This window comes from Zea mays, chromosome 1 (genome assembly GCF_902167145.1).
Source record: "Zea mays cultivar B73 chromosome 1, Zm-B73-REFERENCE-NAM-5.0, whole genome shotgun sequence".
NCBI lineage: Eukaryota > Viridiplantae > Streptophyta > Magnoliopsida > Poales > Poaceae > Zea > Zea mays.
The window spans coordinates 252,204,097-252,276,185 of record NC_050096.1 but is presented as its reverse complement, the minus strand read 5'-3'; the positions used below and the strand labels follow the sequence as shown (position 1 = coordinate 252,276,185).

General features: G+C 40.7%; 3 protein-coding genes and 2 long non-coding RNA genes across 5 annotated transcripts; 4 read left to right on the top strand and 1 right to left on the bottom strand.

Moving 5' to 3' along the window:
- Positions 1 to 52,271: 52,271 nt before the first annotated feature.
- LOC109943768 (uncharacterized) lies at positions 52,272 to 52,530 on the bottom strand. Its single transcript, XR_002266847.1, has 2 exons — positions 52,464 to 52,530; positions 52,272 to 52,367 (listed from the first exon to the last, which is right to left on the bottom strand). It is a non-coding gene; the product is annotated as an uncharacterized lncRNA (long non-coding RNA).
- Positions 52,531 to 57,016: 4,486 nt separating this feature from the next.
- On the top strand, positions 57,017 to 57,679 carry LOC103645433 (uncharacterized). The gene is made up of 3 exons (XM_020547265.2): positions 57,017 to 57,182; positions 57,256 to 57,328; positions 57,423 to 57,679. The coding sequence occupies exons 1-3, from the start codon at positions 57,046 to 57,048 to the stop codon at positions 57,534 to 57,536; spliced, it is 324 nt and encodes a 107-aa protein (XP_020402854.1). The 5' UTR covers positions 57,017 to 57,045; the 3' UTR covers positions 57,537 to 57,679.
- A 348-nt stretch (positions 57,680 to 58,027) lies between these two features.
- Positions 58,028 to 60,882, top strand: LOC103645432 (guanylyl cyclase 1). Its single transcript, XM_020543739.1, has 8 exons — positions 58,028 to 58,102; positions 58,193 to 58,262; positions 58,636 to 58,746; positions 59,150 to 59,193; positions 59,906 to 60,033; positions 60,350 to 60,461; positions 60,543 to 60,689; positions 60,787 to 60,882. The coding sequence occupies exons 1-8, from the start codon at positions 58,028 to 58,030 to the stop codon at positions 60,862 to 60,864; spliced, it is 765 nt and encodes a 254-aa protein (XP_020399328.1). The 3' UTR covers positions 60,865 to 60,882.
- Positions 60,883 to 63,521: 2,639 nt separating this feature from the next.
- Positions 63,522 to 63,971, top strand: LOC103643633 (uncharacterized). Its single transcript, XR_561131.2, has 3 exons — positions 63,522 to 63,572; positions 63,764 to 63,820; positions 63,932 to 63,971. It is a non-coding gene; the product is annotated as an uncharacterized lncRNA (long non-coding RNA).
- A 159-nt stretch (positions 63,972 to 64,130) lies between these two features.
- Positions 64,131 to 65,450, top strand: LOC103645431 (ATP sulfurylase 1, chloroplastic). The gene is made up of 3 exons (XM_020543737.1): positions 64,131 to 64,169; positions 64,825 to 65,085; positions 65,277 to 65,450. Exons 1-3 carry the CDS (start codon positions 64,131 to 64,133, stop codon positions 65,433 to 65,435), a joined length of 459 nt encoding a protein of 152 aa, XP_020399326.1. The 3' UTR covers positions 65,436 to 65,450.
- Positions 65,451 to 72,089: the final 6,639 nt, after the last annotated feature.

The window sequence follows — 72,089 nt, the reverse complement described above, 5'->3', positions numbered from 1 at the left end:
GGCCCGAATATACTCGTCCATCTTCTGGAGCAGCTTCTCCAAAGTTTGAGGAGGCTTCCTAGCGAAGTACTGAGCTGAAGGTCCTAGCCAAAGCCCCTTGATCATGGCCTCAATGACAATTTCGTTGGGCACTGTTGGTGCCTGTGCCCTCAAACGCAAGAACCTCCGGACATACGCCTGAAGGTATTCTTCGTGATCCTGGGTGCACTGGAATAGAGCTTGAGCAGTGACCGGCTTCGTCTGAAACCCTTGGAAGCTGGTTAACAACAAGCCCTTCAGCTTTTGCCATGAAGTGATCGTTCCTGGTCGAAGGGAGGAATACCAGGTTTGAGCAACACTCCTGACAGCCATAACAAAAGATTTGGCCATGACTGCAGTATTGCCACCATACGAAGATACTGTTGCTTCGTAGCTCATCAAAAACTGCTTCGGGTCTGAGTGGCCGTCGAATATGGGAAGCTGAGGCGGCTTGTAGGACGGAGGCCAAGGTGTAGCCTGCAGCTCAGCGGACAGAGGAGAAGCATCATCAAAAACAAAATTCCCATGATGGAAATTGTCATACCAGTCATCTTCGTTGAGGAAACCCTCCTGATGAAGGTCTTGGTGCTGAGGCCTTTGGTGTTGCTCATCCTGAGTAAGATGACGAACTTCTTCAGAGGCTTCGTCTATCTGCCTTTGCAGTTCAGCTAGCCTGGCCATCTTTTCCTTCTTCCTCTGCACCTGTTGATGAAGCATCTCCATGTCTCTGATTTCTTGGTCTACCTCATCCTCTGGCGGTGTCGGGCTGACAGCCTTCCTTTTCTGGCTTCGGGCCTCCCGAAGGGAGACAGTCTCCTGATTGGGGTCCAGCAGTTGCAGAGCTGCAGCCCCAGTTGCTGAAGCTTTCTTTGGCGCCATAGCGAAGGTTTATGATCGCCGAAGGTGTTAAAAAACTCAAAGAGTGGAAGTGAGTTCACCGGAGGTGGGCGCCAATGTTGGGGACTTGTTCTCAAATGCTATGAGTTAAGAACAAGGCAACATAGAAAATGTTAAACGGTAAAGTCCTTCGTCCTTCGAAGCATTATTTCCCTTAGGATATAATGATTTTCGGACGAAGGTTTTGAAGGGCGCACCTTCATAAACACAACATACGATGATGAAGAATGAACCATATGAAATATAAAGAATAGTATAGACAATTATATGTTATTATCAACTTATTTTTGCATTATTATTATGAAGAAATAGAAATGACATCAGATTACAAATGTACCTTCGGCTTGGAAGGAGATGAAAATACAAGTGTGACGCAAAAGCAAATGCCAAGTCAGCGTGAACAGTACGGGGGTACTGTTCACCTATTTATAGGCACGGGACACAGCCCATATAAAAATACATTCATGCCCTTTACATTTGGTAGTAATTCTATAGTAATCCACCGAGGTCTGAATAGCCTTTTCATCTTTAAGTCGGTTTCTTTTTCTGCTACCACGCCGAAGCTTTCCCGCTCACATCTTCGGCGTTGTATCAACCTTCGTATTACTTTGGGCTTCTCCTACTGTGATATCGACTCGAGTCCGAAGATACCTGTTCACACATTATACTCCAGAAACACTGTTAAATCCTGTTTTTGAGGACCTTCAGAAGCCGAAGGCCCCCAACAGTAGTGTATACCACAAGTGGAACCATGCCCTCCACCTCGACCCCCTCGTGATGCCCCCACGGGCCACACCGATGCGTGGCGCCACAATTTTCGATGTATCCCTGTCCTCGACGCCTCTCTCGTGCCATCCGCGCCCTCACCACCGCCAGATGCATAGGTTTAGGGTTTATGTTTTAGGGTTTAGTGTTTATGGTTTTAGGGTTTTAGGTACCCACCCTGCGCCCTCCGCGCCGTGCCCCAGCCAACAACTTTCGTCGACGCCGCGCCAGCCGCCCTCTGCTATCTCCGCCCGGATAAAGTCAACGCCATCTGTGTCCTCTCCCCTAACAAACAACTTCCGCCCATACCGTCGGATGCCGCGCCAACCGACCTCCGCAACAACCCTCACCATACTTGTCCCAGCTGCATCACATGCCTTTGAACCGCCCATATATCGAAGTAAATGTCGCAGAGGGCACGATCATCAAGGTGCTCAATGCGTGGACGCCAAGGCCGGAGGAGGACTACGAATGCCAGGTCATCGCAGGTATAGCTCTCGGTTCAATTTGTGTCTCCTTGCACTATGATGTCGTAGGTATAGTTCATCGTGCGCTATTCTAACGTTCTCATTAGATTTAGTTTGGATATAGTTGATTTGGTCATTTGTTTACTTTTATCCAGGTTCTCTAATACATGTTGCCAAACTCTCTTTTCATTATTGGGTCCTGTCAAGTGTATGATTCGCTATTTGGCTGTATAAATAAGGTTACAATTTCTCACAATTATGGTATGTAGAGGCATTACAACTTGGCAACTTGAAACAACGAACAAGTGCTGTTGATTTGAATAAGCTTGTTCTAGAGATTATAGCAAAAATGTTGCACTTTGTCTAGAATTTTTTTTTATAAATATCAGAATGCAATATCATGTGATATTTAATTTATTTTGCTCTCATGATAGCCCTAACAAAAGGAAAGTTTCTTTTGGCTACTCGAAGGTTTAGGCAAGGAACATATACATAATATATCACCTCTTATGACTATGATGATTTGCACCCAAGAAACAATTCATATGTTGGAAAGTTGAGGTATGGTCTAAACATTCCAAACCCTTATTTTCCATTTTGATTACCTGATTTGGTTGTTGTGCATGCCCACGAGGCTAAATGTTCATCTTTTGACTATGTGTTAGCTGATGTCTATGTTATAGGCATAAACCCATATAATTTGTGTCACATGCCTTATTTATATTGCTTGTACTTTTATCATTGCTCAAGCCCTCTAGTAAATTAACTCATCATCTCTTTATTTCTAGTACTTATATTGTCAATATCCATCCATGTTCATATGCATCGTCATATTTTGTGAGTGAATCAGCTTATGACTGGATTGTTCGTGTGAGTGCAGCTTAGATTCATGTGGTACTAGCACTGGCTGAAATCCTGTTTATTCAAAGTTTGAGGGTTCTGGCTCAGTTACATTGTTGAATTTTGGCAGCTTTTCCTTGTTTTTCGGTGAGTTAGTCACTTGTTACATAGAACTATTTGTATGAAAACAAAGAACCGAGGTGATCTATTAGATAATCTACTCCAAATGTTGTTTTGTTTCTTGCCAAGTTCACTATGAGGATAATTTGTGCCGATATGCCATCCCTGCAGCTGTCATTAAAAATTCTATATTGACTCTTTAGAAATAATTTGTACGATATTGATAATGTTTACCGCATATGTAACACCCTAATATCCCACTGTTGGTATTTGGGGAAAATCTTTCTATAAAATTTAAATAGATAGACCCTCTTAAAAATATTATTAAGATATCCCTTTTAATAATAAATTTGAAGATACTCTTAAACAAGAATACCTTTTAATAAAGATTATATATTAGAGATTATATTCTTAAAGTAAATAAGTAACTAATAAATAAATACGGTAAGTTTGATCTCTTGATGATAATTTTGGTGAAGCATTTTATGGAGAACATAACATTGACCTCCAATTCTAAATAAAAACATAAAATTGTAAATGAGAAAGGGAATGTTTATGAAACCATTTATTCCTCCCATAAATAGATGGCAAGGAAAAATAATAAATAATAGTAATGTAAACAGTAGAAGTTATATTCACTTGGGAATTTGAAGTTCAAAATGGGAGTTTGAATTTGAAGTGAGAACTTTGAAATAGAAAAGGAATTTTTCTTGCCTTTGAAGTAATTTTTAAACCAATGAAATAATAGATGTTTATGCCTCTAATTTAGATTTGACTTGTGAAATTTTAAACTGAATTTCTTTGGAGCAAAATCTTATCTCAAACTCAATTTATTTAATTATTTGAGTTACATATCTTTTATATGCCTACAAGCATTCATCTAAATGAGAAGTAAAAAATGATAAATTGTATTTTAACCGGAGTATACATTTGAGGGGTTATACCTGAGAAATTATTCTTAAATTATATTATTTTGTGTGTATGAATTGTACATTTAAAAGCATTGGCATAAATAAATGTGATGATAAATAAATAACTAACATAAAATTTTATCTTGCATGCCGGAGTTTTATGTTCTTGAGCATTTAATATTAAAATTTAAACTCATTTGAATTTGGAATAGAAATCTAAAAAAACAAAAAAATAAAAAAGCCACTCACCATGAGCCATGGCCGCTCAGCCACCCACGTCCACTTTCCCATGCATGTATAACGCAAGCTGGTAGACTTCCCTGGTTAGCCGCGTTCTTAGCTTAGGTTAGTTAGAAGCTGCCGAGCGAATCACCGTAACCGCACCACGAGCTAAACGCGCGGCCACCATAACCATCCGCCCGATCTGCGGTCTATAGATTTAATGACGGCTGGTTGCATGCGCCCCTGGGTTGTTAGCCATCGCTAATAAATATCGGGCTGCTGTGATTCCTTCGTCACCTCGAATAGCCAGAAACTATCGCCAGCAAAGGGAGAGCGCCGAGGTGAGAGAGATAATGCGGTGGTGGTGCTCATGGTCGGATGAATGGGGTGTCGGGCTATGCGCGGTTGACGTCCTCATCGGAGCAAACCCCTTCACCGTTGGTTGCCTCGTGCCGTGGCCTGGGAAGTCGGTGACTGCTCATCATGGTAGGAGGCCTCGACCGACCGTGCAACCGTGTGCCGACGCTGTGGCTGTGCGCCAATGAAATCACGGTATGAATCCTCGTAGCTGTTTTGCCTCAGTCCATAGGTTGCTTAGCGTGGGTAGTGATAGTCGCCTAGAGGGGGGGGGTGAATAGGGCGAAACTGAAATTTACAAATATAAACACAACTACAAGCCGGGTTAGCGTTAGAAATAAAAACGAGTCCGCGAGAGAGGGTGCAAAACAAATTGCAAGCAAATAAAGAGTGTGACACGCGGATTTGTTTTACCGAGGTTCGGTTCTCGCAAACCTACTCCCCGTTGAGGAGGCCACAAAGGCCGGGTCTCTTTCAACCCTTCCCTCTCTCAAACGGTCCCTCGGACCGAGTGAGCTTCTCTTCTCAAATCACTTGGGAATCAAACTTCCTGCAAGGACCACCACACAATTGGTGTCTCTTGCCTCAATTACAAGTGAGTGTTTGATCACAAGAAAGAATGCCAAAGAAAAGAAGCGATCCAAGCGCAAGAGCTCAAATGAACACTACAAATCACTCTCTCTAGTCACTAAGGATTTGTGTGGAGTTGGGAGAGGATTTGATCTCTTTTGGTGTGCTTTGTAATGAATGCTAGCTCTTGTAAGTGGTTGAGAAGTGGAAAACTTGGATGCAATGAATGGTGGGGTGGTTGGGGTATTTATAGCCCCAACCACCAAACTTGACCGTTGGTGGAGGCTGTCTGTTCGATGGCGCACCGGACAGTCCGGTGCACACCGGACATGTCCGGTGCCCCAGCCACGTCACCAATGCCGTTGGATTCCGACCGTTGGAGTTCTGACTTCTGGGCCCGCCTGGATGTCCGGTGGCGCACCGGACATGTACTGTTGAGTGTCCGGTGCGCCAGTATGGGCACGCCTGACTTCTGCGCGCGCAGCGCGCGCATTAAATGCTCTGCAGGTAGCCGTTGGTGCGAAGTAGCCGTTGCACTGGAGTTGCACCGGACAGTCCGATGCACACCGGACATGTCCGGTGAATTATAGCGGAGCAGCCTTCATGAAATCCCGAGGCTGGCGAGTTTCTGAGCCGCGTCCCGTTGGAGCACCGGACAGTCCGGTGAATTATAGCGCGCTGGCTCTGGATTTTCCCGAAGGTGACGAGTTGGAGTTGGATTCCTCTGGTGCACCGGACACTGTCCGGTGGCACACCGGACAGTCCGGTGAGCCAGACCAGAGGAGCCTTCGGTTGCTCCTTTGCTCTTTTGTTGAACCCAACATTTGATCTTTTTATTGGCTAAGTGTGAACCTGTTACACCTGTATAACTTATACACTAGAGCAAACTAGTTAGTCCATTTGTTTGTGTTGGGCAATTCAACCACCAAAATTATTTAGGAACTAGGTGTAAGCCTAATTCCCTTTCAATCTCCCCCTTTTTGGTGATTGATGCCAACACAAACCAAAGCAAATATAGAAGTGCATAATTGAACTAGTTTGCATACTGTAAGTGTAAAGGTTGCTTGGAATTGAGCCAATATAGATACTTACAAGATATGCATGGATCGTTTCTTTCTTAATTAACATTTTGGACCACGCTTGCACCATAGGTTTTGCAAAGCATTTTCAAGATTTGATTTTTTTCTCCTGTTTCAAACGCTTCTCCTTTGACTAAACAAAACTCCCCCTAAATGAGATCCTCCTCTTAGTGTTCAAGAGGGTTTTGATATATCATTTTTGAAATACTACTTTCTCCCCCTTTTGAACACAATAGGATATCAATTGATAATATTCTTGGAAACACGAAGTTTTTGAAATTGGTGGTTGGTGCGGTCCTTTTGCTTTGGGCTCTTACTTTCTCCCCCTTTGGCATGAATCGCCAAAAACGGAATCATTAGAGCCCTTAAAGTCCTTTCTTCCCCCTTTGGTCATAAATAAATGAGTTAAGATTATACCAAAGACGAAGTTCTTTTGCTTTCTCCCCCAAAGATGGAGAGTGGCTTGGAGAGACGGCGAAGGAAGAGTTACGGAGTGGAAGCCTTTGTCTTCGCTGAAGACTCCAATTCCCTTTCAATATTCCTATGACTTGGTTTGAAATTCACTTGAAAATACATTAGTCATAGCACATGAAAGAGACATGATCAAAGGTATATAACAGAGCTATATGTGCAAGTCAACAAAAGAAATTCCTAGAATCAAGAATATTTAGCTCATGCCTAAGTTTGTTAAAAGTTTGTTCATCAAGAGGCTTGGTAAAGATATCGGCTAATTGATCTTTAGTGTTAATATATGAAATCTTGATATCTCCCTTTTGTTGGTGATCCCTCAAAAAGTGATACCGAATGGCTATGTGTTTAGTGCGGCTATGCTCGACGGGATTATCCGCCATCTTGATTGCACTCTCATTATCACATAGCAAAGGGACTTTGGTCAATTTGTAACCATAGTCCCGCAGGGTTTGCCTCATCCAAAGCAATTGCGCGCAACAATGGCCTGCGGCAATGTACTCGGCTTCGGCGGTGGAAAGAGCGACCGAATTTTGCTTCTTTGAAGCCCAAGACACCAAGGATCTTCCCAAGAACTGGCAAGTTCCCGATGTGCTCTTCCTATTGATTTTGCACCCCGCCCAATCGGCATCCGAATAACCAATCAAATCAAATGTGGATCCCCTAGGATACCAAAGCCCAAACTTAGGAGTATAAGCCAAATATCTCAAGATTCGTTTTACGGCCGTAAGGTGAGCTTCCTTAGGGTCGGCTTGGAATCTTGCACACATGCATACGGAAAGCATAATATCCGGTCGAGATGCACATAAATAGAGTAAAGAACCTATCATCGACCGGTATACCTTTTGATCCACGGACTTACCTCTCGTGTCGAGGTCGAGATGCCCATTAGTTCCCATGGGTGTCTTGATGGGCTTGGCATCCTTCATTCCAAACTTGGTTAGAATGTCTTGAGTGTACTTCGTTTGGCATAGGAAGGTGCCTTCTTGGAGTTGTTTCACTTGAAATCCTAAGAAATACTTCAACTCCCCCATCATAGACATCTCGAACTTTTGTGTCATGATCCTACTAAACTCTTCACATGTAGATTCGTTAGTAGACCCAAATATAATATCATCAACATAAATTTGGCATACAAACAAATCATTTTCAAGTGTTTTGGTAAAGAGTGTAGGATCGGCTTTTCTGACTTCGAATCCATTTGCAATAAGAAAATCTCTAAGGCATTCATACCATGCTCTTGGGGCTTGCTTGAGCCCATAAAGCGCCTTAGAGAGCTTATAGACATGGTTAGGATACTCACTGTCTTCAAAGCCGGGAGGTTGCTCAACATAGACCTCTTCCTTGATTGGTCCATTGAGGAAGGCACTTTTCACGTCCATTTGATAAAGCTTAAAGCCATGGTAAGTAGCATAGGCTAATAATATGCGAGTTGACTCAAGCCTAGCTACGGGTGCATAGGTTTCACCGAAATCCAAACCTTCGACTTGGGAGTATCCCTTGGCCACAAGTCAAGCTTTGTTCCTTGTCACCACACCATGCTCATCTTGCTTGTTGCGGAAGACCCATTTGGTTCCTACAACATTTTGATTAGGACGTGGAACTAAATGCCATACCTCATTCCTAGTGAAGTTGTTGAGCTCCTCTTGCATCGCCACCACCCAATCCGAATCTTGGAGTGCTTCCTCTACCTTGTGTGGCTCAATAGAGGAAACAAAAGAGTAATGTTCACAAAAATGTGCAACACGAGATCTAGTAGTTACCCCTTATGAATGTCGCCGAGGATGGTGTCGACGGGGTGATCTCGTTGGATTGCTTGGTGGACTCTTGGGTGTGGCGGTCTTTGCTCTTCATCCTCCTTGTCTTGATCATTTGTATCTCCCCCTTGATCATTGTCGTCATCTTGAGGTGGCTCATTTGCTTGATCTTCTACTTCATCAACTTGAGCTTCATCCTCATTTTGAGTCGGTGGAGATGCTTGCGTGGAGGAGGATGGTTGATCTTGTGCATTTGGAGGCTCTTCGGATTCCTTAGGACACACATCCCCAATGGACATGTTCCTTAGCGCGATGCATGGAGCCTCTTCATTACCTATCTCATCAAGATCAACTTGCTCTACTTGAGAGTCGTTAGTCTCATCAAACACAACGTCACAAGAAACTTCAACTTGTCCAGTGGACTTGTTAAAGACTCTATATGCCCTTGTGTTTGAATCATATCCTAGTAAAAAGCCTTCTACAGTCTTAGGAGCAAATTTAGATTTTCTACCTCTTTTGACAAGAATAAAGCATTTGCTACCAAAGACTCTAAAATATGAAATGTTGGGCTTTTTACCGGTTAGGAGTTCATAGGATGTCTTCTTGAGGATTCGGTGTAGATACAACCGGTTGATGGCGTAGCAAGCGGTGTTGATCGCCTCCGCCCAAAACCGATCTGAAGTCTTGTACTCATCAAGCATGGTTCTAGCCATGTCCAATAGAGTTCGATTCTTCCTCTCCACTACACCATTTTGTTGAGGGGTGTAGGGAGAAGAGAACTCATGCTTGATGCCCTCCTCCTCCTCAAGGAAGCCTTCAATTTGAGAGTTCTTGAACTCCATCCCGTTGTCGCTTCTTATTTTCTTGATCCTTAAGCCGAACTCATTTTGAGCCCGTCTTAAGAATCCCTTTAAGGTTTCTTGGGTTTGAGATTTTTCCTGCAAAAAGAACACCCAAGTGAAGCGAGAATAATCATCCACTATTACAAGACAATACTTACTCCCGCCGATGCTTATGTAAGCAATCGGTCCGAATAGATCCATGTGGAGTAGCTCAAGCGGCCTGTCGGTCGTCATGATGTTCTTGTGTGGATGATGGGCACCAACTTGCTTTCCTGCTTGGCATGCGCTACAAACCCTGTCTTTCTCAAAATGAACATTTGTTAGTCCTAAAATGTGTTCTCCCTTTAGAAGCTTATGAAGATTCTTCATCCCAACGTGGGCTAGTCGGCGATGCCAGAGCCAACCCATGTTAGTCTTAGCAATTAAGCATGTGTCTAGTTCAGCTCTATCAAAATCTACCAAGTATAGCTGACCCTCTAACACACCCTTAAATGCTATTGAATCATCACTTCTTCTAAAGACAGTGACACCTACATCAGTAAAGAGACAGTTGTAGCCCATTTGACATAATTGAGATATAGAAAGCAAATTGTAATCTAAAGAATCTACAAGAAAAACATTGGAAATAGTATGGTCAGGTGATATAGCAATTTTACCCAATCCTTTGACCAAACCTTGATTTCCATCCCCGAATGTGATAGCTCGTTGGGGATCCTGGTTTTTCTCATAGGAGGAGAACATCCTTTTCTCCCCTGTCATATGATTTGTGCACCCACTGTCGAGTATCCAACTTGAGCCCCCGGATGCATAAACCTACAAAACAATTTTAGTTCTTGACTTTAGGTACCCAAACGGTTTTGGGTCCTTTGGCATTAGAAACAAGAACTTTGGGTACCCAAACACAAGTCTTGGAGTCCTTGTGTTTGCCCCCAACAAACTTGGCAACTACTTTGCCGGATTTGTTAGTTAAAACATAAGATGCATCAAAAGTTTTAAAAGAAAGACTATGTTCATTTGATGCACTAGGAGTTTTCTTCTTAGGCAACTTAGCACGGGTTGGTTGCCTAGAGCTAGATGTCTCACCCTTATACATAAAAGCATGGTTAGGGCCAGAGTGATACTTCCTAGAGTGAATTCTCCTAATTTTGTCCTCGGGATAACCGGTAGGGTATAAAATGTAACCCTCGTTATCCTGAGGCATGGGAGCCTTGCCCTTAACAAAGTTAGACAATCTTTTAGGAGGGGCATTAAGTTTGACATTGTTTCCCCTTTGGAAGCCAATGCCATCCTTGATGCCAGGGCGTCTCCCACTATAGAGCATACTTCTAGCAAATTTAAACTTTTCATTTTCTAAGTTATGCTCGGCAATTTTAGCATCTAATATTGCTATATGATCATTTTGTTGTTTAATTAAAGCCATGTGATCATGAATAGCATTGATATCAACATCTCTACATCTAGTACAAATAGAAGTGTGCTCAACGGTAGATGTAGAGGGTTTGCAAGATTTTAGTTCTACAACCTTAGCATGCAACATATCATTCTTAGTTCTAAGGTCGGAAATCGTGGTATTGCAAACATCAAAATCTTTAGCCTTAGCAAATAATTTCTCATTCTCATCTCTAAGGCTAGCAAGAGAAATATTCAACTCATCAATCCTAGCAAGTAAATCAACATTGTCATTTCTAAGATTGGAAGTTGAACCAATACAAACATGAGAATCAACCTTAGCAATTAATCTAGCATTTTCATTTCTAAGGTTGTCAATAGTCTCATGGCAAGTGCTTAGCTCACTAGACAATTTTTCACATTTTTCAACTTGTAGAGCATAAGCATTTTTAACCTTAACATGCTTTTTATTTTCCTTGATTAGGAAGTCCTCTTGGGAGTCCAAGAGATCATCCTTCTCATGGATGGCACTAATTAATTCATTTAATTTTTCTTTTTGTTGCATGTTTAGGTCGGCAAAAAGGGTACGCAAATTATTTTCCTCATCACTATCATTATCATCACTAGAGGATTCATATTTAGTGGAGGATTTAGATTTAACCTTCTTCTTTTTGCCGTCCTTTGCCATGAGGCACTTGTGGCCGACGTTGGGGAAAAGGAGTCCCTTGGTGACGGCGATGTTGGCGGCGTCCTCGTCGTCGGAGGAGTCGGTGGAGCTCTCGTCGGAGTCCCACTCGCGGCACACGTGGGCATCGCCGCCCCTCTTCTTGTGGTACCTCTTCTTTTCTCTCCTCTTGCCCTTCTTGTCGTTATCCCTGTCACTGTCACTTGATAATGGACATTTAGCAATAAAGTGACCGGGCTTACCACACTTGTAGCAAACCTTCTTGGAACGGTATTTGTAATCCTTCCCCTTCCGTTGCTTGAGGATTTGGCGAAAGCTTTTGATGATTAAAGCCATCTCTTCGTTGTCGAGCTTTGAAGCGTCAATTGGTTGTCTACTTGGTGTAGACTCCTCCTTCTTCTCCTCCGTCGCCTTGAAAGCCACCGGTTGTGCTTCGGACGTGGAGGGATCATCAAGCTCGTTGATCTTCTTTGAGCCCTTGATCATACATTCAAAGCTCACAAAATTCCCGATAACTTCCTCGGGGGTCATTGATGTATATCTAGGATTACCACGAATTAATTGAACTTGAGTGGGGTTAAGGAAGATGAGTGATCTAAGAATAACCTTAACCACCTTGTGGTCATCCCATTTCTTGCTCCCGAGGTTGCGCACTTGGTTCACCAAAGTTTTGAGCCGGTTGTACATATCTTGTGGCTCCTCCCCTTGGCGAAGACGGAAGCGACCGAGCTCCCCCTCGATCGTCTCCCGCTTGGTAATCTTGGTGAGTTCATCACCCTCGTGCGCGGTCTTGAGTAGATCCCAAATTTCTTTCGCATTCTTCAACCCTTGCACCTTGTTGTATTCCTCTCTACTTAGAGAGGCGAGAAGTATGGTTGTGGCTTGGGAGTTGAAGTGCTCGATTTGGGCTACCTCATCTTCATCATAGTCTTCATCCCCTACGGATGGTACCTGTGCACCAAACTCAACAACATCCCATATGCTTTTGTGGAGTGAGGTTAGATGAAATCGCATTAAATCACTCCACCTAGCGTAATCTTCACCATCAAATGTTGGTGGTTTGCCTAATGGGACGGAAAGTAAAGGTGTATGTTTAGAAATGCGAGGGTAGCATAGGGGGATCTTACTATACTTCTTGCGCTCTTGGCGCTTAGAAGTGACGGATGCCGCGTCGGAGCCGGAGGTGGAGGTTGATGAAGAATCGGTCTCGTAGTAGACCACTTTCCTCATCCTCTTTTTCTTGTCCCCACTCCATTGCGGCTTGTGGGAGGAAGACTTCTCCTTCTTCTCTTTATGTGAAGAAGATTTCTTCTCCTTCCCTTTGGAGGAGTCTTTCTTCTTCTCCTTCCCCTTGGAGGAGTCTTTCTTCTCCTTCCTCTTGGTGCGGGACTCTTCCGATGAAGTGCTCCCGTGGCTCGTAGTAGGCTTGTCGCCGGTCTCCATCTCCCTCTTGGCGTGATCTCCCGACATCACTTCGAGCGGTTAGGCTCTAATGAAGCACCGGGCTCCGATACCAATTGATAGTCGCCTAGAGGGGGGGGTGAATAGGGCGAAACTGAAATTTACAAATATAAACACAACTACAAGCCGGGTTAGCGTTAGAAATAAAAACGAGTCCGCGAGAGAGGGTGCAAAACAAATTGCAAGCAAATAAAGAGTGTGACACGCGGATTTGTTTTACCGAGGTTCGGTTCTCGCAAACCTACTCCCCGTTGAGGAGGCCACAAAGGCCGGGTCTCTTTCAACCCTTCCCTCTCTCAAACGGTCCCTCGGACCGAGTGAGCTTCTCTTCTCAAATCACTTGGGAATCAAACTTCCCGCAAGGACCACCACACAATTGGTGTCTCTTGCCTCAATTACAAGTGAGTGTTTGATCACAAGAAAGAATGCCAAAGAAAAGAAGCGATCCAAGCGCAAGAGCTCAAATGAACACTACAAATCACTCTCTCTAGTCACTAAGGATTTGTGTGGAGTTGGGAGAGGATTTGATCTCTTTTGGTGTGCTTTGTAATGAATGCTAGCTCTTGTAAGTGGTTGAGAAGTGGAAAACTTGGATGCAATGAATGGTGGGGTGGTTGGGGTATTTATAGCCCCAACCACCAAACTTGACCGTTGGTGGAGGCTGTCTGTTCGATGGCGCACCGGACAGTCCGGTGCACACCGGACATGTCCGGTGCCCCAGCCACGTCACCAATGCCGTTGGATTCCGACCGTTGGAGTTCTGACTTCTGGGCCCGCCTGGATGTCCGGTGGCGCACCGGACATGTACTGTTGAGTGTCCGGTGCGCCAGTATGGGCACGCCTGACTTCTGCGCGCGCAGCGCGCGCATTAAATGCTCTGCAGGTAGCCGTTGGTGCGAAGTAGCCGTTGCACCGGAGTTGCACCGGACAGTCCGATGCACACCGGACATGTCCGGTGAATTATAGCGGAGCAGCCTTCATGAAATCCCGAGGCTGGCGAGTTTCTGAGCCGCGTCCCGTTGGAGCACCGGACAGTCCGGTGAATTATAGCGCGCTGGCTCTGGATTTTCCCGAAGGTGACGAGTTGGAGTTGGATTCCTCTGGTGCACCGGACACTGTCCGGTGGCACACCGGACAGTCCGGTGAGCCAGACCAGAGGAGCCTTCGGTTGCTCCTTTGCTCTTTTGTTGAACCCAACATTTGATCTTTTTATTGGCTAAGTGTGAACCTGTTACACCTGTATAACTTATACACTAGAGCAAACTAGTTAGTCCATTTGTTTGTGTTGGGCAATTCAACCACCAAAATTATTTAGGAACTAGGTGTAAGCCTAATTCCCTTTCAATCTCCCCCTTTTTGGTGATTGATGCCAACACAAACCAAAGCAAATATAGAAGTGCATAATTGAACTAGTTTGCATACTGTAAGTGTAAAGGTTGCTTGGAATTGAGCCAATATAGATACTTACAAGATATGCATGGATCGTTTCTTTCTTAATTAACATTTTGGACCACGCTTGCACCATAGGTTTTGCAAAGCATTTTCAAGATTTGATTTTTTTCTCCTGTTTCAAACGCTTCTCCTTTGACTAAACAAAACTCCCCCTAAATGAGATCCTCCTCTTAGTGTTCAAGAGGGTTTTGATATATCATTTTTGAAATACTACTTTCTCCCCCTTTTGAACACAATAGGATATCAATTGATAATATTCTTGGAAACACGAAGTTTTTGAAATTGGTGGTTGGTGCGGTCCTTTTGCTTTGGGCTCTTACTTTCTCCCCCTTTGGCATGAATCGCCAAAAACGGAATCATTAGAGCCCTTAAAGTCCTTTCTTCCCCCTTTGGTCATAAATAAATGAGTTAAGATTATACCAAAGACGAAGTTCTTTTGCTTTCTCCCCCAAAGATGGAGAGTGGCTTGGAGCGACGGCGAAGGAAGAGTTACGGAGTGGAAGCCTTTGTCTTCGCTGAAGACTCCAATTCCCTTTCAATATTCCTATGACTTGGTTTGAAATTCACTTGAAAATACATTAGTCATAGCACATGAAAGAGACATGATCAAAGGTATATAACAGAGCTATATGTGCAAGTCAACAAAAGAAATTCCTAGAATCAAGAATATTTAGCTCATGCCTAAGTTTGTTAAAAGTTTGTTCATCAAGAGGCTTGGTAAAGATATCGGCTAATTGATCTTTAGTGTTAATATATGAAATCTTGATATCTCCCTTTTGTTGGTGATCCCTCAAAAAGTGATACCGAATGGCTATGTGTTTAGTGCGGCTATGCTCGACGGGATTATCCGCCATCTTGATTGCACTCTCATTATCACATAGCAAAGGGACTTTGGTCAATTTGTAACCATAGTCCCGCAGGGTTTGCCTCATCCAAAGCAATTGCGCGCAACAATGGCCTGCGGCAATGTACTCGGCTTCGGCGGTGGAAAGAGCGACCGAATTTTGCTTCTTTGAAGCCCAAGACACCAAGGATCTTCCCAAGAACTGGCAAGTTCCCGATGTGCTCTTCCTATTGATTTTGCACCCCGCCCAATCGGCATCCGAATAACCAATCAAATCAAATGTGTATCCAAAGGGGTCTACCTTTGACTTGATTGGATATTCGGATTCTGATTATGCTGGATGTAAAGTCGATAGGAAGAGTACATCGGGGACGTGCCAATTCTTAGGAAGGTCCCTGGTGTCATGGAATTCTAAGAAACAAACTTCCGTTGCCCTATCCACCGCTGAGGCCGAGTATGTTGCCGCAGGACAGTGTTGCGCGCAACTACTTTGGATGAGGCAAACCCTCAGGGACTTCGGCTACAATCTGAGCAAAGTCCCACTCCTATGTGATAATGAGAGTGCTATTCGCATGGCGGATAATCCTGTTGAACACAGCCGCACAAAGCACATTGACATCCGGCATCACTTTTTGAGAGACCACCAGCAAAAGGGAGATATCAAAGTGTTCCATGTTAGCTCCGAGAACCAGCTAGCCGATATCTTTACCAAGCCTCTAGATGAGAAGACCTTTTGCAGGTTGCGTAGTGAGCTAAATGTCTTAGATTCGCGGAACCTGGATTGATTTATAGCATACATGTGTTTATGCCTTTGATCATGTTCCTTATGCATCGTGTTGCTTAGTAATGGTGCTCAAGTTGTACGAAACACTCCCTGGACCTCACAAGTCCGTTGCAAAGTGATACACATGTTTAGGGGAGATGTGTTACAACCTGACCCTTTGAAGACTAACTATGTACTTGAGTTCGCTTGTCTTAGTCTCAAAGGAGGTTTGAAAGGGAAAAGGTGGACTTGGACCATGAAAGACTTCCACTGCGATAGAAATAGAACTTTTTGGTTTGTCAAAACTCTTTTATTGTCTCTCTTGTCAAAAGTTGGCTTCTTGTGGGGAGAAGTGTTGATTATGGGAAAAAGGGGAGTTTTTGAAATCTTGAATCAATTTCTCTTGGAATCACTTTCTTTATGTCTTAACATGTGTGTTTAACTTAGAGATAGAAATTTGAATTTGATTTGCAAAAACAAACCAAGTGGTGGCAAAGAGTGATCCATATATGTCAAAATTGAATCAAAACAATTTGAGTTCTTATTTGAATTGGTTTTGTATTTGTTCTACTTGCTTTATATTGAGTTGGCATAAATCACCAAAAAGGGGGAGATTGAAAGGGAAATGTGCCCTTGGGCCATTTCTAAGTATTTTGGTGATTTAGTGTCTAACACAAGTGCTTAAATGTAAAATGGTGGACAAAGTACAAACCAAGGATAAAGGTATGTTTCTCAGACTTAGTACATTGTTTTATGGACTAATGTATTGTGTCTAAGTGCTGGAAACAGGAAAAATCCAATTGAAAATGTCTTGGCTCGAGCAGCCAAGAATCTGCTCAGTCTGGGAGCACCGGACTGTCCGGTGGTGCACCGGACAGTGTCCGGTGCGCCAGGCTGGTTCGAGCGAAGTGGCCGCTCTCGGGAGTTCACCGGCGACGTACGGCTATAATTCACCGGACTGTCCGGTGTGCACCGGACTGTCCGGTGAGCCAACGGTCGGCCGGGCCAACGGTCGGCCGCGCGATCTGCGCGGGACACGTGGCCGAGCCAACGGCTAGAAGGAGGCACCGGACTGTCCGGTGTGCACCGGACATGTTCGGTGCGCCAACGGCTCCAAGTCTGCCAACGGTCGACTGCGTCTGTTAAGGAAAGAAATCTGGCACCGGACAGTGTCCGGTGTGCACCGGACTGTCCGCTGCGCCAGACGGCAGAAGGCAAGAATAGCCTTCCCAGATTGCTCTCAACGGCTCCTAGCTGCCTTGGGGCTATAAAAGGGACCCCTAGGCGCATGGAGGAGTATACCAAGCATTCCTACAACATCTCTAAGCACCAAGACACCGATTCCGCGCATTTGTTTCATTGTGATAGCATATAGAGCTCTAGTGGAGTTGTGAACTCATTGAGTTGTGTTGCGAGCTCTTGTTGCGACTTGTGTGCGTGGTGTTGCTGTGATTTCTTGTCTTGAGTGCGTTGCTAATCCCTCCCTTGCTCCGTGCTTCTTTGTGAATTTCAAGTGTAAGGGCGAGAGGCTCCAAGTTGTGGAGATTCCTCGCAAACGGGATTGAGAAAAAGCAAGTAAAACACCGTGGTATTCAAGTGGGTCTTTGGACCGCTTGAGAGGGGTTGATTGCAACCCTCGTCCGTTGGGACACCACAACGTGGAGTAGGCAAGCGTTGGTCTTGGCCGAACCACGGGATAACCACCGTGCCATCTCTGTGATTGATTTATTGTGGTTATTGTGTTGTAACTCCTCTCTAGCCACTTGGCAATTATTGTGCTAACGATTAACCAAGTTTTGTGGCTTAAGTTTTCAAGTTTCACAGGATCACCTATTCACCCCCCCTCTAGGTGCTCTCAGGCGGTCAGGCAAGAACCCTGCATTAGAGCTTCCTATAAACTGTAGCGGGTTTTCTGAAGCTAGTGGAACTTTGTAAAGGCCTCGTAGTGTTACCCTGCCTCGCCTCCTCGGTAGAGGTGTATGGGAAGTCGCGATCCCTTGGCAGATGGGTAACATGACTTGTGGGTAAAGATGCGCAACCTCTGCAGAGTGTAAAACTGGTATACTAGCCGTGCTCACGGTCATGAGCAGCTCGGACCCTCACATGATTAATTTATGGAACTTAAATTCAATTTGTCATATGCATTGCATCACAGGTGATGTTGTTACTTCTGTTCTACAATTTAATTGGGTTGGTATTTACTTATACTTAGTAATTGCTAATAAAATTTTGACCAACTTTAAAAGCAATGCTCAGCTCTAACCATCCTCTTTGGTAAGCCTTACACTTCACGTGAGCTCCCATCTTTGGCGAGTTCATGCACATTATTCCCCACAACTTGTTGAGCGATGAACGTATGTGAGCTCACTCTTGCTGTCTCACACCCCCCACAGGTCAAGAACAGGTACCGCAGGATGAGGCACATGAAGGATGCTGTGATGTGTTCGTGAGAGATCTAGGTCGTCGTCTCCCAGTCAACTTTGGGTTGCTGGACTGTTGTCTCCTTATAATGTAATTATTTATTTATTTATTTTGTATAGAACTCCTATTATATAATAAAGATGTGACATTCGATCATGTGCCATGATTCATCATATGTGTGAGACTTGGTCCTAGCACACCTGGTGATTATGTTCGCGCCCGGGCTTTGGACCCCTAAAACCCGGGTGTGACAGAAGTGGTATCAGAGGATTGTTGACTGTAGGACAAAACCTAGATAGAAATGGATATAACCCTTACCTACTTATCTTACTCTGATTCTTTCTATACTTTTCTTGATCTTGTCTCACCTTCTACTGTTCTACTCTGATTAACCTTACCTTTGCTACTCTAATTCTTTTCTAAACTTATCTTAATCTTTTCTCATCTATTTCCGCTTTACTCTGATTATTCTTACCTTTTCCTTCTAAAGAAAAATGTGGATTTCATACTTTGAAATCCTGTGCCTAAAGTGACCTTTAGGAATAGGAGACCTACTCTTAGGAACAAAATCAAAACTATTTTTGCCAATATTTGTATGCTTGAATGTTTGTTCTTGTGATACATGTCTGATTTGGATTTTTTATTGAGTGTGATGAGTTGTGGAATAATATCCACAATTGCACCTACATATACATACATGAATAAAAAAACTTATAAAAATAACTAGACAAACTAGATTATCCCTTATTAAAGTATCTAGCCTATCAATAACCATCTCATCTTGAAAGATTCTATCCTACACTCATAGATCCATCTTATCTTAAAAGATACTCCATCACCTTAGTAGATTCATCTTAACTTGAAAAGATTTTTTTTATGTCATCCTAATAGATCTAACTGAACTCAAAAGATTCTATATTATCCTTATGCATTCATTTTGCCCTAATTAGCATATTTATCCCACTCTAGAATAACAACCATGAGCTAATCCAAAATTTACTTAGATCTTAACTAGTCTAATCCAGTCATATCCAACCTAATCTAGATTTTATCTAAACTTTGATGATCTAATCAAGAGTAAGTTGCTTAATGCGGGTACAAAAGATAAGGCCATACTCCTAGTTCACTCGAGCCTAAATTGGTGACTTAGATCAACTCGGCCATACCCAACAACTTGACCTACATCATGTAGTCTATCTCATCCTGATCTATCTTAACCACACTCCCCAACCCTGATGATATACACTAACATCGAATCAATGAGGTCAAGACCGGAGAGGAAAAGATCAACATTAACAAGGAAGGATGTAACAGTCAAAGCGAATCTCGAGATGAATCAAGACTTAGACATTTCAGATGAAGTTTTTCCTATCTTTCTTACCTCAACATGTCCATCTTATATCCTACATAATAAGTAGCTGGATACCTATGCTCTCCTAATAACATACTATTGACTATATAAAAAAATGAGACTCTAGACTTTTGGAAACAACTATAGACTAAAAAAATGAATTACAAACCAATCTTTCTATATCCCTTTTGTTACTAATCTCGGAGACGAGATTTCTGTTAAGGGGGTAGGATTTGCAACACCCTAATATCCCACTGTTGGTATTTGGGGAAAATCTTTCTATAGAATTTAAATAGATAGACCAATAGATAGACCCTCTTAAAAATATTATTAAGATATCTCTTTTAATAATAAATTTGAAGATACTCTTAAACAAGAATACCTTTTAATAAAGATTATATATTAGAGATTATATTCTTAAAGTAAATAAGTAACTAATAAATAGATACGGTAAGTTTGATCTCTTGATGATAATTTTGGTAAAGCATTTTATGGAGAACATAACATTGACCTTCAATTCTAAATAAAAACATAAAATTGTAAATGAGAAAGGGAATGTTTATGAAACCATTTATTCCTCCCATAAATAGATGGCAAGGAAAAATAATAAATAATAGTAATGTAAACAGTAGAAGTTATATTCACTTGGGAATTTGAAGTTCAAAATGGGAGTTTGAATTTGAAGTGAGAACTTTGAAACAGAAAAGGAATTTTTCTTGCCTTTGAAGTAATTTTTAAACCAATGAAATAATAGATGTTTATGCCTCTAATTTAGATTTGACTTGTGAAATTTTAAACTGAATTTCTTTGGAGCAAAATCTTATCTCAAACTCAATTTATTTAATTATTTGAGTTACATATCTTTTATATGCCTACAAGCATTCATCTAAATGAGAAGTAAAAAATGATAAATTGTATTTTAACCGGAGTATACATTTGAGGGGTTATACCTAAGAAATTATTCTTAAATTATATTATTTTGTGTGTATGAATTGTACATTTAAAAGCATTGGCATAAATAAATGTGATGATAAATAAATAACTAACATAAAATTTTATCTTGCATGCCGGAGTTTTATGTTCTTGAGCATTTAATATTAAAATTTAAACTCATTTGAATTTGGAATAGAAATTTAAAAAAACAAAAAAAAAATAAAAAAGCCACTCACCATGAGCCATGACCGCTCAGCCACCCACGTCCACTTTCCCATGCATGTATAACGCAAGTTGGTAGACTTCCCTGGTTAGCCGCGTTCTTAGCTTAGGTTAGTTAGAAGCTGCCGAGCGAATCACCGTAACCGCACCACGAGCTAAACGCGCGGCCACCATAACCATCCGCCCGATCTGCGGTCTATAGATTTAATGACGGCTGGTTGCATGCGCCCCTGGGTTGTTAGCCATCGCTAATAAATATCGGGCTGCTGTGATTCCTTTGTCACCTCGAATAGCCAGAAACTATCGCCAGCAAAGGGAGAGCGCCGAGGTGAGAGAGATAATGCGGTGGTGGTGCTCATGGTCGGATGAATGGGGTGTCGGGCTATGCGCGGTTGACGTCCTCATCGGAGCAAACCCCTTCACCGTTGGTTGCCTCGTGCCGTGGCCTGGGAAGTCGGTGACTGCTCATCATGGTAGGAGGCCTCGACCGACCGTGCAACCCTGTGCCGACGCTGTGGCTGTGCGCCAATGAAATCACGGTATGAATCCTCGTAGCTGTTTTGCCTCAGTCCATAGGTTGCTTAGCGTGGGTAGGACTGCTGTCTGGATGTGAGGTTGCGTGTCGGTCTGCGCCGACCATGGCGCCGCCGCGAAGCCTGCTGCACGCCACCGCATTGGATCGACGGGGGAGGAAGAATCGTAGGAGCCGTCCGATCGGTTTTGGGCGATTTGGATTAGATGTGGTGTACCCATTCGATAGGTTAAATCTGAGCCGTTGATTAGATATCAGATCAACTAGATCTGATCGCACCCTAATAAATCCAGATCATAGATCTTTGATCCAACGGCTTGAGTTGCGTACCGGTTCACAGTTATGAATATCTAATCTGATCCGTAGGTAGTCAATCCAACGGCCTAGATATCGCGATACCCCTTCGGCCGCCTATTATGCATAAGAGCCCCCGGATTTTCCTAAAAACAACCCGCGGTCCAGTACTGGATTCACTGAGTCTGCGTAAACTTTATGCTTTAGCCCCTGAACTCTCTGCAATTCTTGCATGTAGTCCAGAATCATAGGAAATTCAGAAATTCAATTAGAAAATGATTTCTAGTGTTAAAATAATTCCATAATCTTATTTAATTCATAGAAAATCCATCTCAAGTCCGAATTGACCCATTCCAATTTTTATAATTTTATTATATTATTGTTTATCATCTAATGTCTCTGTTTTGACATGAAAACAATAATAAAATTGATCTCCCAAATAATTTCATATCAAACACATAAAACCTTCAGAAATTCATAACTCACAATCTGTAACTCCGATTTGATCCGTTTAAGTTGCGTTAGTCTCGTATGAATATTTACTATGCAATAACAACATTTATTATACCATGTTTTATTCTTTTATATTAGATCTGTATTTAACTTATGTTGCCTAGTCTTGTTAATCTCCATATCATTAGAATATACTAGAATATACTAGAATATAATCTATGGTCCATTTATAACTTAGATCAAAGTGAGTTAATTATTTATAAGATATTCTCTCATATGATTTATACTAATCAATTTATAATATAGTTGAATATTTTAATCACATATATCTTCTATAAAAGCATAACTCCTTAATCGTAACTCCGATCTTAGTAGTTCTCGATCCCACGATCTCGTAGCTACGCGTAGATTATTATTATATAGTATGTTCTTATGTTTGGTGTGATGTTAATTTTGTCTATACCATGTCTGTTTGTATTGCTACGACTAGCAGTGAGGTCGTGAGTCATCTGAGGATCATCCTGGTAACTGGAATCTCAAGTCCCAGGCAAGTTGTGCCCTTGATCACTTCTTTTACCCACTCATGTTCTGATTAATCATAATGATCTGCATAGGTTAATTTTGATGGGACCTAGTAGGTTACCCTAGTTTGTCTATCTTTATACCTTGTTTACCACTAAACTTTTTGGGTAGTACTTGCTAGTGCTTTATGTGGTTTTGGGTATGAAGATACATTATTCATGATCACACTTTTATTATCTGTTTATTATTACTGTTCATGATAAGATCATTATGTTAATTGGAACATGGAGCGACCACCCGGGAAAACAGTGCTACCACAAGGGTTTATGGACGCCCTTGGCTGATTAATTAGGAAAGCTAGTGGAGGACTACCTTACTCGAAAGGGGCAAGGGCAGTAGGGGAGTGGTCAGTGTAGGGAGGTCCTTGGTTGATTTTGCTGCGATGGCGGTGAAAGGGAAATGTGCCCTTGGGCCATTTTAAGTATTTTGTTGATTTAGTGTCTAACACAAGTGCTTAAATGTAAAATGGTGGACAAAGTACAAACCAAGGATAAAGGTATGTTTCTCAGACTTAGTACATTGTTTTATGGACTAATGTATTGTGTCTAAGTGCTGGAAACAGGAAAAATCCAATTGAAAATGTCTTGGCTCGAGCAGCCAAGAATCTGCTCAGTCTGGGAGCACCGGACTGTCCGGTGGTGCACTAGACAGTGTCCGGTGCGCCAGGCTGGTTCGAGCGAAGTGGCGCTCTCGGGAGTTCACCGGCGACGTACGGCTATAATTCACCGGACTGTCCGGTGTGCACCGGACTGTCCGGTGAGCCAACGGTCGGCCGCACGATCTGCGCGGGACACGTGGCCGAGCCAACGGCTAGAAGGAGGCACCGGACTGTCCGGTGCGCCAACGGCTCCAAGTCTGCCAACGGTCGGCTGCGTCTGTTAAGGAAAGAAATCTGGCACCGGACAGTGTCCGGTGTGCACCGGACTGTCCGGTGCGCCAGACGGCAGAAGGCAAGAATAGCCTTCCCAGATTGCTCTCAACGGCTCCTAGCTGCCTTGGGGCTATAAAAGGGACCCCTAGGCGCATGGAGGAGTATACCAAGCATTCCTACAACATCTCTAAGCACCAAGACACCGATTCCGCGCATTTGTTTCATTGTGATAGCATATAGAGCTCTAGTGGAGTTTTGAACTCATTGAGTTGTGTTGCGAGCTCTTGTTGCGACTTGTGTGCGTGGTGTTGCTGTGATTTCTTGTCTTGAGTGCGTTGCTAATCCCTCCCTTGCTCCGTGCTTCTTTGTGAATTTCAAGTGTAAGGGCGAGAGGCTCCAAGTTGTGGAGATTCCTCGCAAACGAGATTGAGAAAAAGCAAGTAAAACACCGTGGTATTCAAGTGGGTCTTTGGACCGCTTGAGAGGGGTTGATTGCAACCCTCGTCCGTTGGGACACCACAACGTGGAGTAGGCAAGCGTTGGTCTTGGCCGAACCATGGGATAACCACCGTGCCATCTCTGTGATTGATTTATTGTGGTTATTGTGTTGTAACTCCTCTCTAGCCACTTGGCAATTATTGTGCTAACGATTAACCAAGTTTTGTGGCTTAAGTTTTCAAGTTTCACAGGATCACCTATTCACCCCCCCTCTAGGTGCTCTCAGGCGGTCAGGCAAAAACCCTGCATTAGAGCTTCCTATAAACTGTAGCAGGTTTTCTGAAGCTAGTGGAACTTTGTTAAGGCATCGTAGTGTTACCCTGCCTCGCCTCCTCGGTAGAGGTGTATGGGAAGTCGCGATCCCTTGGCAGATGGGTAACATGACTTGTGGGTAAAGATGCACAACCTCTGCAGAGTGTAAAACTGGTATACTAGCCGTGCTCACGGTCATGAGCAGCTCGGACCCTCACATGATTAATTTATGGAACTTAAATTCAATTTGTCATATGCATTGCATCACAGGTGATGTTGTTACTTCTGTTCTACTATTTAATTGGGTTGGTATTTACTTATACTTAGTAATTGCTAATAAAATTTTGACCAACTTTAAAAGCAATGCTCACCTCTAACCATCCTCTTTGGTAAGCCTTACACTTCACGTGAGCTCCCATCTTTGGCGAGTTCATGCACATTATTCCCCACAACTTGTTGAGCGATGAACATATGTGAGCTCACTCTTGCTGTCTCACACCCCCCATAGGTCAAGAACAGGTACCGCAGGATGAGGCGCATGAAGGATGCTGTGATGTGTTCGTGAGAGATCTAGGTCGTCGTCTCCCAGTCAACTTTGGGTTGCTGGACCGTTGTCTCCTTATAATGTAATTATTTATTTATTTATTTTGTATAGAACTCCTATTATATAATAAAGATGTGACATTCGATCATGTGCCATGATTCATCATATGTGTGAGACTTGGTCCTAGCACACCTGGTGATTATGTTCGCGCCCGGGCTTTGGACCCCTAAAACCCGGGTGTGACAGAAGTGGTATCAGAGGATTGTTGACTGTAGGACAAAACCTAGATAAAAATGGACATAACCCTTACCTACTTATATTACTCTGATTCTTTCTATACTTTTCTTGATCTTGTCTCACCTTCTACTGTTCTACTCTGATTAACCTTACCTTTGCTACTCTAATTCTTTTCTAAACTTATCTTAATCTTTTCTCATCTATTTCCGCTTTACTCTGATTATTCTTACCTTTTCCTTCTAAAGACAAATGTGGATTTCATACTTTGAAATCCTGTGCCTAAAGTGACCTTTAGGAATAGGAGACCTACTCTTAGGAACAAAATCAAAACTATTTTTGTCAATATTTGTATGCTTGAATGTTTGTTCTTGTGATACATGTCTGATTTGGATTTTTGATTGAGTGTGATGAGTTGTGGAATAATATCCATAATATCCACAATTGCACCTACATACTCCTCTCTAGCCACTTGGCAATTATTGTGCTAACGATTAACCAAGTTTTGTGGCTTAAGTTTTCAAGTTTCACAGGATCACCTATTCACCCCCCCTCTAGGTGCTCTCAATTGGTATCGGAGCCGTTCTCTTCAAGAAAGGGACTAACCGCCCGAAGAGATGGATCCTAAGGGGAAGGGAATTGTGATCAACGACAAGGAGAAGGAGTCCTTCGTCAACGAGCCGAAGGATGACAAGCCTACCGACTCGGGCTCGGGCCACAGACGCAAAGATGGGAAGAAGAAGAAGACAAGACGCATCAAGGAGATCGTCTACTACGACGGCAGCGATGAGTCCACTTCTTCCCAAAAGGACAACGTCGACAACGACTGCGAGAGAAGGAGACCAGTTAATTCAAACTTTTCTTTTGACTACTCTCGTATTCCTCAAAGTACAAATGCTCATTTATTATCTATTCCACTTGGTAAACCTCCCCATTTTGATGGAGAGGACTACGGATTTTGGAGTCACAAAATGCGTAGTCACTTGTTCTCTCTCCATCCTAGTATATGGGAGATTGTAGAGAATGGAATGCACTTTGATAGTACGGATAGTCCCATGTTCATTAATGAGCAAATTCATAAGAATGCACAAGCTACTACTGTTCTTCTAGCTTCCTTGTGCAGGGATGAATATCACAAAGTGAGCGGCTTGGATAATGCCAAGCAAATTTGGGACACCCTCAAGATCTCTCATGAGGGGAATGATGTCACAATGCTCATCAAGATGGAGTTGGTGGAGGTCGAACTCGGGATATTCGCTATGATAAGGGGAGAAGAGCCAACCCTAACGTACAACCGGCTCAAGACCCTTGTCAACAAGATAAGAAGCTATGGAAGCACGCGATGGACGGACCACGACGTCGTCCGACTAATGTTAAGGTCTTTTACTATCTTTGATCCTCATCTTGTGAACAATATTCGTGAGAATCCTAGGTACACCAAGATGACGCCCGAGGAGATACTTGGAAAGTTCGTGAGCGGGCGAATGATGATCAAGGAAGCAAGATACGTGGACGATGCATTGAATGGTCCAATCAATGAGCCTCAACCTCTTGCTCTCAAGGCAACAAGAAGCAAGGAGACGCTACCCAGCAAGGTGGCACAAATTGAGGCTGCCGGACTTAATGATGAAGAGATGGCTCTCATCATCAAGAGATTCAAGACGACGCTAAAAGGTCGAAAGGGGCAGCCAAGCAAGACCAAGACAAAGGGGAAGCGCTCATGCTTCAAATGTGGTAAGCTTGGTCATTTTATTGCTAACTATCCCGACAATGATAGTGATCAGGATCAAGGGAACAAGAGGGAAAAGAAGAAGAGCTATAAGAAGGCAAAGGGCGAGGCGCATCTAGGCAAGGAGTGGGATTCAGATTGCTCTTCTTCCGACTCCGACAATGAAGGACTCGCCGCCACCGCCTTCAACAAGTCATCCCTCTTCCCCAACGAGCGTCACACATGCCTTATGGCAAGGGAGAAGAAGGTATGTACTCGAAACTCTACTTATGCTTCCTCAAGTGAGGACGAATCTAGTGATGAGGATGAAATAGATTATTCATGTTTATTTAAGGGCCTAGATAGAACCAAGGTAGATAAGATTAATGAATTGATTGATGCCTTGAATGATAAGAATAGGCTTTTAGAAAAGCAAGAGGATTTGTTGTATGAAGAACATGACAAATTTGTAGAAGCACAAAAATCTCATGCTTTAGAAGTTAAAAGAAATGAAATGCTTTCTTGTGAATTATCTTCTTGCAATGAGACGATTTCTAGCTTAAGGAGCATTAATGATGATTTGAATGCTAAGATAGAAATAGCTAGTAAATCAACAACTTGTGTAGAAAATGTTGTTATTTGCAATAGATGTAAAGACTTTGATATTGATGCTTGTAGTGAACACATAGCTTCTATTGCAAAGTTAAATGATGAAATGGCTAGTCTTAATGCCCAACTTAAGGCTAGCAAAAGAAATTTTGATAAACTAAAATTTGCTAGGGATGCCTACACGATTGGTAGACACCCCTCAATTAAGGATGGGCTTGGCTTCAAGAGAGAAGCCAAGAACTTAACAAGCCATAAGGCTCCCATCTCCGCCAAGGAGAAAGGGAAGGCCCCTATGGCAAGTAGTACTAAAAAGAACCATGCTTTTATGTACAATGATAGAAGACAGTCTCATAGGAGTTGTAATACTTTTGATTCACATGTCTATGACTCTTATGCTATGTATGCTTCCAGTTCTTCCTATATGCATGGTAGAGATATGCCTAGGAAAAATATTCATCATGTGCCTAGGAAGAATATTGTTCATGTTCCTAGAAAAGTTATGAATGGTCCCTCTACAATTTATCATGCTTTAAATGCTTCCTTTGCCATTTGTAGAAAGGATAGGAAGATAGTTGCTAGGAAATTAGGGGCAAAATGCAAAGGTGATAAAACTTGCATTTGGGTCCCTAAGACAATTGTGACTAACCTTGTAGGACCCAACAAGAGTTGGGTACCTAAGTCCCAAGCCTAAATTCACCTTGCAGGTTTATGCATCCGGGGGTTCAAGCTGGATTATCGACAGCGGATGCACAAACCATATGACGGGGGAGAAGAAGATGTTCACCTCCTACGTCAAAAACAAGGATTCCCAAGATTCAATAATATTCGGTGATGGGAATCAACGCAAGGTAAAAGGATTAGGTAAAATTGCTATTTCAAATGAGCACTCTATCTCTAATGTGTTTTTAGTTGAGTCTCTTGGATATAACTTGCTATCTGTTAGTCAATTATGCAATATGGGATATAATTGTCTATTTACAAATGTAGATGTGTCTGTCTTTAGAAGAAGTGATGGTTCACTAGCTTTTAAGGGTGTATTAGACGGCAAACTTTATTTAGTTGATTTTGCAAAAGAGGAGGCCGGTCTAGATGCATGCTTAATTGCTAAGACTAGCATGGGCTGGCTGTGGCATCGCCGCTTAGCACATGTGGGGATGAAGAACCTTCACAAGCTTCTAAAGGGAGAACGCGTGATAGGTTTGACTAACGTGCAATTCGAAAAAGATAGACCTTGTGCAGCTTGTCAAGCAGGTAAACAAGTGGGAGGAGCACATCACAGCAAGAATGTGATGACCACTTCAAGACCTCTGGAGCTGCTACATATGGACCTCTTCGGACCCGTCGCCTATCTGAGCATAGGAGGAAGTAAGTATGGTCTAGTTATTGTTGATGATTTTTCCCGCTTCACTTGGGTGTTCGTTTTGCAGGATAAGTCTGAAACCCAAGGGACCCTTAAGCGCTTCCTTAGGAGAGCTCAAAATGAGTTTGAGCTCAAGGTGAAGAAGATAAGGAGCAACAACGGGTCCGAATTCAAGAATCTTCAAGTAGAGGAGTTTCTTGAGGAGGAGGGGATCAAGCACGAGTTCTCCGCTCCCTACACACCTCAGCAAAATGGTGTGGTAGAGAGGAAGAACAGGACGCTAATCGATATGGCGAGGACGATGCTAGGAGAGTTCAAGACCCCCGAGTGCTTTTGGTCGGAAGCCGTGAACACAGCTTGCCACGCCATCAACAGGGTCTACCTTCATCGCCTTCTCAAGAAGACGTCGTATGAGCTTCTAACCGGTAACAAACCCAATGTATCGTACTTTCGTGTATTTGGGAGTAAATGCTACATTCTAGTGAAGAAGGGTAGGAATTCCAAATTTGCTCCCAAAGCTGTAGAAGGGTTTTTATTAGGTTATGACTCAAATACAAAGGCGTACAGGGTCTTCAACAAATCATCGGGTTTGGTTGAAGTCTCCAGCGACGTTGTATTTGATGAGACTAATGGCTCTCCAAGAGAGCAAGTTGTTGATCTTGATGATGTAGATGAAGAAGACGTTCCAACGGCCGCAATACGCACCATGGCGATTGGAGAGGTGCGACCACAGGAACAAAAGGAGCAAGAACAACCTTCTTCCTCAACTATGGTGCATCCCCCAACTCAAGACAATGAACAGGTTCATCAACAGGAGGCGTGTGATCAAGGGGGAGCACAAGATGATCATGTGATAGAGGAAGAAGCACAACCGGCACCTCCAACCCAAGTTCGAGCGACGATCCAAAGGGATCATCCCGTCGACCAGATATTGGGTGATATTAGCAAGGGAGTAACTACTCGTTCAAGATTAGTTAATTTTTGTGAGCATTACTCCTTTGTCTCTTCTATTGAGCCTTTCAGGGTAGAAGAGGCCTTGCTAGATCCGAACTGGGTGTTGGCCATGCAGGAGGAACTCAACAACTTCAAGCGCAATGAAGTTTGGACACTGGTGCCTCGTCCCAAGCAAAATGTTGTGGGAACCAAGTGGGTGTTCCGCAACAAACAGGACGAGCACGGGGTGGTGACGAGGAACAAGGCTCGACTTGTGGCAAAAGGTTATGCCCAAGTCGCAGGTTTGGACTTTGAGGAGACGTTTGCTCCTGTGGCTAGGCTAGAATCAATTCGTATCTTGCTAGCATATGCCGCTCACCATTCTTTCAGGTTGTACCAAATGGATGTGAAGAGCGCTTTCCTCAATGGGCCGATCAAGGAGGAGGTGTACGTGGAGCAACCCCCTGGCTTCGAGGATGAACGGTACCCCGACCACGTGTGTAAGCTCTCTAAGGCGCTCTATGGACTTAAGCAAGCTCCAAGAGCATGGTATGAATGCCTTAGAGACTTTTTAATTGCTAATGCTTTCAAGGTTGGGAAAGCCAATCCAACTCTTTTCACTAAGACTTGTGACGGTGATCTTTTTGTGTGCCAAATTTATGTCGATGACATAATATTTGGTTCTACTAATAAAAAGTCTTGTGATGAGTTTAGCAGGGTGATGACGCAGAAATTCGAGATGTCGATGATGGGCGAGTTGAACTACTTCCTTGGGTTCCAAGTAAAGCAACTCAAGGACGGCACCTTCATCTCTCAAACGAAGTACACGCAAGACTTGCTAAAGCGGTTTGGGATGAAGGATGCCAAGCCCGCAAAGACTCCGATGGGGACCGACGGACACACCGACCTCAACAAAGGAGGTAAGTCCGTTGATCAAAAGGCATACCGGTCTATGATAGGGTCTTTACTTTATTTATGTGCAAGTAGACCGGATATTATGCTTAGTGTATGCATGTGTGCTAGATTTCAATCCGGTCCTAAGGAGTGTCACCTAGTGGCGGTGAAGCGAATCCTTAGATATTTAGTTGCTACGCCTTGCTTCGGGCTCTGGTATCCAAAGGGGTCTACCTTTGACTTGATTGGATATTCGGATTCCGATTATGCTGGATGTAAAGTCGATAGGAAGAGTACATCGGGGACGTGCCAATTCTTAGGAAGGTCCCTGGTGTCATGGAATTCTAAGAAACAAACTTCCGTTGCCCTATCCACCGCTGAGGCCGAGTATGTTGCCGCAGGACAGTGTTGCGCGCAACTACTTTGGATGAGGCAAACCCTCAGGGACTTTGGCTACAATCTGAGCAAAGTCCCACTCCTATGTGATAATGAGAGTGCTATTCGCATGGCGGATAATCCTGTTGAACACAGCCGCACAAAGCACATTGACATCCGGCATCACTTTTTGAGAGACCACCAGCAAAAGGGAGATATCGAAGTGTTCCATGTTAGCTCCGAGAACCAGCTAGCCGATATCTTTACCAAGCCTCTAGATGAGAAGACCTTTTGCAGGTTGCGTAGTGAGCTAAATGTCTTAGATTCGCGGAACCTGGATTGATTTATAGCATACATGTGTTTATGCCTTTGATCATGTTCCTTATGCATTGTGTTGCTTAGTAATGGTGCTCAAGTTGTACGAAACACTCCCTGGACCTCACAAGTCCGTTGCAAAGTGATACACATGTTTAGGGGGAGATGTGTTACAACCTGACCCTTTGAAGACTAACTATGTACTTGAGTTCGCTTGTCTTAGTCTCAAAGGAGGTTTGAAAGGGAAAAGGTGGACTTGGACCATGAAAGACTTCCACTGCACTCCGATGAGAGGGTAACTTATTCCAAGTTCATCTCATGTACTCTTATTGCCTTTGTACTCTTATTGAAGATTTTGGTGAGGCAATGAGGTTCTGGGGCCAAGATTGATCCCGTTTTGGTGCTTGATGCCAAAGGGGGAGAAAATAAAGGCCAAAGCGATAAATGGATCAGCTACCACTTGAGAGATTTTGAAAATAGTAGAATAGAGCTTTTTGGTTTGTCAAAACTCTTTTATTGTCTCTCTTGTCAAAAGTTGGCTTCTTGTGGGGAGAAGTGTTGATTATGGGAAAAATGGGAGTTTTTGAAATCTTGAATCAATTTCTCTTGGAATCTCTACTACTTATTAAGTACGCAATAGTAGCCTGCCTTTTTGTGTTCTGCCGCGTAGTCTCTGACAGGTAGGGTCCGCTTGCTCCTGCGTGCATGCTCCAAAAAATAGAATTACTGCACATGTCACGCGCACAGGACGATACAAGCACCATGTGATAACAATTGTGCTGTTACATGCACAGGAGCACATATAAGCAGGTTACAACACCAATTGGTGAGCAATATGGTACTAAATTTATTAATACAGCCATATACGCCGTGTGAGGCCCATCTGCCGATTTGTGTTTGCGAGGCCCATCTATCGATTTGTGTTCTGCGAGGCCCATCTCCGTGAAACCCTGCCCCCGCCCGCGGCCTCCAGCCCTGCGCGGCTGCGCCCCCGCCCGCATGCTCACCTTGCGTCGCCGCCCCCGCATGCTCGCCTTGCACCGCCGCCCTCTTGTTCGCCTTCGTTGCGGACGCTGCCTCCAGTGTCCAGTGCAACCGCCGCTCCACCACCGCCGCTTCACCACCGCCGCTCTACCACCGCCGCTCCATCTTCTATCCCGCCGGCAACCTCCAGCTCTGCACCATCCCCATTTGTGCGGCCTCTACCGTCCCCACCCCCGCACAGTTCGTGCAACCGTCTCCCCCTCTACAGTCCCCACGTCGTCCACTACTGCATGCTTCCTCCCCACGACCTCCACTTCCTCAGACACCTTATAGAGCTCGATGAAGATAAACCGGGAGCATGTGTGGACTCTATCTCGTCCGAGCACGCGTTTTCACCAGAGTCGGGTTCCTGTACCACGCCGCCGCGCCGGGCCTCTACAGTGTCCGAGCGCGCCTGCAGTGGACCGAGGGGCGCTCAGCAGAGGCGAGGAGGGGCTTGCTCGGCCGACAACCGTGACTGCGCAGGCTACAAGGGGAGTAGTGAAGATCGACGGCGAGTTGCTCCACGACCGGTCTCTCCCGCTTGAGGAGTAAGGTAGTTTTTTTATTTAGAATCAAGACTGGTAGAGCGATTCTCTAGGCTGTGTATGGTAATTCCATCATTCCTGCATTTGGTGGTACGATATACAAACCACACGATGAAAGAACCACTCTGCGCCTTGCATTGCAGGTCATATAGTTCTCTAGGCTGTTGCTTGCTTATTTTTCCATGCTTATTACTTTGTTTAGCATCCTCGTACTATATTTCCTTAGTCTTGTGCCCCTGTTTCTGAGTGGTGATATATAATGTTTGACCCTTTCATAAATTGTGTTTCATGCTTTAGTTTAGGTTACTAGATGTAGGAAAGGGGATATCTTGATTTTTAAGTCATTTTTACTAATTCGACTCACTCCTAGAGTTAGTTGGCTCGGTCAAGTCTTACCTTTTCAAACTGTGGAAGTGATCACTGCTCTTGATAGCTTGACCTGTCAAACTGTCTACTGGTATAAATCAGCAATCTGAGTTAATGTTTCATGAGCTCACAATTGCAAAAAGACTCTTTTTTAAGACCGATCAAAACCGTATTTCATTACCAAAGTAACGAAATTACAGAGTTCAACAAGTGCTATCTTTCTTTTTTCTTCTTCAGCACATTTCGTCATCTCTGTGTGCCTCTACTTGCTTTGGTGCACAATTATTGGTGTCTAATTCAAACTGCACATGCGAAATTCTATCGATGCACTACTTTTTAGCGATGAATTAAAAAAAAGGTAAACGTCAGCACATTCCAGTTTTATTTGCTTTCAACGCCATACTTAAACTACGTGCTTTCCTGGAAATCTGGTGTATGGCCTTTGGATCCAGCAACCAATTGTCCTAAAATCTAATGCATGGTCTTTGGAGTATCATTTTCGTTGTTTCTTAGTGGTAACTTGGCTGCTTACCGCGGTCAGGGTTACTTGTACTGTTGCACTACTCCATATCAGCAGACTTTGTTTGGTAAGAAGCTGACCATTCAAAACTAGGCACCAATGCAATATATCATGATTGAACAATTTAAGTTATCCAGTTTTATTTGCTTTCAACGCCATACTTAAACTACGTGCTTTCCTGGTCAGTTTGTGTTTATTTCAAATATTTTGTTCATTACCGAGCTAGCAAATAGCAATGATTAGTTTCTCAAAACATGTAGTGTGTTGTGTCGCTGCATCCGAATTGAGAAGGATCTTTGAATATGTTCCTATAGTTGTTACCTACTTACCATTGTGTTTTCTTAGAGTTAATCTTTGCTTCTCTAATTACCATTTTGTTTTTCTCAGAGTTAATCCCAAGCAGTGCAGACTCTCCAGCATCCGTGTTGCCTTTTTCTTCTTGTGCCCACAAGTATGGAGCATCTGTCTTTTACAACCTCGTGTTGCTTCCAGTATACTGTCTTTCCATTAATTATGTCTACCTTTGAATTTTGGAAATTATAGAGTAATATACTTTATTGCTGATCCCAGACATCTAGGTGGTCCATTTATGGATATGTAGTTCTTTGCTTGGCACACAATCTTCCTTGTACTGTTTACTAAATTTAGGTGGACAAACAAAATGCTTCTGTAGTTTTCTTTGTCCATTAGCAAAATAACAAGTATTATCAGCTTTGATGAATGTTAAATATTGATGAGCAAAACTATGAAACATCTTATTATGTAACCTAATCTAAGATTATTATGGGAGCGAGTGGGATTGTCATTGATTCAGTAACCTTAATATGATGTTCTCTTCGACTTGCCTTTCTGCTCACCTGCTCACCTGGTCACCTACTATTGTTTTGCAAGACAATTTCCATAGTTCGTGGGTATAAACAGTATTTTATATTTGGCATCCAAACGAAGTTATGCTACAATCTTCCATGCCATATCTGACATTATCATATTGCTTCTGCTCAATGCTATGTGCAATGTTTCTGCCCTTTCTGATGTATGCATGCTTTTTATGAAAATGCTATGTGCAATGTTCCTGACCTTTTTTATGTATGCATGTCTATGAAAAAAATAGTTCTGTATATAGCTAAGCAACGTGTATCTTGCTTGTAATCTAAGGTAAAATTAGACATTTACAGTTTGTACATTGCAATTTAGTCACAGTTTCATACTCAAGGTGTTCTCATTGCAGATAGTTGTTAAAAGTCAAATCCTTGCTGGTGGCCGAGGGCTGGGAACTTTCAAAAGCGGACTGCAAGGTGGTGTCCATATTGTTAAGGCTGAGGAAGCTGAATTGATTGCAAGTAAGTGTGTATTATATAGCAAGTACTTGAATTCATTATGTATTGCTGGCTTGCTGTGACTTGACGAAGGAAAACAAACTATAACAATTCTTCCTAGAATTTCTTAGATTTCTTGCCTTTCAACTGTTGCTATTCGTGATAATGACACTTATTTGTCATTCCAATATGCATTCCCTTGGTTTATAATTAAAGCCAAAAAATTTAAAAGAGAAAAACATAGAAGGCTACTTTTACTTTCTACACACGTGAGGGATAAGCACATACTTAATTTCCGTTCTTGATTCATTTTCAATAGTTTTTTATCGAATCATGCTATGCATCCGAATTGAGAAGGATCTTTGAATATGTTCCTATAGTTTTTACCTACTTACCATTGTGTTTTCTCATCAACATTTAACATTGTATAGCAGTTCTGTCATCATTGTATAGCAGTTCTGTCATCTTAGTTTGGCGTTGCTATGAAAATTCTGATAGAGAATACCAGTTTCTTTTCTCAGAATGTGAATACTTATGTTTTCTATAATAATCATGGGTCGTTGTGACTATCCAGGGAAATTCGGAATTGTGTTCGCCTCCATTTCTGTACCCATCTTTGCAGCTCTGTATTGTCCAACAAAACTTTGGTTAGTGCTTTCATGCTTTCATTTTGTGTTCTTAATACTATTTCTTTTATTATATTGAATATTTGAATGACCTGTTCTACTATTACAGTTTGAACATGTTTTGTTATGTCATGTCTATTACCAAATTGTAAAAGCGAATGAATTGTATTGAGAACAAATTTAAATTAAAATTCCAACTAATATATATGGACATGACAAATTTGTGTGTATTAGGGGTATTTATTGGGGTATGAAGTTTATATACAAGCATGCTTCCGGTATATAGAGGTTGATGCTAAATGATAGTTGAAAGGATTAGCTGGTAGTATGCTTTCTGTACGGTGCACTTGCACCTGCGCAACTTCATTCTTCTTCGCTTCTCTTAATTCTTCTTTCTATGTCTACAGTTCAATACAAAGTGAAACACCCTTAAGTGAGACTAGGTGTGTGCTCATGCGTTGCCACGAGAGTTAAAGATTAGTATAAAATATAGATACGGAACGATAAACATCACTATGATATTCAAAATTCATATGATAAAATATCATGTAACACTAATATCATGAACTGATGTCGAATAAACATTATAAGAAGTCGAACAGCCATGCTAAAATATTTATTCACAAGTACGACCAAGTACAGTTCAAGGAACAAATAACATGAAATGAAATACAAAAGGGCAACACATACAAACACCTGACCGGACTTCAGAAGCTAGCTCCAGCTTAAACCAGCTATAGAACTCCCCACCTTTCATCATGCTGATCATCAGGCTTTATCTGAGATGTCATACAGACACATACAGATTTTTCTCTGGTTTCTATTGATGCAGAACCTTCTCATCTGCATGTCATCTGGCTTGACATGTTGCATAGGCTTCTCCAATCCATAAGAATGAAGTATAAACGCTATTGTTTGGTGCACTGCCAACCTTTGCTTTGCTGGAACTAAGTCCTATGAAAGCTACATCTACTTTTATCTGAGATGGCCTTGTTCTGGAAATAACGAACACGTCAGTATGACGTTCAGTAAATGATACTGTGGAATATAAATTGAAAAATCTTCAGTTGCTTTCCAGCCATACAAAAATAAAAGTAGAAAACTGATTGTAGAAAGTGAATGTATTGATATTTATTTTTATCTAATCTATATTATTATCATATTAACCAATACATTGTTTCGTATTTCTTATCCAAATCTAGGTAGCACTGATCCATTCCATAGAAAATGGTGCATTACTTTGTGAGGAAAAACATTGAACTAATTTAAGGCAATGCTTGGTGACAAAATGCACCATATAAACGTTTGTGTGTACTGATAGTCAGAAAAGACCATAAATTGCAAGCAAAGTATCTTTTGATTTATTATTAGCACCGATGTTCCATTAAATTGCAATACACTATATGGTGAGTGCCACGTGTACTATATTTCTTGCACCATGCCGCAGAGGCCACCAGCAACATGCTCGCCCTGTGCTGTAGAGGTTGTATCGACGCTCGCCGATACGCTGCTTATCGTATCAGCGCGCGCGACATGGAGGGTCGTGTAGTAGTCAGGCAGAGCATCCGCTTTATTTGTTCCGCATCGTGAAATGTAACCTCTGGCTTCATTGAAATCTGCCACAAAAGGGAAACCAGCAAACGGGAATTACATTGCAGAATTCAATTGCCACAAAAGAAATCTGGCGTTTTCTTAGAGTACCAGGAAGACGATTGTAATCCGGTTCTATTCCATTCCCATTGATATCCTTGTGGTTTGGTGTCATGTATTTGCCAACTGTGACGACAATACCAGAACCATCATGAAGTTCAAATACAGATTGGATTAAGCCCTGCATCACCCTAGACATGAGTTACCAGACACAACAAGGGCATAATATAATCCTGTTGATCATAGGGAAAGAAAACGTCACAATATCCTCTTTTGGGTGGTTCAAACCTTACCAAAAGTCCTTTCGCCAACAAGAACAGCTTTGCAATTGTCATGAAGTGCTGAAGCAACCTAAAAAATTATTGGTGCGTGAGCTTTGACTACATGCCATTTCATTACTGTCGGTGGACGCAAATGTGTACTTACTATTTCACTGGCGCTTGCTGTCCTATTATTCACCAGCAACTGTCACAAGATGTAGATAAACATATGAGACATATTATGTTACATTTTATGATTTAACTTTAAATATTGTTATATGAAAAATCTTCAATTTGATGCTAGGTTTCTTAAAGAACAAAGACGTAGATAGAGTCTACACTTTCTACAAAATAGTTTCTTGTAATTTCATTATGATGTAAAAGAAATCTATTTGTTTGACAGAGGGACTTTGTCATTTAATCCTTTTAATGATGTTTTCTTTGCAATAATGTCATGATTGGTCCTACAAGATCAATGGCAGGATCCGGTAGAATAAACCAAAATAGGACAGTTCCAGACATTCGTCCCTTTCCTCCGTAAGTATATAGTTCACTTGTCACATTTATATATGAATTACAAACTTAAGCTACAGTTTGTGTTTTATATAGTTTCGTGTTATTTGATGATATTCAAGATTTCAATAACTTACCACACGTAAAGAGTATCTTTGCGAGGGTAGTTGTTAAGTTTCCTAGGCGTCATGATAGTCAACACTTCATCCTACAGGATATCACAGTGAGTTACTTCAAGCTTTAAAATAGAGTCCATATAGTCATGTTATAATAAAATTCTTTGACTCATACGACCTGTATTCCCATATATCTAGGGATCCAAAATGGAAGCAATTTCAAGTCGCAATAATGTTCCACGTTTCGATGCCTTACTCACACAAGGATGCACAAATACATTGTATAGAGTGGGATTCTGTCTAAATAGGGAGGGGATTCAATTTTGGAATATTGGACATGGGCTAGAGATCGGACTGATAACACATACTATTGTGGAGCCATTCATTAAGCCAATCCAATTTCCTCCATTTCCAAAGTATCTTATGTCATTCCATAAGGTGTATCAACAACCGCATAAGTCGTTCGTAGGTAATGATCATTCCTTCCATATGGTTTATATATATATATATAGTACTAATGGCTGATGTATAAGTTATTCAAAGATAACTAATCACATGTGAATTGCTCAGACATTATTGGCATAGTTCTTCATTTAGAGCCATTAAAGCATATCGGTGGAAGGCCGTATAGAGAGGCTGTACTAATGGATTCCAGGTGACACTAATTTATAGCTACATTATTTTTTGAAAGTATTAAGTAATTGTTAGGTCTTATTCAGACAACATTAATGTTTTTATAGGTGGGATCTAATCGTCGTGGGGGTATGGACTGACCTCTTGCAAAGAAATGCTCTACGATGGTCGTTAGCTAGAGTTGACAATAACATCATTATTGGAACTATGTTGCGTCGTAACAATAAACACAGTAATTTCTCTTGTACCTAAATTCTTTCAACTTGATCTCAATTCTTATGCTTATTTATTATCCTAACAATAGGATGCTTGGAAACCTCGGATTACAGCACCGTTCATTTCAACCCAGATCATCACACTACATACCACTTGAAGAGTGAGTGGTTCTTATAATAGATTTATAAACTATAGCTAAAATTAAAATGCTAATAATTTAAAATAATCATCTTCTTACAAATTATGTTCTAAATTGCAGCTATTCGACGTTCGTTGATTCAAAATCCAAGGCGTCGTATCGTCGACAAATTTCTTGAGAACAGACGGGCACATCTCACAACTGTGATATCTGATTGAGACGTATTCTAGCTTGTTATAGTAGATACTTTGTTAGTTATGATTTAGATGAAACTTAGTAGTAATGATTTGTTCTCTATTTTGTATTAGTCGTGTGTTCGGTCTCAATGGTGATCACTTTGTATAAAACTATGTGACCTTTCTATGAGCTAATAAATAAGTTCACCATCATTATTCTTCATTCATCTTTCTTCATCACTGTTAGCATGGTTCTTGATCTATACAAGCCTATGTCATTTGCATTTAGTCCACTGTAATCCTTGGCCTGGTAATCACAAAACTATTGAAAACAATATCCGCTTACGAAAGATATGTGGAAAATGCAGTAGGAACGACATAATGATGATAGCATTTTTGCAAATTGAAAGAACAAAAAAATTGCTCACCGAAGAGGATCACTTCATTCTTCATCTCAAAACACTCCAGACGATGCAGCAGTTTTGGAACAAAAACTTGAACCTTGCAACAGTAGTAACACTTGAGACGGGTGTTTCCTTCTTTAACTGAAGGCACTCAGATCATACGACACTCTTGGAAAAAATGAAACCTTTCCAAAAACTAAACCAGCAAATATCACCTCTTCCCTTTTTTTATGAAACTCGCCGGCACCTCTTCGAGGGGGGAGGCAGAAGCAAGATAACACTTAAACGACAGTAAACAATACACAAACCAGTTAAAAATATGAAAAATCTCTCATTACAAGAGTTGTAGGCTGTAGCATGGTTATTAACACACAACTGAGGATGGACTTGGTTTGATAATAACATATGCATTCTGGCTTTTACATGTTGAATTTATGGACATCTACTACATATGGGATTGCTCAACCTATCCGAGCATTTAAATGGAAAACAACTTCCTGCAATCATCAATTAAGAGATTCAAGTATACACCACACTCCACTGCACTAATATTCTTAGCAGCATCAATTGAACATAATCACAAAAGGACTGGCAAGAAGATTCAGAGTAAGATAACATTCTTGGTAGGCATAGAACATAATCTTACTGGATAAATATATTGTTTTATTGTTTTCCTCTTCGTTTTATTTTTCTTTCTTCTTGCTCTGTTGTTCAGTCAGTCTGTCATCCCCATAAACCAGTTCTAGATAGTAGTACGAAAGGCATTTTCCTCTTCACACTCTTGGTTGCTGCCTTGGCCCCTCCTCAACCCTGTTTTACTTGACTTCAGCTTTGACAATATATTAGTCAGTACTCCCATAATCCATATCCAAATTCCACCCACGAGTCATATTTCATAAGCACAAAAGCCGTTCTATAATTACATTGTTAATGATACTTCCATAATCCATATCCAAATTCCACACACGAGACATATATCATAAGCACAAGGGGAGAAAGAAATTTCAGATAACATATAATGTCAAATGACAGATAATGCCATGTTCATGAATCTTGATAACAGCAACAACATGACACGACATTAAAGTATCATCTGCAGCACATGACAAGAATTGCATGATCCACGCTTCCACATGTCAAACCAGAGTATAGTGGTGTCAAAAGGGCCGAAAACAAGAAAAGGAGGATATGAGAACAAATAATGAGCATAGAAGAACAATATTATTATTGAGTGTTGTTTGCGCAGGTCCTCAATTTATTGAATCATATCATTGCCTCAGTACTTGCAGATTGACATGTCTAACTGAACTCTTGTATCATGAAAACAAAGAGAAGACTCATTTGACGGGCAGATTGACAATGCTTCATCCATAAGGTCTAATTGTTGACAAGAACTAAGCTTAAGAGAGAGAACAAATGACCAAATTGTCTTTGCACGAGCAAATAATTATACTATAATAAATCAGAAGTACTTTAATTTTGTATATACGATAAGCTTTAGATAGGGACTTCTTCTGTGGCGGAGGGTCTCCAGGAATTCACCAGCAAGGGAGATCACAAACCAACACTTGGCCACATGAATGAATGCCCTCAAGGCAGACAACTTGTGTGATGTAGAGGCCAAGCAAAGCTGATAAGAGCATAACGCTATGTATTCTAGCTACAGCTAGGAAGCAAGAGCATAACGCTATGCATTCTAGCTACAGCTAGGAAGCAAGGCTCTGACCTGTTAGAATTAGAAAAATCAGGTACTACACCACAGGGACAGAGGAAAATAAAAAGGGGTTATTATGCACATGATTACACCTGCAAACCTCATATCAATCTATCACTGTTCCCTCAGCACCGGAGATCATGAAGTGTGATCATCATATCCATGAAGCATGAACTATAGAAATAGGGGATGTCTACTTTGTAACCTGAAAATAAAACACAAATAAGCACTAAAGAATTATGGAATTCTGTAAAATAATGTAAATTCCAGTTACAAAAAACCACTGAGCATGCAGTTTTGGTAAATCAAAATTGATTCTAGATGTTACTAAAATAGGGAATCCGCTGAGCATGCAAGTTTGGTAAATTAAATTGACTCCCCTGCAGTGCTAACCCATCAGTGTCTCAATTAGAAAATTTGAGTAATTACATTCAGAGCATCTCTGAAAATTCAAGTACCTAAATTGTGCACTAAAACTTATACATCATGCTAAGTAAGCAATGTAATTTCAAGATACGAATATTGTCAGCTTTACCAAGATCAATGTCATTTGAAGTACCCAAAATATATTTGGGAAAAACACGCCCGTACCACTTGTTTGTGTGGATTTCATACCCTAAATTTTATGATGTTTTCTTTTGTTCTACGACTAATGGTATGTCTTCATTTTTTTCTTAGCTAATTAGGATCCATTGTAGCAGCATGCTTTTAGGCTTTAATCTTACAGATTGAAGGTAAACTGAAACATATTCCTAGAAAAGTGAGTATTCCTTAGAATTTGTTTTAGTATCCACTGTAGCAACTAGCAACATGCTATTAGGCATTTAGGCTGTAATCTAACTAAATTCAGTTTCAAAAAGGATCAATCACATGGATGCTGTCCTAGCAGCAAAAAAAAAGAACCCACAGTAAACAGAAGTTACCAAACAGTAAATTCTTTTGTTCTACGACTAATGGACTGCCTTCATGTGTTTTCTTACCTGTTTAGGATCCATTGTAGCAGCATGCTTTTAGACAAAAGAATCTATAGATTGAAGTTAAACCGAAACATATTCCTAGAAAAGTGGGTATTCCTTAGATGAATAGGAACTGAAACATAAACTTTCACATCGATTGAATTCTCGACAGAAGTACCTGGAGTTGGTTAGATAGTCATTCGATAAGTACTGAGGGAACAAGCAATTCTTCTGTGAGATCCCATTGGATGAGACGAACCATATACCTCCATTTGAAGTGCACCAAGTGTTCTTCAATGTCTCCAGCAGCTGGAGATGCTTCAGTTTTCATTTTTATCTGATTGGTTCCAGCAGTAGGTCCTGGTGATGACTGCTCTCTAAAAGATGGATGCACGAATGCACCCTCTTTAGAACAAAATTCGTCCAACATATGTTGTAAATAGTCAACAACATCCTTTGTCCACTGAGAGCGTTGGTTATCAGAACCTGCTACTGAAATACTGTTAGGTGTCTGTCGGGTCTGTAGCTATATAAAATTGAATACACATCATCACAATGGTGCAATGTGGCCCTTGATCTTCAGAAAGTGATTTCCTACGGTAACCATGAGGAACGTGCTCAGACAATGAACACAGTCGCTTGTTTGGCTGAGCAAGGGCCTGCAAGGCAATAATGGATGTAAAGAAAGAAAACTAATGAATGTAAGCAAACTGAGCTCATTGCTGCAGCACCAGCATAACAAAGTAAACAACAGCATTCAGCACCATAAATCGAATATTCCAAGCTGAATAACTTTGAATTCCACAGATGAAACATGTGAAAAAGGCTAATGCTCGTTGTCCCAAGTAACAATGCTGTTCAAGATTTAAATGCCAAAAGCAACCTCACAGTAAGAATGGTCATATGTCCTTAGCTGTTATTCTAGCAGTACACTATCAATCAAATACTCAAAAGGAAGCCAAACATCTAACTATCAGGCGAAAGCAAGCTTAAAAATTTGCACACTTAGATAACAAACATGAAATATTTACCGAGGTTCTATTGAACAAAACATTATATTATTATAACAACAAATGACAGGTTAGTCTGCTCGACCTCAATCCATTTTCTGTGGGTGTCCTCATTACATGGTCTTTGCTCTGGTTAAACTCCAGGCTTGATCAGTAGAGATCCATAAAGAGGAACTCCATAAACTTGGCCAGCTTGTTGTGAAAGAAAGAGCATCAGTGTTTTATGTTTAACACAATATCATGTAATAGGAGGCTTGATCAGTTTTTTATGTTCTAGAATTCACAAATGACATCCCACATTATCTGCGTTTTAAATTTCAGGTAACCTGAATTTGATCAAACCAGATGGATGGGATACACATGTAACTGATTAAATTATAAAAGCTCCTTAAATATCCCATATATATTGTCTTAAGGGAAAGAGACCTAATTGAAATCAACTTACTGGAGATTACGCCTACGGATGGTAGACTCTTCACCATCGCCTAGAAGAAGTGTCCTCTAGAGAAAAGTCAATTAGAAACCGATAGCCAAGTTATAATGGCACCTGCGATGCTTTAAAAATGTGGTAGGGTGCCTACAGGTCATTTTCTTGCTAATTTTGCCAGGGAAATTACAAAAAACTAAAGCAGCATTAGTTTCAATGGTGCTTTTGAACTTAAATGAGTACATAAAAAACCTCTGAGAAGACATACTGCATATAAAGAATATGTCCTTAAAATTTAACATGAATTCTTAATCTTTCACATTGCATTGGTGATTGGTGACACTCTAGGGGCCTGTTTGGTTGCTACCTTGCCAGGCAGCTCGTCGGCCAGGCAATCATCCTAGCCCCATGCGACCAAAATCGGACGCCTGGGATGGATTCCTGGGCTAGGCAGCTCCGTCCAGGAGCCATCCAAATAAGCCCTAGAAGCATGTACCACTCAGACAACGCATCATTTGGATTAATATCATCAAAGTCCAGGCATAATCACGTACCTCCTCTTCAGCAGCTTGTCTAATGTTGTCTTTTGCTTATAAGTTAGCATTCCTCAGGCTAATACGAAGCCTGCTAAAATGTTCAAGGTTTATATAAAAAAGAAGGCTAAAAAGGATAACAAAAGTAAACAAACTCCAAGTCTCCAAGAATATCTTACTTCTTGTATTGTTCATCCCATGACTTCAAGGTTGCTTGACCAGATTGCACCTCATCAAAAGTGGGAAGCTGCTGTGCTAGAAGATCAAGCTGGAACTGGAGTGACTTCAGCAACTGCAGAGCATCCTGTGCAGAACCATTCAACCTTGGAAGATTTTCAACAGCTTGTGTGACTCCATCCATCCTACTATCTTAATGAATCAAGATCAGCAGATTTAACATGCTGGCATGTGAAGAAAGGACAACTGAAAACTTGTAACATAAACAGAATTTAGTCTTGATACATGAATAAGTGCACTCTTGAAAACTTAAGTTCCTTCTGGAGGAACAAAAAATCCTCATGGAGGAGGATTTCCTTAGCAGTACATAAACGAATATCCATGGCATGTGGAGTACATTTCGGGTTGATGTAAAACATCTATATTCCTTACAATGAAAGAAGTAATTATAACGCAACTACACAACATGTACCACCATCCTAAGCATTCCCTTGTCGGAGACATCCTAAAAGATTACATTCTCTATATTTTTTTCCTCTTCAACAACATTCTCTAAATCATGTCTTTTATACACAAATACCTATATTAGAGACATTTTTAATTTGTCCTGTAAATTTAGTAGACCATTTAAAGGACGCTGCCGGAGGGAGTAGAGGATGACCTCATCCTCTAAATTTAGGGTATAGGACCCTTTAGAGGTCCGTGTTGGAGTTAGTCTTATATGTTGACTTTGATTCTCATTGATTGTCTACCATTTAACTGAACGTACCAATTTGCTCGTTAGTACTTTCCCTATCTCTAAGAATCAATGTTATCTGATTAGATTAGAAATTGAGCGTATCTTATCCTTTGGTGAAGTATGATAAGGTGATTCATCCTCTCATATAGGTTTTCTGGCTGCCTGAAATACGTAAATGGATCCGCTCCAAACTAATGATGTTCGTTCTCCATTAAAAGAACTGTCCAACATCACTGTTGAAGGTATGTCTACTAATAATATAAGATGCCTTATTTGACATTTCAATAAGGTTGTAAAAAATAAAACCTATAATGGTTTAGTAGGATGTGCGGATGCAAGGCAATGTAAACGGGAAAAGGAAAGAGCACGATACGCGGCGATGAGTGATGAAACAAAAAATGAATTGAAGAAACGTCGTGCGTCACGCAACAAAGAAAATGTTGTACACCATGAGTATTCAAAAGTGTTAGATCCAAAGGAACGTAAGAGAATCCGAGAAAGAGCTCGATGTGCAACTCAAACTAAGGAACAAAGGACGTTGCGTAATATGAAACCATGTCAAAAGAGAGCAAGGGAAAACTATAGAATAAGACAACAAGTTATGCTAAGTCAGGACTCAATCGCCATTGAGAACCCTACTTTTACCCCGGAGCTTGTGTGGAGTTCAACAGATGCTCAAGCACCTACTGGGTCTCTATTTAGCTCCGAGCTCATGGCTATTCCTAAATTGATCCCAACTCCATTTGTTCCTACTCCATCGGTGACTGAGGATGTTGAGACAAAGATACTGACAAAGTCTCCTAGACGACAAAGACATCCGTGTACAGTCCCTGCCACAAATAGTGACAAAATGACCGAAGGAGTAGACGTTGGGAAGCAGCACTTGACATCTTCGACTATTACCACCAATGGTAATTACAAGCTCATTCCATCATTAGTTCCCTAATTATTCTTAGTGGTTAATATGATTAAGGTGTGCTCTTTACAGAGGATGCTGATGAGACTGTACTTTTTAAAGAAGATGATGATGACGAAGAAGGATACCTATTCGCTGGGCAAGGTACTTACGTAATGTTTTTAATATAGGATATATGATTTAAAAGTTTCTAAAGTTGTATGTCTTATCCCTTGTTCTTTCAAAACAAATTTAGATGGTGAATCTGGTGAGGATATTGAGATTGATGAAACCCAAGATGCCTTTACTGTCAACCCTGACGTACCTGACTTGTACGACAAGGTGTATAGTAACATACCTGAAGAAACACATTTGCTGAGCACTGTTGCTGACTGCGATTACTGCAAAGCGAAGAAGTTTCAGTATGAACCACCTGGATTTTGTTGTCGTAATGGACAGATTAATTTAGCCGCATTCGAGACACCGCTCCAGCTTAGGAGGTTGTGGGAGTCTGCAGATGCTGATGCGAGGCACTTTCGTGATAACATTCGATTTTTTAACGGCCATTTCTCGTTCACTTCTCTGTACTGTTGCCTTGACAGTATGACTACAAACATGAATTGTGGTATCTATACGTTTCGTGCACATGGCATGATGTACCACAACGTAAGGTCGTTCGGTAGGGAAGTTGGGGCAGAACATAAACACCTTGAACTCTACTTCTATGATGATGATCCCAGCCTCGAGCATAGATATCGTAAATGTCGTCAACAACAATTTGAGAAAGATAAGGCAGTTATTAAACAATTGGTTGAAATACTTAAGGGAAATCCATACTCTGAGCACCTTAGGAGTATGGGGCACGTTGATAACATTGAAGACTACCACATCGCCTTGAACCTTGACCAAACGCTGAACCAGAAGTTATATAATTCACCCATTACTTCGGAGGTAGCTGCAATTTGGATTGAGGGGAGTGAACGTCGAGGTCAATTCAGTAATAGTGTTATGCTACATGGGAAGGATAGATCAAGCCACGGCATCCGTTCATATCATGGATGCTATGATGCACTATCATATCCATTGTTCTTCCCTAAAGGTGAACTTGGATGGCATGCCAATATTCCTAAGTCCAATGTTTCTATGTACGAAGTAGACGCGTACCGCGATCAACATAGGAGAAGTGATGCAAACAATGATGATACAGGTTAGTTCTTTCTTTGTGATTCTTATATAATCCTTTGTTAAATATGTTTTTAGCAACACTAATTAATAAACCTTGCTGTTGCAGAACGACCTAGCCATCTATGCGTGTCTGTACGTGACTATTACTGCTACAGATTCCAAATTCGTCCAAGTATATTCAATCCAATACTTCATGGGAAGCGGCTTTTCCAACAGTTCGCGGTTGACACCTACATCAAGATTGAGAGCTCTCGTTTGGATTTCATACGTAAAAACCAAGACAGATTAAGGGCGGATCTATACAAGGGTTTGGTAGATAGCTTGCATGAAGGCGAGAACAGAGCAGACAAAATTGGAAAGCGAACCGTGCTGTCTACATCATTTATCGGTGGTCCTCGTGACATGAGACGTCGGTATATGGATGCTATGGCCCTTGTGCGGAAGTTTGGGAAGCCAGACATATTCCTCACTATGACGTGCAACCCCAATTGGGATGAAATAACCAGAGAGCTTCTCCCTATGCAGTCACCACAGGATCGTCCGGACCTTGTTGTTCGCATATTCCGTGCAAAACTAGAGGAACTGAAGAAGCGATTGACTAAGCATCATATTCTTGGAAAAATCCGAGCTTATGTCTATGTCGTGGAGTTTCAGAAGCGAGGTTTGCCTCATGTCCATTTCCTACTCATCATGTAGAGAAAGTACAAGCTAACTTGTCCTGATCAGTATGATCACCTTATCTCCGCTGAGATCCCTGACAAGAAGAAGTACCCTGAACTATACAAGATGGTTATCAAGCATATGATGCATGGACCGTGCGGGTTGCTAAATCCTAAATGCCCATGCACTAAGGGTCGTGCTTCATGCAAAAACCATTATCCTAGAGCTTTTAGCAATGCAACGTCTCAAGGAAAGGATTCATATCCTATTTATAGGCATCGTGATGATGGGCGTAAGGAAACGGTTCGAGGTTGTGAATTGGACAACAGATGGGTCGTCCCTTACAACCCTTACCTCCTCCGGCTCTTCAACTATCACATCAATGTTGAGGCGTGCGGGAGCATCAAGGCTGTCAAATACTTGTTCAAATACATATACAAAGGCCACGATCGTGCGTCTGTGGCTGTGACAGACGCAAACAAGGCTGATGGTGACGTTGATGAGATCAAGCAGTATAGAGATGCTAGGTGGGTGACCCCTCCAGAAGCCCTTTGGAGGATATTCAGCTTTGATCTAAGTCAAAACTCTCCACCAGTGATGCAACTGCAGCTCCATCTTGAAAACATGCATATGGTGTCATTTCACGAGCGTGCTAAAGTAAATCATGTTGTCCAACGTTCAGGTGCCGATAGGTCAATGCTTACGGCATATTTTGAGGCAAATAGGCTACACGAAGAGGCTCGGGGCATCCTTTACCGTGATTTTCCTGAGTGGTACACTTTGCAGCAGGGCAAGGTGTGGCAAAGGAGGAAACGAAACACGGGTGGACAGGTTGGTAGAATAGTCTCTGCTCATCTAGCTGAGGGGGAGCGCTTTTATCTTCGACTTCTCTTAAACCATGTGACGGGTGCTACCTCCTATGCGGATCTAAGGACAGTAGATGGTGACACACTACCAACTTTTCGTGAGGCAGCACAAAGGAGGGGACTGCTTGAAGCAGACGACACAATAGATGAGTGTCTCAACGAAGCCGCTATTTACCAAATGCCGTCAGCACTACGAAGGTTGTTTGCAACAATACTGGTATACTGCGAGCCGAACGATGTGGCAGAATTATGGCAGAGACACCTTGACTCAATGTCAGAGGACTATCACCGTAGTACTCAAAGAAAAATCCATGTGCAGCAGATGGTCTTGATTGACATTAGAAACATTTTGCAGTCAATGGGTAAAGACATAAAGACATTCCCTCTCCCTGCTATCATTGATAGATATGACGATTTACATGGTACTGATAGAGAGATTTATGAGGAGGAAAGTATAGTGCCGACGACAGAAGACGTTGCTCTGAAAGAAACCCTAAACGAGGAGCAGAGGTCTGCTTATGATAAGATCCTATCTGTCGTTGACACCAATAACGGTGGAGTGTTCTTTGTGGATGGGCCTGGTGGGACTGGAAAGACCTATCTGTATAAGGCATTGCTTGCAGCACTACGCAGTCAGGACAAGATTGTAGTTGCAACAGCTACATCTGGTGTTGCGGCTTCTATATTGCCTGGGGGGAGGACTGCCCATTCGCGCTTCAAGATACCACTTACTATTGATGATGGTGCTGTATGTAGCTTCACGAAACAAAGCGGGACAGCAAAGTTGCTACAAAAAGCATCGCTCATTATCTGGGACGAGGCATCAATGACTAAGAGACAAGCAATTGAGGCGCTAGACAATAGCATGCGTGATATAATGGGACAGTCTAGGTTGCCCTTTGGTGGGAAGACTGTTGTGTTCGGGGGTGATTTCAGACAAGTACTTCCTGTTGTACGCAAGGGGTCAAGGGCTCAGATAGTTGCTGCCTCTCTACGGAGTTCTTACCTCTAGGAATCCATGTGCCACCTAAAGCTGTTTCAAAACATGAGGGCACAGAGCGACCCATGGTTTGCAGAATATTTGTTGCGCGTCGGTGGTGGAACTGAGGAAGCGAACAACGATGGTGATGTTCGTCTTCCAGATGAGGTATGTGTGCCATATACTGGTAATGACCGCGACCTTGATAGACTGATAGATGACATTTACCCCAATCTAAATGAAAACATGTCTAACACAAGCTACATCACTTCAAGAGCAATATTGTCTACACGGAATGACTGGGTGGATATGATAAATATGAGGATGATTGATCGTTTCCAAGGGGAGCAGATGATGTACCATAGTTTTGACACCGCGGTGGATGATCCTAATAACTATTACCCATCAGAGTTTCTAAACACGCTGACTCCTAATGGACTACCCCCGCATGTTCTGAAGCTCAAAGTTGGATGCCCAATCATGTTGCTTAGGAATATAGACCCTGCTAATGGACTTTGCAATGGCACGAGGTTGGTGGTTCGTGGTTTCCAAAAAACAGTATTGATGCTGAAATTGTCCTTGGTCAACATGCTGGAATGCGAATTTTCTTGCCTCGTATACCCCTGTGCCCCTCTGATGATGAGATGTTCCCTTTCCAGTTTAAAAGGAAGCAGTTTCCGATAAGACTAAGTTTTGCCATGACAGTTAACAAGGCCCAGGGCCAGACGATTCCTAATGTTGGTGTGTACTTGCCGGAACCAGTGTTCTCTCATGGTCAACTTTATGTTGCTCTATCAAGGGCCACCGCTCGATCGAAAGTGAAGATACTTGCCATTCCAGTCCACGATGAGAAGAAGAAGAAGAAGGGGGTTGAAAGGAACTCAGCGATAAATGGCGCAACATACACAAAGAATATCGTTTATAAGGAGGTCCTTACACCGTAACTGACATTGATGAATGAATGGCAATTAACAACTTGTAATGCACTTAATTATTTTGGTTTTTAGGTGAAGATGTATTTTTGCCTTTTATTTCTCTATTTTGGCTCCTTTTTAGCTTCCTATTGTTTAGTGGTCATTTGGTTGATACAACAAAGAAAGCAGATGAGCATTGAATAGATGTTATTGAATAGACACATTCGAATTTGAAACTGCACATTTGAATTTGAAATGATCTGACAAGCAAGTTGTGATTTCCATCTATCTTAATGATCACCTAAATAACATATTATAAAACTCAGACTGAATTACATCTTCCTTTTCTCCCCAGTTTCCAGGTGTAACCTTGAGATATTGTTACGGTCGGGAACATTTATAGGCGCTCGTAACAGGGGCTAATTAGGCAAAAGGAGGGGTATTTGGTTTGAACAAGCAATTACAGCCAATCCCATTTTCACCTCCTTTCTCTGTTATCTCATGGAGACTAGGGAGTTGTTTAGTTTGATGGATTTTTTCAGTTTCCTATGTTTCTGGCCTCCTGAGGAGGCCTTGTAATCTGTCCAGATCTCTTTGATCTGGATTTATCTCTTCTTCTTAATATATTGAGGCGCAGTTCTCCTGCGTTTTCCCAAAAAAAAATCTCTGTTATCTCATCTCCCTGCTATCTACCTTGTCACCATCCACCACGGGCAGGAAACCGGTGGCCAGCGAGCTTCCACGACCTAGGAAGCTGCAACTCTATAATACAGGTCTCGAGCAGCCCAAAATGCACAGAACTGGGATTCACAGTTTGAATGAAAGTGACAGAGTTCACAACAAAGCTATATATAACTAGAAAACCAAAGCAGCCTATAATTTGGGACAGGGAGTGGTAGTAGTAAAAAAACTAAAAAAATATATGTAGAAGGCACATACTCTCTGGCCATGGCAACTAAGAAAATCTCCTGCATGGTCTGCTTTCAAGTGAGATAGAGCAGACTTGAGTATAGAAACAACAGTCAACAGATATGGCTTAGCACTTGGAAACACAACATGACTAAAGCTGCTCCTCACAAAGCCACATGTAAAAAAAAGGCCTTCCCAGATGTAAACAGCTTCATAGGCTATCTCCAACAGATCTCCTATTATATCCTCTATCTTATCACCTATTTCAAACTTCTCTCCGTAAACAGTATTAAACATTGTCATCTATAATACCGTGTCCCCTAATTTACAAGCTCTACTGGAGACAGTCTAAGAAGCTTTAACTGCTAGAGTAGTTATGCAGTGATGCTAAAGGTTAAGAGAAGGGCATACAATTGTTATATTTTCATTTTTTGTTGTTCAGTTTCTATAATCTTCAGAGCAGATTGAGGAGTGCTGCACCGGTCGTCCAGTCACATATATGTCAGAACAAAATATACAAACAAATAATACCATATTCTCAGGTTTCTCTTGTATAACATAAAACAAGCATGCCCCATTTTTACAAAGTTGGAACCATATATGAATACTCTGCCAACCAGAGTAAAGAGAACTCAGTAATAGTACATGCAATTTCAGTTCAAGAAAACAGCCTATTATATAAATAAACAGCAAAGCACAACTAACTTGGAGCAGCATTATTCTTCAACTTCCTTCTTTATTTCTTCCATGAGTTCATCAGCTATGCTTCCTGTGAAGCAAAAGTGTTCATAATATTGTTAGTAAGCAAGTTATAAGTCAAATGAACAAATCATTTCCATTGTCATGGCATAATAAAGATTGTCTTGGCATGGGGAATGTGCCGCCTTCAGCCTGAATTTGGTACCCAGCCATGCGCTAGGATCTAGAAGAAACAGCTATTCAGGAAATGAAATGTATGGCTGAAACCTTTGTGGTTCAAACCTGCGTGGATGGGCAATTTACCATACAACAAGTCAAATCAGATGCAGTGTGTGCAGTACTGCAGTAACTATTACTACTTCAACATGTAGTCCTTTAGCTTTTCTTCTGTCTACATGGTTTGCTGCTCCAGTTCCTATCTTTAGAAGATCTCTGAAGTAAGAGGAAGAAAAAAAGGTAAAACTTACTAATTATGTTATTGGCAGCACCGCAACTTGTCCTGAGGATGCATATGCCATAATTAGATGATGCACAAATGTTTATTAACATGCCAATGGGTGAATATAGTGACAACAGCCCAGACTACATAAGGGTTTGGACACATGAGCTTAGCACATGCATGCCAGAAAAGGCTGAGAGAGAATGGGGCTGCGTGATTAGGAAATGGCCAAATGCACGTGAAGCATGGGATGCTGTTGCATGTGGGCTGCTATAGACATTTTTCACATGGTTTTTAGTTATTTGTTTGACTAAAGGAACCTCAGAGGCTCATATCAGCAAATATAGGCAATTGTTTTTCTGTCCCTAGATGGAAGTGCAACTGTAATTTTGCCCCTCAAAATTCGACTTTGTGATTTTGGGCCTCTTTTTTTGAAAACAAACAAAACAAGCCCGTCCCTGCTTCAGTTAGATGACAGTAACGGTGTGAAATAGGACATACAAAGACAAACTTACCCTTCAGTCGTAATTGTGATTTATCCCTGCTTTTTCAAAGGAGGGGCAGAATCACAATTACGACCGAAGGGTTAATTTATCTTTGTATGTCCTATTTCACACCATTATTGTGTGTGCGTTGCAACGGGGACCTATAATATCACGATAATTATGTATTCATAGGTTTATGCCCGTGCGGTGCTATGAGTAAACACATGGAATCGTTATCTATGTGGTACCGCAAATCAAACAAAGTATAAACCTATTTTCCCTCTTGTTATTTTGTTTGTTTCAATGCAATAATATTGATGAGCAACATCTTTTTTGGATCTACCATTTAGCTCAAGCAAACAAGATCTTTGTTTGCTGCTATCTCTTTTTTCTAAACTCCAAGTTACATGTTTGCTGCTATCTTTTTTTTCTAAACTCCAAGTTACATGTTTGCTGCTAAATTCTGAGACCTTTAAATTGATAGTGACTTTGTTTGTTGCTAAATTCTGATACCTCTAAATTCAGTCATAATAATACAACAATATATTGTTCATATTATTTTAGCATTTTTATAAGGAGCAATGTTGTATCTTTGCAATAATGCCATGATATACATCCTATAAGATCAATGGCATCGGGTATACTTAATCAAAATAGGATGGTGGCAGGCCTGTGTCCCTTTCCTCCGTAAGTTTATACAAGTTCACTTGTCACATCTATATGAATGAAGAACTTAAGCTAAAGTTCGTGTTTTATTTAGTTTCGTGCTATTTGACGATGTACTTTATATACTTAAAATACTTTTGTCAATAAAATTATGTTTGACACTTTCAATCTGATGGGTACAGACCAAATTACAATGGATATAGTGGTGGAGGAAGGAAATATCGATGTTGGCAATACTGTTGAACCATCGTATGAGGTTGTGGCTAGAAGTGGTTGTTCAGCACAATTGTCAACTAATGACACTAATGAACATGAATTGGGTAAGTGCTATTATCAATTACAAAAAAACTAAGGTCTGCATATTAAATATTTTTTTGACACTTAATTTTTCTCTTGTGCGCCATAGATATAGAGAGCGAGGATAGTAAGGTCAGTGTTGGTAATGCTGCAAAACAATCACACAATGTTGTGGGAGTAGGCATTGACTGTATTTTCAATCATGTAAAAGTGTCAACTGAAGCCGATCTTGGGACACAACCGGGTAGGCTCTCTTATCTACACTCCTAAATGTAAATATTGTCTTATGAGTACTCCTAAAAATGCTTTTGTCAAGAGACTTATGTTTCATTCACTCCTCATACAGATGTGATACACCTGACATCTTTGGATGTTCCAAATGAATCAAGTCAAATAAGTTCTGAGCAGAACAAACAAGATGCTTTGGACACACTTATTAGAATATCACAACATAAGAAACCAAAGAAATTGAATGTAGCTCGAGTTGTCTCTGAAGGTAATTTTTTGTTCTTGTCTTATTGCATCTTATTGGTTTTCGCATATATCATTTGCTTATTACGTATAATATTTTTCATTGTATAGATTATAAGTGCACCCCAGAAGATGTTCAGCTTATTGAATACATTAAAACATTACCGGGGAAACAAGTTGTGGTGGACATCGACAGCGCATGGTTAAATAGAAATGATATGGAATGTCTTTTTCATGGTGACATCCAAGTGTCTGGCGAAGTAAGTACATCTGTATGCCCATATTATATACAATAATATAAAGTATATATATTTATAATTATCATATTATACAGTATGGTATACATATTTAAAGCTAGCATGTATATTTGATCTGTTAATTGTATTCTTTTGGTGTACAGGCCCTCAGTGCATATATACACTGTATTAGGGATGAAGAGCATTTACTTCATAGAGAAGGTGGAAAGGTCTTCTTGGAGAACACATTCATTTCCAGTCTGCTTAAGCGTGATGGCGACCCTAAAATGCTCTTAAATTGTAAGGAAGACACAATTGAAAAAAGGGTGGACGACTATTTACAGTCTGACATGGTTGACCTAAAACTCATCTCATTTTTAATATATGTAATATATAATATATTGGTGCACAATATTTACAAATTAATGTTAATGTATGTTCTATGAAGGTGTTCATTCCAATGAATATAGAAAATTTTCACTGGTACCTGGCAGTTCTGAATGCAAAAAAAATGAGGTACATGTACTCGATTCTATGGGACAACAAATAACGGATCGCCGAGACCTTTATACTACAGTGAGTAATCATTTCTTTTATATTATGATTATTTCATCATTACATTATTTGTTATCTATAAATCTTGATATGTTTTATATATACACATAGTTAAAAGGTATAGAAAGACAGATTAAACTTGCAGCAGAACATAAAGAGCTTTACCAAGGCAAGTGGTCAAACCTTGATGTTGCATCATGGCCAGTTATAGAGAAGATCACAACACAAATGCAAACGGATGGGTAAAATTCATGTGACCACAACTCTACAAAATTGGTTATATTTATTTTCATATATACATAGAAACTCACCTGATCTGTTAAATTTCATATTAGGGTATCTTGCGGGCTATGGATGATAAACTATATGGAATACTGGACAGGATCCTCCCTATCTGATAACGTAACTCAGGTAGAGGACGTATATTTATTTATAGGAACAATGTTTCTTTTGTTCTAATTTATATACTTGCAGGATGATATAACAATGTTTAGGTTTAAGTTACCTGCAATATTATGGGACTCGAGATTAAACACAAAGAAAGGACATCAAAATCTTGACCACAATGTGGATGAAGATGGAGAGAGTTCAAGTGATGTTCAAATAATCGATACTCCATGTGAGTTATCTAAATCGTCAAATACATCACATCAGATTGAACCATATATATCTCCATATGTTCTGCCTGCTAAAGTAACATCAACAAACACGCAAGAACTGATGTTTGTATTATGCACATATATCATGGGGATAGACAACGCCAAATATTTAAAGTAAGTTAATTCTCATTTAATATAGTATATGCATGGTAAATATTCAACACATATGTTCTTGCTTTAACTATAAAAACAATTGTTCATTGAATAGAAAACATTGGATTCAGAGCACTAAACCTTATCCAATTTCTTTAAGTCTTCAAAAACTTAAAGATATATTGGATGTAAATAAGCCGATGGATACAGATTGTTTTAACATGGCTGTTCGGATGATCGCATGCAATGATGCCTTGTTCTTGTTGGAAGACAAATACCACTACATGGATCTACAGTTCTGTGTAAGTTCAAGTAATTAGTCTTTATATTCATATAAGTGTGTTCATTATATAATTATTTTACTAACAAAAAGTAGTCCATAACTAAATTTGGTCGAGACCCTCGCCTTCGTGCAAAGCCAGATATCAACATGTTGGCAAGATTATTAGAATGTTGGCCTGACATGGAGTACGATGTTTCAGATTGCAAACAAGTAAGCTATACTCTTCATCATTTTTGTAATCTTGTTTTTTCTCTTACTTGAACTATTTTTTTAACTTGCAGATTCTATTGCCCTTTTCTTTCATGGGTCACTTCACCTTATATGTACTTAACATGGACACGAGAAGCATCTATATAATGGACTCCATGCCTATACCATCATGGTTTAAGGGTGATCATCCTAGCATGCATTATATACATAATATACATTATATTGCCAATAATATGAATGCTGCCATGGAATTGGCCAATCCTACATGGAAAGACGATATTTATATGTGGCGTCGTATAGTACCAACATGGGTTCCAAGAACATTAAACTGGTAATTTTTTTAACCCGAACAACTTATTAATTTTGTCTACATATATGTAACAACGTATTATTTTAATTTGTAGGGATTTATCTGGCTTTCTTGTTATCAACTTTATGCACGATTGGAATGGTATAAGGTTACCCTGCATTTGCACTGTGAGTACCCTATTTGTTCTAATACTTTGTCAATATTGTTCTTCTATAATTGATTATTAATCATGTTCTATGATATGTAATAATGAATGTGCAGAATGGGAATGACCTGAGGACCAAATTCTTAGTAGAATTATTGAAGTACAAGGACAATGAATCCAAAGACAACATTCCAGAAGAAATACAAGAAATTATTAGGCACATCAGATAGATATGATTTTATTTGTAATGATACTCAACTTATTATCCTAATTAATTTTATTGCCTTTTAGGTTCGTAGTATCGTTAGGAACATTTGCCAACATATATTTTAGTTATATGTTGCAAATATGAAGGCAGTTCAGATTTCTGTACTTTCAACGATGCATTGGTCTTTGGATGGCTCATTCAACTTGAGATGGTGATATTTGTATTGTTGAACCAATGACCTTATTTTTTGTACTAGGAATGGAACATAAAGAAATTTAAGAGTTGTCATTTTTTTCAGTTTTTCTTGCATATCTTGCATTACATATTTCTTTGTTTGTTTGATAAAATTGGTCATTCTTGGGGTTGGGGGTTATTATCAGCCAGCACTCAGTATACAGGGTATACCTCCAGCCCACCACTGAGCACTCATGCAGTAACGGACCGTTTGGTTCAGAGCTTCCTAGGCAGCTTCGTTGCCAGGCAAGGATGTCATCCCCAGGTGCCCAAAATCGGATGCCTGGAGACGCCCACAGTGCCTGTCAAAGCTGCCTGGGAGCAAAGAAAACAGGTTCTAAATGCTGTGACTTTGTGAGAAAAATATCATATATAATATTTTCTTTTGTGTTTCGAGTCTTGTATAACCTTAGACTGTTGTATTTCTTATGTTGCTGAATACAGGTCAATCAAGGTTGTTTCGAGATGCCTGCCAACATTGATTGTTCTGAAGATTTATTCCAAAGCCATGAAGGTATAATGATGTGGCCATTTTAGCATATGATTTTGTAGGATGCACAAATTTTCTTCCCTATAACCGTTGATTTATTGCTAATGTTGTCGCTTTGTGAGATCAGCAGAAATGCTTGAGAACACAGAATTTTGGTCAAAGTCAAACTACTCCCATGTGGAGCATTTGGAGTGCCATATGGAAGTTAACATGGAGCTGAATGAAGGAGAACAAATGATTGATCACGCAGAAGCTAGCTGATATGAATTGTTTAGCAACGATGAGATATACAAAGGCGGTTGTAGATGAAACTGAATTGTTGTTAACTTTTTCATTGCTCACTGAATAGCAAATGTATATCTTGTAATTTACAAAAAAATGGTTATGGCTTTTGCAGATCTGCAGAACCAATCAAGAACTTCTAACTTGGACAATGAACATTTTCCAAGGGATGCATCAAACCACGCTAATGTTGAAGCAACTGGACCTCCATATGATCTCTCAAATGGTATGTACCTTCAGGGAAAAACCTATATACTCTGGTTGGAGACACAAATGAACACTCGTATGCTGTTTTCCTCTTCAGGTGTATATTTTATGTGTTAGTTCCATAAAGGAACCATTAATCAGCACTTGGCTGCCGCAGCTGCAGTGCGTAGGCCACACTTTCATCATAATAGAAGAGATGGGCACCAGAGCAGATCAGGAGCAAGTAGCCACCCACATTTTCTGGTGCTCTCAGCAGACGAGCGCACTATCTCAGGTCAAGAAGGGGACTACGAACAAGCACATGCTGTAGCTTCTGGCTGCCCTTTACGTACACTTGTTGAACATGAACACACTCGAGGGTTAGCTGATGCTTCCAGTCTCCTATGTGTAACTATTGGACATAAATTGTTCTCTATTTTTAGGAAACGTGCAATACACAGCAAGAACAGATTCAAACATTTCAGAAGTAGCTTGCAGTTGCGACTGAGAAGTTGAAGGTTAGAAGTTGAAGCATATGCTACTAGCATTCTTTATGTCTTTACAAACATGTGCACTATTCCATTATTTGTCATCTCAAAATTTATACATTTATTCAATTATGTTATGGGCTCCCACTTGCCATCTCATGCTTTTACAAACACAAGGTATTGCCATATTGATTCTCTCAACTCTTTTGACTGTGGAAGGCCTTCGAAGACTTCATGCCTTCTTTGTAACCTGCCATTATTCTAATCTTTCATGTTGCAGCAAGGCCCTTGTGACCTCAACAGTATAGGATTTACAGTCATTGGCAAAGTTCATGTTCAAGGCGACTGGAAATGCTGTCAACTTGGTGCAAATAGTTGGGATGAAGGTAATGACTTGTTTTTAAGGTAGTATGCTACCCTAATATGGTGATGCACCTGATGCTGATATTGGACACCCGAGGATGAGCGAGTCGTTGCCGCCTTCCGCGACCATCTCGCCTCGCACTGCCTCCTCCCCGACAAGCATGACGACTACCACATGATGCTGAGGTTCGATTACAGAGGAGTAGGGGCTAACAGAGAAAGTTGGGGCCGATGTAAATAGTGTAATTTGTTTGCTTGACAAAATTTGGAGACTAGGATGAGGTAAATAGTGTAAATCTGTTTGCTTGACAAAATTTGGCTCCTGTCATGGACTTCTCGTGCTGGCAGGTTCCGCATGTGCAGCAGGCCTTCACCTGGGACTACGGCCTCGCTTGCGTGCTCATGGTGCTCAGGACGCTAGGGATTGATTGCTGCGATGGCATTGCCGATCTCGAGAGGCTCTGCCGCACCACGAGGTTCTCTCTAGGACTGGAACTTCACAATTTTAAGTACAATTAGCTGTACAACAGAACTAAACAAATGATTGTCACCTTGATTTTGTGGCCCTAACCATGGCACATCCAGAAAGTAGAAGGAACAAAAAAAGGAAAGTAGTAGTACAGAGCTAAATGACTGTTGTTCAATGATCATAAGAGAATATTTGGTTAGAGTAGTCATAAGTTTAGAAAAATGCAATAGTTGCTTCATCCAAAAAATGCAGGTATACTTAAAGAACGCAGGCTCCATTTTTTTGTTTGGAAAACTGACGCCCTTTAACACTTTTGTTTGCAGCATTTGGACGGTTGACTTAGCATATCTGTTAAACAAGATTTCAGTCAGCTTTCCTTTCTGTACCGTGACCCTTGGAGCAAATCCACAATATTCTGCTGAATCCTTTTGTAGGGTACTTGTTCTGACAAACTTCTACTGCACGAGGCTTCTAAAGTTCTCATCAATAATGTTCTAAAAAATGGTCATTACATAGGAGCAATTGCAAGAAGACATCGATCGAGTGGACGAGCTATTTGGGAAGGCGCTCGATGCTGGAATTAGTATTCAAGCCACTCAACCGCTAGAAGGCTGCCAATATGTGGGCATTCACTCAATACGGATTGTCTGCGCTTTTTTTTGGGTAAGCTCAAAACATTAGCTGCATTTCATAAATTATTTCGCTTCCATTGTATTGTACTACCTTTTCTGTTCATTTATTTGGGATGTGTCAACTTCAGGTTGGGCTCCAAAGTTGCAATGTTCCAGTATTCCTCGGTCGAAATGTACAATGCCTGCAAACCACAGCCTACTCTTGAGATTCACAATCCCGATATGCACAAAGATGCCCCAAGGTATGTTTATAATACTAAATTTGCAGGCCCTTATTTCATTGGCAAAGTGTATGAAGATGATCATCGTCATAAATAATTTGTAGCAGACCGTAGAAACCACCGCAAAAACCTATACCGTAAGAAGCATAGCCCTCTCTGCTCCTTGATTATCTCTGAACGTGATGTAGGCAAATTGCAACCGCTCATCACAACTGCAAAAGCATTCTAGGTCAAATCTTGCATGCGCTTATGCTACCGAAATATATCATGGAGATGATATTGGCACTAACCTTTTCAATTTTACATGCACAATCTCACCAGAAAATGAGAAGAACTCACTAATATCTTGCTCTGATGCTTTAAGTGAGACGTTGTGGACCTTTACCGTGCATGTGCCTGCCATGGTCGCCTTAAAAAAAGTTGGACGACAAGAATCAATCGGCAGTTTCGATAAATACATGTTTTAAATTCTTTAAACTACCATATCTAGAGGATTACTCAACAAGGTCGTTGATCTCATTGACCTTACATCTGAAAGGTGGGATAAAGACTTAATCTAAGGAATTCATTGTGTTCTTTTTTGTGACAAATAATGCGCCAAAAGCGCCTGCTTCTACCAGTACCGGAAGCGCGGCAACTAGCTAGAGCAAATCTCAATTTGTGCATTGGAAAGCAAGTGAAAGAGGTATATCCTTTTTTTACATTGAAATATCAAAGTACTATGCAGATTTTATTTCAGCTCTATTGCATGATGCACTCACACTACTATATAGTATAAGTACCATCACCATAAACTCTGAACGCTCTATGTTTGGTTTCAAATTTTTCCGTAACTAGATTTGGTTTCCTGATTTTTATAGGCTATTGTTTAGGTAGTAATTTGCCATAGTGTTGGGGAGATGGCTGAACAGTACAAAATGCATGTCATGAATGAAATACAATGGGATTATTTTTCAGTTGAATTGTTAGACATTCAACATGTGCATATTAAATTGGTTTCTACAGACACATGCTTTATTGGTTTGTTGGGATCTCTCAGGAATACACAAGCTTTGTCGATTGGTTGCGCGCACGTGGCCCACCTAGCTGTGGAAAGACCACCTTGCACATACCATTGCTAATGAGACTGGTGTGCCATTCTACAAGATCTCAACCTTGCCAAACGCCTCTCATGGAAGCTCAGAGGATATGTCAAGGTCATGATCGACAAACAGATGGAGGTGCTCCGCAAGCAGATCTCCATCTATGCCACCATCTGCGAGCAGCTTGTTGAGATGCATCGCATCCTCACCGAGCACGAGGACACCATTGCAGGTCGGTCAACGCAGCTGCGCGCAAAACCAATTGGTACTCTCTTAGCTCTCTGGTCGTCTTCTTGCTTGTTCTGCCTTCTGGGGTTTGCAAACAGAAAACTAGGGCAATTCCTTTTCTTTGCCTTAGGACTTGCATTGCGGATTGTCAGTTCCATCTTTGCCCCTTTGTCCACAGAAAAATCTTGTCCTCTTTTTTTCCCCATGACTTCTCTAAAGCCCGCAACTACGCATCCTTTCTTTATTCATGAACAGAGCTAATTGTGGTGTTACAGGATGCTGCGTTTGCTAATCGTACGAAATCATTTTCGGTCAAACTCCCTTTCTATTTTTACTAGCCATCCAAGATTTGCTATATAGTTGTTTATCACTTCATGAGCAGTTTATCACTTCATGTAAAACTGGAGGAAGTCAAATCTTTTTTTGCTCAGTGTGGCAAGGTATGCTACATGTCTTTTAGCACTGATTGTTGCACCTAAAAGTAAGGGGTAAAAAACTACAACCATCACAGGTGTCAGCAGAACTTATGCAAATAGGAAACTGATATATAAGATAGATAAAGTTTCCTATTGCTATTAGACATTCAATATTGTTATGATTGATAATAGCGATAGGTTCCCTCATCAACCAGGGGTTGTTTCTGTGGTAGCAGGCTTTGACCATGCTGGTCTTTTGAGAACTTTGATTTGTTCTTGGTTGATCCCTAAACAAAGACTCGGCTGCGTTTATAAGAGAGGTCATCTAGCTAACTTTGGGAACTAGGAAACTGACCTCTAGATTTTCCTAATACGAACTGACTAGATAACTTACCTAACCTAACTTATGTCTTTCCATAAAAGTAATGTAGAGAACAATTCTTTGAGCTGGAAATGTACTGTATGAACTCACATCCTTGACGTTATGCATCCGAGGTTAATATGATAAATTGGTGTCTTAGGCCATTACCATTCGAATACTAGATGTTCATTGATCTTGCAATGTGAATAGTAAATACTGCTAATAGTATTTGTATTTGTACTATTTGCATTACAGGTAAATAGTGTGAGGCTACCGCGGCATGTTTCTGACAAAAGGCATTTCTGTGGCACTGCGTTAGTTGAATTTTCAGAAGAAGATGAAGCAAAAGGCGTTTTTGAGAAAAATCTCATTTTTGCTAGGGTAGACCTGGAAATAAGACCAAAGTAAACCAACTACTAGCCTACCATTTGCATGTCAGGAATCAAACTGCACAGGGGACATCTAATGCAACGCACATGCACTCACCTATAACTTCTTATGTCCTCGCTGATTCTTAAATTTTTAGCAATTTGGTGCCTTCTGAAATTATTGATGTTTCTACAGGAATTATCAAAGACAGTAGCTAAATTAGCTGAAGATGGCAAGGTATTATCCCAAATTTTATCTTTCCACCTTTCTCACTATGTTTTTGCTTTCATTTCCAACATTACCTTTTTATCTTCTTACTTGGAGATTTTTTAACTAAGCATTTCTGTTTTTTACACATAAGTTCCACTTTGTTATCTTATCCTGTTTGGACTATAATGAATATGATATCAGTAAGTGTTTTTTTGCAGGTTGCTATAAGGAACATAAGAAGAGATGCAATCAAAGCTTATGATAAACTAGAGAAGGTTGCTCTTCTCATTTGTCACTTGTCCTTGTGGGCCATCATAGCTTTGTAATAAAACTCATATACCACACTTGCTTATTTTTGTTCAAAAAAATTGCACTTGCTTATGTAGGAAAAGAAGTTTTCTGAGGACAACGTGAAAGATTTATCAGCTGATCTACAAGTGAGGATGAATTTTCTATTTTTTTCTTCCTGTAGTTGCACATAGGTCCTCAAGGATATGCTTATATCTCTTGGAAAGCTTTTTATTGTTAGATGCAGTGGGAGCTAACTTTCTCGTACAAATTCTGCAGAAAGTCCTAGACGACTACATGAAAAAGATCGAATCCATCCAGAAGCAGAAGGAACAGGTACTTTTTTGATCTATTTGTTGACTTTTTGTCTAACAAGATGTAGTGTTTGCTGGTTATACGCTATAACCTGAGGCGAGGTAATAGGCACATATCAAACTGAGCTTCTGAATAAAAATAACTATGCTTGATGCTAGAACAAGAACTCGCAGTATTCTTGGGTTAACCATTAAAGAGCCCTCAGAAAGTGAATCAGAACTGCCTGGATTCTTTTCAGGAACTGATGAAAATTTAGACCTCAAGCTGACTGTATGGCCGGTGAGGAATAACCGCCTCCGTGAAGCATGCATATGTTGGTGAATTCACAATGCAGTGATGTGATGTTTTCTGAAGCAATTTGTTTGGTTCATGGTTTTGGTGTCTCGGCGCTGCGCCAAGGATGCACGTTTTGAATCAGGCGCTTTGCTGGAACTTTTTTGAGAAACGATGGAAATTGCTATTGGCGCAGAGAAATATGCCTAAGCTTCCAGAGAAGTGTACCCAAAGTTATCTAAATTCCAGTAAAATATCAATTACACTGTAAGACAACAATTACTTAAAACTCCAGTGCGAATTGAATGATAGCTTTTTCTGTAATGAAACAGGTGGTTTGGTGGACTATACTATGTTCAAGTTCTGATTCTTGTACTGTTCTAACACTGTTGATTTCTACTAGGTTCTTGAGGAAGGCGTCCTCAACCCAGAATCAACTGTTGTTGCGATCTTTCCCTCTCTAATGCATTATGCTGGGCCAACTGAGGTGCAGTGGCATGCTAAGGCTCGTATTAATGCTGGTGCAAATTTCTATATTGTTGGAAGGGATCCTGCTGGTATGAGCCATCCCACGGAGAAAAGGGACCTCTATGATGCTGACCACGGGAAGAAGGTTTTGAGCATGGCTCCTGGCCTCGAGAGGCTCAACATCCTTCCTTTCAAGGTATGCCATCCTTCCTGACCAGATCTCTTCCTTCCATGCACATCCAGTGAGTAAAAGAATGTATTGCAATTAGCATTTTCTTCACATCTATACACATGTCAATCTTTGATGTTTTTAGTTATCAAGAAAATAGAAAGATTTATTGTTTGTCTGCTTTCTTGACATTTTTCTTGTCTCTTATTCCGGATCAGGTGGCTGCATATGACACAAAGCAAAAGAAAATGGATTTCTTCGATCCATCAAGGAAAGATGATTTCCTCTTCATCTCTGGCACAAAGGTCAGTTTTCACAACTGCTGGGATGTTGTGATTTTCAGCACCAATCCTTTGTCGTCACTCGTCAAATCCTAACTAATCATGCCTTATTCAGATGTGCACTCTTGCCAAGAACCGCGAGAGTCCCCCGGATGGTTTTATGTGCCCGGGTGGCTAGAAAGTGCTCGTTGAATACTATGACAGCTTGGTGCCATCCGAGGGCAGCAGCAAGCTGCGCGAGCCAGTTGCAGCCTGAAATATGGGAAGCGCTTCAGATAAGGAACCCTACTATATCAGCACAAGCGGTTCTTTGCGACATAGAACCGTTGTTGTATGATTGTATACTGGTTTGTAAGACTTAAAAACACTGGGCTTGATTTGGACGTTAATGTGTGCTTTGTAAGTGGTGTGCCCTATCTGCTGGCAGCGTTGCACATCAAATGTTTGGTGTTAATAAGGACATGCTATGTATCCTCTGCCAGATTGTTGTACATATACATTCTGGTGATATAAACATGAAGCTGTCTTCTGCTGTTTTATAACCAGTTCTTTTTAAGCATCTTTTACTTATATCAATGAGAATAAGTTATTGGGTTCACTACTTGCAAGAACTATAATGTTACATGGCAGGAAAAAAAGGAAATGTTCATGATTCAAAAGAAATAAAATGGCACAACATGGAAATGGCCGGAAAAGAAAACATATCGTAACATGCCACGACCCTTCAAGTCATGGGTAAGAATAGGATCAAAGAAGGTACACATAACTTCGAGATATCTGTGGCAATTCTTGAAATGTAAAATTAATGTTAAACAGAGCACAATGAGGTATACAATACTGAGAATACACATGCCACGACCCTCCAAGTCGTGGGTAAGAATAGGATCAAAGAGATTAAGAGTAACGAAAACCACAGAAGGACATGTATGCACAGTAAATAGTGTAAATACTCCATAGACAGTTTGAGTGTGATGTTTCCTTATATATAGAACTCTCGCTTAGTTGATATGCAGAGCTGTTGCCATTAACATTAAAAAACACAACACTTTGAATAACACAAGCATAATACTGGGTATACAACTGCAATTTCCGGTAGCAGTTTTATATATAAAAAAAACTCAAGTCTTTTTGTAGTGATTAGATTAACCTTTCTTCCTATACTCGATTCATGCAAATCATAATGAGCAGCAGACATTGCTTAGCATATTGTTGTTACTGCTATATTTCATAGTGAATCAAGTGAAAGCAGCCGTGAGAGAAACTCGAGTTATTATCGTGGGCGACGAAATTGATCTTTAGCTTTGTTCATGCAGAAAACAAGTCTACTGTACTGCTAGGACTTTAATTGTGTCCTCAGTAAAAAAGGACTAACTTGATCTTTATTCTTGTTCATGCAAGAATTTTAGGCACATTTGTGACGCCACGCTGCAGTTTGATGGAGGTGAGCTCCCTTCGTCAATGCTCTCAGTTTTTAAGGCAACCACATTTTATTGTCTGGGACCACAACAGTGTTTTTAAGGTGTCTTGTAGGCCTCCAAGCGCTTGGATAATTCTAGGCACCTTGCCCGCCTAGGCATTAAGACGATGGTCATGTTTACTTGCTCACCTTACCGACTTAAGAACACTGGACCACAATGATCTTATCGGTGATGAAACTAGCTTCTATGTTTTTAAGCTGACAACATCATCGTACTATTAGTATTCTGTTCCTTGCATATCATATCATAGTGATGTTGTTATTCTCTATCTATGTTTTATATTAATTTTTAACTCTCGTGGCAACGCACGGACACATACTTATATTATAGTGATGTTTCTCGTTTCGTATATATGTTTCATACCAATTTTTAACTTCCATGACAACGTACGGGCATATACCTATAAATTTATTATAAAAGAGATTCAAAGATCTATCTAACCATATTAATGTTCTCTTAAACTTTGGTAAGCTTACGTACTTTTGCTATGGATCCTTTTGAATCAATTACAAGGTAATTCATTTAAAAACCGTAGTAACACACGTGTACCTAAATATCATATATAAAAGTTTGCATGGTACTGATGATTACAATGTAGTGGTGAAACAACCAGATTAAAATAACAAAAATTATGTATGGATATGATCACAAATGTATTAAGAAACCTTTTCTCATAACAGTACCATGGTATTATGTGTTCCCGTTGCAACGCACGGGCACTCACCTAGTCACTTTCTTTATGTCTTAACATGTGTGTTTAACTTAGAGATAGAAATTTGAATTTGATTTGCAAAAACAAACCAAGTGGTGGCAAAGAGTGATCCATATATGTCAAAATTGAATCAAAACAATTTGAGTTCTTATTTGAATTGGTTTTGTATTTGTTCTACTTGCTTTATATTGTGTTGGCATAAATCACCAAAAAGGGGGAGATTGAAAGGGAAATGTGCCCTTGGGCCATTTCTAAGTATTTTGGTGATTTAGTGTCTAACACAAGTGCTTAAATGTAAAATGGTGGACAAAGTACAAACCAAGGATAAAGATATGTTTCTCAGACTTAGTACATTGTTTTATGGACTAATGTATTGTGTCTAAGTGCTAGAAACAGGAAAAATCCAATTGAAAATGTCTTGGCTCGAGCAGCCAAGAATCTGCTCAGTCTGGGAGCACCGGACTGTCCGGTGGTGCACCGGACAGTGTCCGGTGCGCCAGGCTGGTTCGAGCGAAGTGGCCGCTCTCGGGAGTTCACCGGCGACGTACGGCTATAATTCACCGGACTGTCCGGTGAGCCAACGGTCGGCCGGGCCAACGGTCGGCCGCGCGATCTGCGCGGGACATGTGGCCGAGCCAACGACTAGAAGGAGGCACCGGACTGTCCGGTGTGCACCGGACATGTCCGGTGCGCCAACGGCTCCAAGTCTGCCAACGGTCGGCTGCGTCTGTTAAGGAAAGAAATCTGGCACCGGATAGTGTCCGGTGTGCACCGGACTGTCCGGTGCGCCAGACGGCAGAAGGCAAGAATAGCCTTCCCAGATTGCTCTCAACGGCTCCTAGCTGCCTTGGGGCTATAAAAGGGACTCCTAGGCGCATGGAGGAGTATACCAAGCATTCCTACAACATCTCTAAGCACCAAGACACTGATTCCGCGCATTTGTTTCATTGTGATAGCATATAGAGCTCTAGTGGAGTTGTGAACTCATTGAGTTGTGTTGCGAGCTCTTGTTGCGACTTGTGTGTGTGGTGTTGCTGTGATTTCTTGTCTTGAGTGCGTTGCTAATCCCTCCCTTGCTCCGTGCTTCTTTGTGAATTTCAAGTGTAAGGGCGAGAGGCTCCAAGTTGTGGAGATTCCTCGCAAACGGGATTGAGAAAAAGCAAGTAAAACACCGTGGTATTCAAGTGGGTCTTTGGACCCCTTGAGAGGGGTTGATTGCAACCCTCGTCCGTTGGGACGCCACAACGTGGAGTAGGCAAGCGTTGGTCTTGGCCGAACCACGGGATAACCACCGTGCCATCTCTGTGATTGATTTATTGTGGTTATTGTGTTGTAACTCCTCTCTAGCCACTTGGCAATTATTGTGCTAACGATTAACCAAGTTTTGTGGCTTAAGTTTTCAAGTTTCACAGGATCACCTATTCACCCCCCTCAAGGTGCTCTCAGGCGGTCAGGCAAGAACCCTGCATTAGAGCTTCCTATAAACTGTAGCGGGTTTTCTGAAGCTAGTGGAACTTTGTAAAGGCCTCGTAGTGTTACCCTGCCTCGCCTCCTCGGTAGAGGTGTATGGGAAGTCGCGATCCCTTGGCAGATGGGTAACATGACTTGTGGGTAAAGATGCGCAACATCTGCAGAGTGTAAAACTGGTATACTAGCCGTGCTCACGGTCATGAGCAGCTCGGACCCTCACATGATTAATTTATGGAACTTAAATTCAATTTGTCATATGCATTGCATCACAGGTGATGTTGTTACTTCTGTTCTACTATTTAATTGGGTTGGTATTTACTTATACTTAGTAATTGCTAATAAAATTTTGACCAACTTTAAAAGCAATGCTCAGCTCTAACCATCCTCTTTGGTAAGCCTTACACTTCACGTGAGCTCCCATCTTTGGCGAGTTCATGCACATTATTCCCCACAACTTGTTGAGCGATGAACGTATGTGAGCTCACTCTTGCTGTCTCACACCCCCCCCCACACAGGTCAAGAACAGGTACCGCAGGATGAGGCGCATGAAGGATGCTGTGATGTGTTCGTGAGAGATCTAGGTCGTCGTCTCCCAGTAAACTTTGGGTTGCTGGACCGTTGTCTCCTTATAATGTAATTATTTATTTATTTATTTATTTTGTATAGAACTCCTATTATATAATAAAGATGTGACATTCGATCATGTGCCATGATTCATCATATGTGTGAGACTTGGTCCTAGCACACCTGGTGATTATGTTCGCACCCGGGCTTTGGACCCCTAAAACCCGGGTGTGACAGAAGTGGTATCAGAGGATTGTTGACTGTAGGACAAAACCTAGATAGAAATGGACATAACCCTTACCTACTTATCTTACTCTGATTCTTTCTATACTTTTCTTGATCTTGTCTCACCTTCTACTGTTCTACTCTGATTAACCTTACCTTTGCTACTCTAATTCTTTTCTAAACTTATCTTAATCTTTTCTCATCTATTTCCGCTTTACTCTGATTATTCTTACCTTTTCCTTCTAAAGACAAACGTGGATTTCATACTTTGAAATCCTGTGCCTAAAGTGACCTTTAGGAATAGGAGACCTACTCTTAGGAACAAAATCAAAACTATTTTTGTCAATATTTGTATGCTTGAATGTTTGTTCTTGTGATACATGTCTGATTTGGATTTTTTATTGAGTGTGATGAGTTGTGGAATAATATCCACAATTGCACCTACATATACATACATGAATAAAAAAACTTATAAAAATAACTAGACAAACTAGATTATCCCTTATTAAAGTATCTAGCCTATCAATAACCATCTCATCTTGAAAGATTCTATCCTACACTCATAGATCCATCTTATCTTAAAAGATACTCCATCACCTTAGTAGATTCATCTTAACTTGAAAAGATTTTTTTATGTCATCCTAATAGATCTAACTGAACTCAAAAGATTCTATATTATCCTTATGCATTCATTTTGCCCTAATTAGCATATTTATCCCACTCTAGAATAACAACCATGAGCTAATCCAAAATTTACTTAGATCTTAACTAGTCTAATCCAGTCATATCCAACCTAATCTAGATTTTATCTAAACTTTGATGATCTAATCAAGAGTAAGTTACTTAATGCGGGTACAAAAGATAAGGCCATACTCCTAGTTCACTCGAGCCTAAATTGGTGACTTAGATCAACTCGGCCATACCCAACAACTTGACCTACATCATGTAATCTATCTCATCCTGATCTATCTTAACCACACTCCCCAACCCTGATGATATACACTAACATCGAATCAATGAGGTCAAGACCGGAGAGGAAAAGATCAACATTAACAAGGAAGGATGTAACAGTCAAAGCGAATCTCGAGATGAATCAAGACTTAGACATTTCAGATGAAGTTTTTCCTATCTTTCTTACCTCAACATGTCCATCTTATATCCTACATAATAAGTAGCTGGATACCTATGCTCTCCTAATAACATACTATTGACTATATAAAAAAATGAGACTCTAGACTTTTAGAAACAACTATAGACTAAAAAAATGAATTACAAACCAATCTTTCTATATCCCTTTTGTTACTAATCTCGGAGACGAGATTTCTGTTAAGGGGGTAGGATTTGCAACACCCTAATATCCCACTGTTGGTATTTGGGGAAAATCTTTCTATAGAATTTAAATAGATAGACCAATAGATACCCCTCTTAAAAATATTATTAAGATATCCCTTTTAATAATAAATTTGAAGATACTCTTAAACAAGAATACCTTTTAATAAAGATTATATATTAGAGATTATATTCTTAAAGTAAATAAGTAACTAATAAATAGATACGGTAAGTTTGATCTCTTGATGATAATTTTGGTGAAGCATTTTATGGAGAACATAACATTGACCTCCAATTCTAAATAAACACATAAAATTGTAAATGAGAAAGGGAATGTTTATGAAACCATTTATTCCTCCCATAAATAGATGGCAAGGAAAAATAATAAATAATAGTAATGTAAACAGTAGAAGTTATATTCACTTGGGAATTTGAAGTTCAAAATGGGAGTTTGAATTTGAAGTGAGAACTTTGAAATAGAAAAGGAATTTTTCTTGCCTTTGAAGTAATTTTTAAACCAATGAAATAATAGATGTTTATGCCTCTAATTTAGATTTGACTTGTGAAATTTTAAACTGAATTTCTTTGGAGCAAAATCTTATCTCAAACTCAATTTATTTAATTATTTGAGTTACATATCTTTTATATGCCTACAAGCATTCATCTAAATGAGAAGTAAAAATGATAAATTGTATTTTAACCGGAGTATACATTTGAGGGGTTATACCTGAGAAATTATTCTTAAATTATATTATTTTGTGTGTATGAATTGTACATTTAAAAGCATTGGCATAAATAAATGTGATGATAAATAAATAACTAACATAAAATTTTATCTTGCATGCCGGAGTTTTATGTTCTTGAGCATTTAATATTAAAATTTAAACTCATTTGAATTTGGAATAGAAATCTAAAAAAACAAAAAATAAAAAAAGCCACTCACCCTGAGCCATGACCGCTCAGCCACCCACG

Coding starts and splice junctions, on each gene's coding strand:
- LOC103645433 (XM_020547265.2), top strand. CDS start 57,046: ATGCATTATATACATAATATACATTATATTGCCAATAATATGAATGCT. Junction 57,183..57,255: donor GTTCCAAGAACATTAAACTG/GTAATTTTTTTA, acceptor TTTAATTTGTAG/GGATTTATCTGGCTTTCTTG. Junction 57,329..57,422: donor GGTTACCCTGCATTTGCACT/GTGAGTACCCTA, acceptor ATGAATGTGCAG/AATGGGAATGACCTGAGGAC.
- LOC103645432 (XM_020543739.1), top strand. CDS start 58,028: ATGCCTGGAGACGCCCACAGTGCCTGTCAAAGCTGCCTGGGAGCAAAG. Junction 58,263..58,635: donor TTTATTCCAAAGCCATGAAG/GTATAATGATGT, acceptor TGGCTTTTGCAG/ATCTGCAGAACCAATCAAGA. Junction 58,747..59,149: donor TCCATATGATCTCTCAAATG/GTATGTACCTTC, acceptor CTCTATTTTTAG/GAAACGTGCAATACACAGCA.
- LOC103645431 (XM_020543737.1), top strand. CDS start 64,131: ATGAAAAAGATCGAATCCATCCAGAAGCAGAAGGAACAG. Junction 64,170..64,824: donor TCCAGAAGCAGAAGGAACAG/GTACTTTTTTGA, acceptor GATTTCTACTAG/GTTCTTGAGGAAGGCGTCCT. Junction 65,086..65,276: donor TCAACATCCTTCCTTTCAAG/GTATGCCATCCT, acceptor ATTCCGGATCAG/GTGGCTGCATATGACACAAA.